The 66,694-nt window shown below is 34.8% G+C and overlaps 1 protein-coding gene across 2 annotated transcripts; it reads left to right on the top strand.

Annotated features, from left to right (window-relative positions):
- The first annotated feature begins 7,566 nt into the window (after positions 1-7,566).
- LOC101887486 (alpha-protein kinase 1) lies at positions 7,567-61,602 on the top strand. Of its 2 annotated transcripts, XM_059127123.1 has the most exons (4): positions 7,567-7,704; positions 53,746-54,855; positions 59,450-60,575; positions 60,648-61,602. In XM_059127123.1, the coding sequence occupies exons 1-4, from the start codon at positions 7,696-7,698 to the stop codon at positions 60,734-60,736; spliced, it is 2,334 nt and encodes a 777-aa protein (XP_058983106.1). In that variant the 5' UTR covers positions 7,567-7,695; the 3' UTR covers positions 60,737-61,602. The 2 variants fall into 2 exon arrangements, with proteins under 2 accessions (XP_058983106.1, XP_058983105.1); XM_059127122.1 differs by having other exon boundaries at positions 59,450-61,602.
- The last annotated feature ends 5,092 nt before the right edge of the window (positions 61,603-66,694 follow it).

Here is a 66,694-nt window from a genome sequence, read left to right as displayed (position 1 = left end):
TCACTGGGGTAATATAATATTTGCTACCAGATATCAGATACAGCTCAGAAATAAGTGTTTAAAATTTTGTCAAGATCGGTTCAGATTTGAATATAGCTCCCATATATATATATTGATCCGATTTCAGGTGTTTTGTGCACTAATAGCTAATATTAGCCCAAATGGACTGAATTTTGGCACTTCCGACGGAATTCTGACTAGAAGCAAGTGCTTCAAATTTTGATGAAAATCGGTTCAGATATAGCTACAGCTCCTATACACATATTGCATCCGGTTTAGTGTTAAAGTCCCTCACACGCGTAATATGCACTCCACAGCAATGATATTTGATATCGGGTCTCTAATGCTGCTCGAAAATACCTCTGCTAAAATTTTATCGAAATCGGTTCATATCTTCATCCGATTTTATGGTTATTCCTCACTATATATATAATTTTGGCCCAAATTGAATAGATTTGTTCATATTCAAAAGAATTTTACCATTTGGTGACACTCGTCCGGTATATCTATTGCTGCAATAAATGTTTTTATACCCTCCACCATACATAGTATGAAGTGTATATTAAGTTCGTCATTCCGTCTGTAACTCATCGAAATAAACACTTTAGACTTAATATTTAATTTTTAATTTAGTTTATACATTCTAGATCAACGTAAAATTCTAAGGTAATTTAGCCCTGTCCGTCCGTCCGTCTGTTGTAACCACGCTAGAGTCAAACGAATAAAGATAGGAAGATATATTTTTTTCTTTATTTTTTTTTTTTTTTTTTTCAAAAAAATTGTCTGAAAATTCAAAAAAGGAGTTCCTTCTGAGTTTTTTACCTCTGGAAAAGTATTATCTATATAGGTCCACGACATCGAATATCTCCCCATAACGTTACTTCCATATATCCCGTATTTTGATGATTTTAGCTATATATTGTCTAAAATCCATACTAGAAGTTCTTTCTATGCACTTTACCTCCTGGAGGAGAAATGGCTGTATAGGTACACGATATCGTATAGCCCACATACAACGGTATCTCCCGATTTTCGATATTTTGATGATTTTTGTAACATTATTCAGCGGCGTTGTTTCAAATTTCGTATTTAGAATTCGTAATAGGTACTACAGCCTATGACAAAAAATTGCTTTTGTACGCCCACGTCTTCTTAAGCCTCCATATAACGGTTCCTCCATATATTCGGTATTTTGATGATTTAACGTATGTAGAATTCGTCCATGACAAAAAATTGTCTATGAAATTTTAGGTCTTCGTCTATATATCAGTACCTCCTATATTCGGTATTTTGACAATTTTAGGTACAATATTTACCGAATTTTTTTAAAAACTTCGTATATGAAGTTCCTAATAGGTACTACAGCCTGTGACAGATTATTGTCTATGCAGGCCCAGGGTATAGCCCTGATATAACGGTACCTCCCTATATTCGGTATTTTGATGATTTTAGCTACATTATTCATGGCTTACGACAAAAGTTGCCTGTACAGGACCACGTCTTCGTATAGACCACAATATAAGGCGACTTCCTATATTTGATATTTACTAAACTTATATCTCCAGAAAAGCTGTCAATAAAAATGTGAATAATTTTTTAAACCATAGTACTAAGGGTATTAAGTTTGTCATTCGGTATGTACACAACCACAAAGTATATACATTCTTGATGAGCATAGCATTCTATGTCGTCTGTAGTGTAAATGGGCTACATAAACGTCCATATAGCTGTACCGAAACATTTAAGGATTTTTGGGTGTTTTGGTCACATTTTTTACCCGAATTTGCTGTAAATTGTCAGCAATAATATGTCAGACGCATAAAGGTTTTAACTATTTTCCAATGACTTTTGACTATCTTTCAACGATCAAAAGTATTGTCACTAGTATTTCAAAAACAATGGGAACTGCGATCTTAATTATTTTGCTATTTATTTCGTAGCTGCTATACTTCTGAAAAACATTTTAGTTCACACAAAAATGCACGACGACAAAGAGTTCACGATTTAGATCATAATATGCCATACATTATTGATTTATACCTGTTCGCATAGAGCTACACACGATATTCAGACATTCCGTACGATTATATTTAAATTACAAGATTTTCAAAAATTTCTTTCCAAAAAAAAATAACAAAAATATATGTCTGACTGCATATGACGCCGCTACACTCTTATTGCATGTGCCATAACATTGTGCGGTGGGTGCCCCAATATCAGAGCCATTACAATTTGCGATATAATTAGTAATTGATTATGGGATTCGTGATTAGTATCGTAGCGCCGATAGCGCTCCCTGCATGCAAGACGTGACATCTCTGTCAGCTTAGCACTGGATACTCATAAATTTCAGCTTGAAGTTAGACTTCAAACTTGAAATGTTTTACATCGAATATCCGAAGGCTACCTTTTGCATTGTTTTCACCAAACAACAAAAAAAAAAACACGCCTGCACCATTCGTAATGACAATAATGATGCTAGTGTTTAAGGTTGTAGTTGATGATGTTTTATTTCGAATGATGGATGCTGCTGCTGATGTTAGAGATCGTGATTACCAAATGACAACGAATAAGATGTCTGCAGAGAGGTAATCTTCAGTTGTAGTCAACTGGTATCAAACACACAAAACTATTTAAAATATGTCTCTCCTATAATAACAATTTTTTTTTTTTAAATATTATTTCAACTAGGTGATCGATGCTAAAGAGATACCGTTATATCATCGGCACAAGTAATATGGGCTGTCATCGTTTTGGCACACCCTCTTTTTACAAGAGCGTGACAAACAAAAGATCCTAAGCATTAAATTATTATCTGGCCTGTCGCATTACATTCTCACCCTTTCAAAGGAATTCCTTCCAATTTAACCAAATTGAAGAAAGACTACTAAATAATGGGTACTAAACGATATGACATGGTATTCTGGAATTTTTTTTTTTTTTTTTTTTAAATGCTAACGAATATTTAAAGTACGAGTAATACAATAAGTGTAATATTCGTCTAAACCGTCCTCAATTGGTAGTACTCACTTTGGTGGTGGTACTCAATTTGGTACCAAATGTACTCTATACACATTCATGTAATTAAAAACCAGTAAAGAAAGTCTTAACGTCTGGCGGGGCCGACTTTATGATACCCTACACCACTTTGCTAATTTAGTAGAGCTCCGCATAACAATTAAAAGTTCAAACACGCTATGATTATAATTTAAAGTTCAAAGGACTGAATATGCCGAAGCATTTTTATCTTTTAAATTCGGACTTGTATTACCCATTTGGTGGACAATTAACTTGCAATCGGACAAAGATATATATGGGAGCTATATCCAAATCGGAACCGATATCGATAAAATTTGGCAAAGATATTTCTGAGCTGTATTTGATATATTTCCCTGAAAATCGTCGTTACGGAGTGCATATTACAGCTGTTAGTAACAAATATAACAAATCGGATGAAGAGTATATAAGGGAGCTATAGCTATATCTGAACCGATCTTCATCAAATTTGACATACTAGCTTCTAGACTCAATTCTGTCGTAAGTGCCAAATTCCATCCCATTTGGAAAAATATTAGACGTTTGGTGCACAATAAAATGTAAATCGGACGAAGTTATATATGGGAGCTATATCCAAATCTGAACCGATCTCGATAAAATTTAGTAAAGGTATTTCTGAGCTGCATTTGATATATTTCCCCAAATATTGTTGTTACAGAGTGCATATTACGGCTGCGGAGGACAAAAATAATAAATCGGATGAACAATATATATGGAAGCTATAGCTATATCTGAACCGATTTCGATAAAATTTGGCATACTTATTTCCAGGCCCAATTTGGTTGTATGTGCAAAATTCCATACCATTCGGGCTGATATTACACGATTGGTGCACAATAAAAGGCAAATCGGACGAAGATATATATGGGAGCAATATCTAAATTTTGAACGACTATCTCCAATTTCAATAGGATTCGTCCTTGAGCCACACAAATGATTTGTGCAAAATTTCATCTGGATAGGACAATAAATGCGAACTGTTTGCAAAAATACATGGACAGACGGACGGACGGACAGACGGACATGCATAAATCGACTCAGAATGTGATTCTATGCAGATCATGAAAAGGAACTATGGGTCTATCTCGTTTCCTTTTGCCTGTTACAAACAAATGCACAAAGACATAATACCCTGACCACCCTGTGGTGTAGGGTATAAATATGCAATAAGATTAACAAAATTGTGACATCCACATCAAATTTTCCGGATTTCTGCTCTATTTCTTAACCCAGTACCAAATTTAGTACTTTTCATACAAATATAGTACACGTTTCCAAAACCACATTCATATCACAATTCCAAGAACCAACAGAGACCTGAATATCAGATTTTAGGATTCCAGCCTTATCCCTTCACACATTACCAAATTCAGTACAATTAAGTACCTATCGTACAAATATAGGATACATTTCCAAACCACCGAAAAATCTCAAATACAGGTACCATCAGTAATCTAAGTATATGTCCACCCAATACCAAACTTGTGTACTTGTATTATACACTTCTAAAACCAACTTCCATTTTCAATCCTATCACTAACACGGATTCCAATACCAAAATTTCGATATTCCAGCTATATCCGTTCGCCCTTAACCAAACTGTTTCAAATTTAGTACTATTTAGTATAGTTTGTACACTTAGAACACATTTTACAACCTACTTTCATATCAAACTTACTTTTCAATCTTGACTCTCATACCAAGATCTATCCGTTCACATAATACCAAATGGTACCATTTTAGAAGTTTCATACCACACGAGAAAACACTTTTATTTATCTATTCTGCATTCCATCAATGACTCTCATTCTAAATTCTAGCTCCTTCCGTTTGTTTAGCACATCCGTCTGGATGGTGTCCACGATAACTTTCGAAGGGAGTATTCGATTTCCCAAAATAAGGTCTGGTGTGAAGATGGAATATATCGGCCGACCCCTTCTGGTACCTCCCCCACAAAAGTGGTCAATGTTTTGAATAACCAAAATGCTCATGAAATGCGAAAAAAAACATCTGAAACTTTCTGACATTTGTTTTAATTTTTTTTTACACAAGATCTGTTTCAGAAATTATAGATATCGGTCTACTTCTTCTGGTACCTTCTCCACAATGGGTCAAGTAGTACCATTTTGCACCAAATCCACCTCCTTTTCTCAAAACTACATAACGATAATGGTCTCCATATCAAATTTCAGAATTCCACCTCTATCCGAAACCCAATCCCAATTTTTTTACCATATTTTCATTTTGTGACATTTTTCACTTTTCGTATGTTCTTGGTACGCATTTCCAATACCATCTCCTTCTCTCAACTACAGATACCGAGAGTGACTTCCATATCAAATTTCAGGATTCTGGTTCTATCCCTACACCCAATACCAAATTCAGTATCATGTAGTACTTTTCGAACAATTACAGTACGCATTTTAAAAACAATCTCCATATTTCTGATATCAACAGAGACCTCAATTTCAAATTTCGGGATTCCAGATCAATCCCTTCACCCAATGCCAAATTTTTAGTACTTATCATACAAGTACAATTCCAAAACCACCTCCATATCTCAATCCCAGATAACAACAAAGGCCTCAGTATCAAAGTTAAGGATCCCTTCAACTAATACCCAAGTTAGTACAACTTAGTACTTTTCGAACAAATGCAGCGCGCATTCTCTGATACTAACAGTGACCTTAACACCATTGCCAAATTTAGTGCCCTGTCTCAACCTCAGATACCAAGAGTGATCGTAATACTATTGCCAAATTTATTGCCATTTAGTACAATTATATTTCGCATTTCCAAAACTAGCTCCTTCTCTCAACCACAGGCACTAACAAACAGTGACATCCATATCAATTTTATTCCTTAACCCACACCACATTTAGTACTATTAGTACTGTTTGTACAATTATAGCGAACATTTCCAAAACACAAGATACCAACCTCAAAAAAAACCTCCAAAAAACCTCAATATATAATTTGAGGATTCCAGCCCTATCCCCTCACCAATACCAAATTTAGTACAATTTTGTATTTTTCGTAGAAATATAGGACACATTTTGACACTACCGCCTCAAACACAGATGCCATTTGTAAACAAAATACGAATTTTTAGAATAGAATCTCTATCCCTTTACCCAATACCAAATATAGTACCATTCATTACTTTTCGTACAATTCAAGTGCACAAATCCGAAATCACCTTCATAGGTCCAAACTACATGTGGTGTCCGTTGGAATTGCAATTATCGAATTTCGAAAAATTATAGTACTTGGCTGGCAATTATTGTACGCATATCTAAAACCCCCTTTTTATCACAAACCTACAGCCAACAGGAGCCCATCATTGAAGCTTTATCCGTTCACCCAAAACCAAAATGTAAGGAGAAATTCATTTCATTTTAGCTTAATATGTAAATAATCAGATTTGTCGATTTTAGATTGAATATCAGCCAATGTTATTGCAAAAGCTACCAATGCGTCCTGAAAAAAATGCAATTCATCTCCTTTTCTATTAATTGAGATTTTCTGTCGCCATATTGTGGCCACTTCCTAATGTTGGGGTTATTATACATAAAAGGCATAAATTTTGGATTGTACCTACTGCATTTATTACTAATGTTTTTCCACATCAATAACTATATTAAGATAACTGATATTTAACACTCCATCTATCTGCTCCCACATTTTTGCAGAATCTCCCAAAAACTTTGCAACATGTATCTAAACATTTGGTGGAATTCATGCATGGAACATGATAATTAAGTATTGCCATTGAACAATACCACAACAACTGTTCCTCACAAAGCACATCTCGCAAAAGTTAAGAGAAAATGAAGATGAAGTTAACAAAAGAAAAAAAAACACCAACTCCATCAGCCACGCCGATTTGCTGCCGTCAAATGTTCATCATCATCATCATCACCATCAAAATAAATTTTATGGTTTTTGTTTTGGTTTTACATTTTATCTGTTGTCTGTCTTTCGGCTCTATGCTGTGTCTTTTTGCCGCATTTCAGGGAAGTACCGAACTATGCGCAGTCTCAGTCTGCAACGAACAATCAAACGGTCGAGTTGTTTGGTAGCGGTTACTTTGGTAATTTGTGGCCAAGACAAAAAAAAATAAAGAAATTCCGCCAATGCATAAACCTTCAAAACCGAAAAAAGTGATGAGAAGCAACAGTTGTTGGTGACTTATGAAAATATTTGCGCTTAAGTGATCAGTAACGTTTTTCGTTTCGCTTCGCTGTGGTTGCCGTTAAATTCAAACGAAAACAAAATCGATAATTCCTGGAGAAATTTACAGGCGTTAATTAATTACTAACGAATATTCAAAACTGACAAAACTTTCATTGATACGCCTGGCGTGATTGTTTGGAATCCGTAATACAGTGTTCACAGTGTTGTCTTATTTTCTGTTTTAATTAAATTCAAATTGAATAATTGTTAAATGAACAATTTGAGCATAATTTGAATACAGTTGGTGAATGAATGAATTTAACTGCCTATAGAGTTACAATTATTAACACCTTTGAACAAAGAAATTAAGAAACGAATAAATAAATAAAACCTACAGAGTAACGCCGGCAATTTGAATTCATTTTTTGGATATTTTTAACGATTTTTGGATAAATTTTAATCATGAAGTTGGTAAGTGAAGTTTGAAAAATGTTAATATTTTTTTTTAAATTGATATTCCTGATTCTGTGATTTATAGTAAAAATAATTATTATATTATTATTTACAAATTAATTTGAACAAATGTTTAATATATAATTCAAATTAATATTTACTTAAAAAAAACTTAAAAAAAAAACAAAACAATCGAAAATTGTATTGATGTTCAGAAGCTAATTGAAATTAATTTCCTTATAAAATAAGGAATTTATGTAATTTTGGTTTATAATAAGCGAAAAACCTTCTGTAGAACATTTGGTATTGAAAAATCTACATTTTGATATAGGACCTGTAAATGCACTGACAATAGTATGATCAATTGGTTGTTTTAGTCAAAATTTTAATCCGAATATTTAGTAAATTGGAGCTTTGTGTTTCCAGTAAAAGGTGAGATAAAAAAAACTGCAACCAAGTCTAAGGTCATATTTTTTACATTTTTTTAAATTTTATTGAATGAAAGCAAAACATGTCGGAAATAGCATTAAATTTTATAATAAGTTTGTTCGAATTCGTCACCTTTTTCACGAATTATAGCCTTCAAGCTGAAAATGAAACCGTCACACGCTGCCCGAATGTTGCTCTGCGGTATTTTAGCCCCTTCCAGGCGAAGCGCTTGCTTGAGGTGATCGACTCTTTGGTATTTTTTTACCCCCGTATATTAACATTGTCATTCCGTTTGTAACATCCCTAAAGATTCGTCGTAGACCCCATAAAGTATATATAATCATAATCAGCATAAAATTCTCAATTTTTTAACGATGTCCCTCTGTCTGTCTGTCCGTCTGTCTGTTGAAATTACGATACAGCCCACATATTTGACGTAGAGCGTCAAAATTTAGCAGAACAATTTGTATTGTTTCTAGGATGGTTGGTATTGAAAATGGGATATATCGGTCCACGTTTTGGTACAATCCCCATATAATGGTACCTCCCGATATTCGGTATTTTGCTGGTTTTTGACACATATTTTCACCGATTTGTCTAATAATTGGTATTTGTTGGCCATAATGGGTCCTTGTTCGTGTGGCGAAATATTGTATGTGGTATAGCCCCCATATAACGGTACCTCTTGATGAATTTTGCCACATTTTTTTACGGATTTGCCTAAAACTTGGTATTTGTTTGTCATAATGGCTTCTAGTTCTTATGGCGAAACATTGTATGTATAGGTCCACGTTTTGGTATAGATCCCATATAACGGTACCTCCAGATATTCTGCCGAAACATTGTATGTATAGGTTCACATTTTTGTATAGCCACATATAGCGGTACCTCCCGATATTCGATATTTTGATGATTTTTGCCACATTTTCCCACGAATATGTCAAAAGTTGGTATTTGTGGGTCACAATGGGCTCTAATGTCTCCTTTACCCTATGGTAGAGGGTATAAAAAGTTCGGCCCGGCCGAATATTATGTTTTTTTACATGTTTAGTACCAATCTAGCTTTTCAAAATATTCCAGACACAACCGTCCAACGGATTGGTATCCGAAGATTTTGGTGTACGCTGGAAATGAAGGGAGGAACCTCATTTTGTAACCATTCTTGGGTGGCGGGGGCTGAGACTTTAATACACCCTTTAAAATATTTTCGTGATAATATTCGGCATTTATTCTGATGCCACGGTCGATTAATACGAGCAGAGAGCGACCATCGGCTGTTATGGCGGCCCACACCATCACCATGGCCGGCGCTTGAGTTCTGGTCGCCAACAGAAGGTGCACATCTTCAGCTAAGTAAACACGAATGTGAGGAAGTACAATTACAGAGTGAGATGAAGAAACCGGAATCAAGCGTACAAGTGTACAAAAGCATTTTAGTGAGAATTTTACTGAAAAAATTTATTCGTGATGAAAGTCAAGCGTGATAGTGTGATTGCTTTATATTGGGCAAAAAAACCACAAGTGGCTATAGATAGAGCACTTCAGCATTTAAATGTGAATAAATCTTTTGTGTCTCGTACCATCGCTCGTTACCGTGATACTGGTTGCGTAGCCCGACGTCAAGGAAGTGGACGGAAGAAAACAGCACCATCAATAGAAATGGTTCGAAAAGTAAAGAAGCCACTTGATCGAAACCCGCATCGCAGTGGCCAAAAAATGGCTCGTGAGCTGGACATATCGCAATAAACCATTCGGCAATTATTGAAAAATGAGCTCGGGGTAAAGCCATTGAAATTCCAAGAAGTGCAAGAACTTAGACAGCAACAGAAAGAAAATAGACTCAAAAGAGCTAAAGGGTTGCCTCGCTTGGCCGAAAGTGGTGAACGGCCGTATGTGGTTTTCTACAATGAGAAAACATTCGTTGTCCAGCAGTTTGTAAACAAACAAAATTATCGTGTTTAGTTGCCAAAGAGGTCAGCTGAAAATGTGCAAAATGTGTTCGGTTGGCCACCAGAATCAAGTGCCGGCTATTCTGATGGTGTGGGCCGCCATAACAGCCGATGATCGCTCTCTGCTCGTATTAATCGACCGTGGCATCAGAATAAATGCCGAATATTATCGCGAAAATATTCTTGAGAGTGTATTAAAGCCTTGGACACACAAACATTTTGGCCGCAGACCTTGGACATTCCAACAGGACCATCGCACTCAGCACGCGCCACCCAAGAATGGTTGAAATATGAGGTTCCTCGCTTCATTTCCAACGCACAATGGCCACCAATTTCAGGATACCAATTCGTTGGACTATTGTGTCTGGAGTATTTTGGAAAGCAAAGCTGGCACAAAAAATACGAAAGTGTCGATCACATCAACCAAGCTCTTCACCGGGAATGGGCCAAAATACCGCAGAGCAACATTCGGGCAGCGTGTGACGGTTTCATTGGCCGTTTGAAGGCTATAATTCAAAGGTAAACAATTCGAAAAAAAAATTTAGACTTATTCTAAAATTTGATGCTATTTTCGACATTTTTTGCTTTCATTCAATAAAATTAAAAAAAATGTCAAAATTATGGCGTTTAACTTTGTTGCAGTTTTTTATCTCACCCTGTATGCTGAGGGGATGCATAAATCTGCAAACCGACTAATAATTTCTATGTTGTTTCCGTTTTATTTTGATTTATAGGGTGATAGCATTGAATGATTATTTTTGATTCAACATTCGTAAGTTTTAAAGAGTTTTTCAACTTTGTCTTGTAGTCTTCTTCACATATCGGCTAATTATAATAACTGAGGGAGAATCAGATACATTTTTACTTTGGCAAATATATGCATCTCTGTACAATTTTTATACCCTACAACACTATGTGTTGGGGGTATTATAAGTTTGATTGGCCCCAAAATTATGTAACACCTCGAAATATTGGTTTCCCACATAGGAAAGTATATATAGATCATCCTATCTCGCCGAGCTGAGTCGATCTAGCTATGTATGTCCGTCCGTCCGTCTGTCCGTCTGTCCATGTTAATTTGTAATCACTCTACAGGTCGCAATTATGGCCCGATCTTCACGAAATTTGGAATGGAGGTCGGGGTCGGGCCAGAATAGAACCCTATTTCTTTTTGAGATGATCGCCAAATGTTTAGGGGTTGAAATGGACCAAATACTGAAAAAATTTCGGATTTTGCAGTAGCTATACAGGTCGCAATTATAGACCAATCGCATGTAGCTAGAGTTTAGGGCGGGGAAGAAGCCTACCAATTTGGGTGGTCGTCGGATAATATTTAGCGGGTAAAATAGACCATATATTTTGTGTTGAAAAAATTCAAAATTTTTCATTAAACCGCGAATATTTTAAATCCCGGCGAAATCACAAAGCCATGAAAAGGTTACTTCTGACCTTTACATTGATGTTAACATCCAACAAATCGGATATATAGAAAATATGTGAGATATGTCTATCAAAGAAGATATGCTTGAAAGATCTCTTATATGTCGAGAACGGCTGAACTGATTTCGACAGTTCTCATTAATTCAGAATGGCCTCTTCGCAGGAAAGAAAAAACGTCTAAAAAAATCGCATAAAAATATCTCTCTAAAGATGAAAATATTGATTTTGTAAAATTTTCTCATATTTTTTTCAATTTTGTCATATTTTTGGCATATTTTAATTTTGAATTAAACATTTGGTAATATTTCTACAGCTAACAAAACTAAGTAGTTAGGATATCAGGAAATCTTATACAGATCCCATTTCTGGCCCGATCTTTATGAAATTTTGCATGGGGATAAGATGAGGGTCAGAATAGAAGCCTACTCTTTTTGGAGATAATCGCCATATATTTAGGGGTTGAAATGGGCAAAAAAACTGCAAAATTGTCAGTAAGTCGTAATAATCGCCCGATCCTCATTTGAATGGAGGTTACCGGACATTGCAAAAGCCAAATAGTTTTGGATGGCCATCCAAAAATATTCAATGTGTGAAATAGTTTGCCAACTTTTTTAGACAAAATACGAAAATGTCCATTCCAGTGACTTTTTGGAGAATTCACAAATGCAGGAAAGACGCACTTCTGACTATTTCGTTAACGCTGATTTCGTTGAAGAATATAGTCAAATGTCTGTATCTCATATAGATGCGTTTAAGTCAAAAACCAATAATAAATGTTAATCTTTTGCCACTTCTGAGAGATTATAAGTCTTTGGGAAATATTGGTTCCAGATCTAGGAAGACCATTTACGTGCAACATCTACCTATAAATTGGAAATGAGCAAATTAGTTCAAGTTTCTATTATTCGAAAATTAGAACGAAACCTGATGGTTTTCTTTTATTATTTGTCACAATATCTTGTGGAATTCTTTCGAGTATCTCGCCTATATAAACTGTATCGTTTATTATAGTGTTGTAGGGTATTCAACGGTCGGCCCCGCTCGACTGTAGCCTTTGCTTACTTGTTTTGTTATTGCCTATATCATACATTGAATTAAAGGTTTTTTCCCATCATCCAATTAAATGGTAACACATCCGTATTACATTTATTCTATTCGCATTTCAAAATTGTTGTATATTCAAACAATACATCTAAATAATTTAATGTAGCATGGCGTAAAAACATTTTGTACTTCTTTGCCAGCGCCAAACATTGTCACACGTTCCCTTAAATCTTTTCTTGCCAACGGAAATTTAATACAATAAACTTTTAATGAAATGACCGACTTTGACAAACGCTAAGCTACAGCAGCTACAAAGCGCCAACCAACCACCCAACCCACCAACCACACGAAATAATTACAAACGAAAAACTCCCACAATTTGTAATGAAAACCAAAACTCCGCTAACAATTACAGATAATGAACCGCAATAATATCAAGCATTGAAGCAATTATTTATTAAAACCGCCGAAAGCATCGGAACGATATTGAAACTCAAATGACTTTGGCAAAGCAAATATAAAGATTAACTGACAATTATGTTAACATTGCATTTAATATTTTTGAATTAGACGAATTAAATAATATTGAGGGTCAAGAGGAAAGGTTTGTTTGTTGTAGATTTTGTAAACTTGGGTAATTATGTCAAATGATCAGTGTCGAAGAAGAGTTACCGGCTATCTATAATCAAAACAAAATAGATTAAAATCATAGAGTTATAGAACCAAAAAATCCGCTCATTATAACCACTAACATAGAAAACTTTGGACATTTTAAAATATGACAATGGAATAACTGAAAAAAATAATTTTTTTAAATACTAAGATAAGTATTTTGTACATTGAAGGCGAAATACGTGGAAAACAACTAATAAGCTCGGCCAGCGCGAAATTTATTTACTCTTCATAATGGGAAAGTTGTATTTAAGTTAAATTGCTTAGCTGCACAATTTCTAAAAGTTTGGGGTTTGTATCTGCCCGGCATGCATCTTAGATTCCTAATTGAAGGCTTTTTACTTGAAAATGTGAGTGGAACATCCGGAACCAATAATTGTGTTGCTTTAAAACTTGGATCCTCACTGAAAATATCCTCTGAGTACTTGTAACCCTATATATATTTAAAAAGTACCAAAAGCGAAAAGTAAAGTGTATGTATTTTTTGAGATATAGATGCAAGTTACAATTGTAATAATGGACTTATTTCTGTACAGGTTATACAGGGTGAGATAAAAAAAACTGCAACGAAGTTAAACGTCATAATTTTTACATTTTTTTTTTTTAATTTTGTTAAATGAAAACAAAAAATGTCGGAAATAGCATCAAATTTTAGAATATGTTTAGATTTATTCAAATTGGTCACCTTTGGCACGAATTATGGCCTTCAAACTGCCAATGGAACCGTCACACGCTCCCCGAATGCTGCTCTGCGGTATTTTGGCTCATTCCCGGCGAAACGCTTGAGGTGATCGACACTTTGGTCTTTTTTAGTCCAACCTTTCTTTCCAAAATACTCCAGAAACAATGTAAAAATTTCTACAGGAATTTTGTATGGAGCTAGAGTTTAGGCTGGGCAGAAATCTACCAATTTTGTCATCGGGCAATATTTACCGGATAAAATGAACCGTATTTTTTATGTAAAAGAATAAGAAAGTTTCCACTAAACCGCGAATATTTTAAATTCCGGTCAAATCACAAATTCATCAAATGGTCATTTTGTGACCATTACAGTGATGCTGAGAGCCAAGATATCGGATATATAGCAAAATAGGTACAATATATATGTAAAAGAAATATAACTTTTTTATTCAGCTTATAAGTCAAGCTTATAAGTTAAGAACCGCTGGACTGGTTTTTACAACTCTCATCAATTCGGAATGGTCTCTTACCAGAAAAGGATAAAATCTTAAAAAAATATGACAATAAAAAATTGAATATTTTTTGTTACATTTTTAAAATTTTTCATATTTTTATCGCATACAATTTTTTTTTTTAATTTTTTTCTACACCCCACAACATTATGTCAACATTATATTCAGGTCACAATTATCGTCCGATCTTCACAAAAATTTGTATGGGGTAGGCTTAGGGTCAGAATTAAAGCCTATTGTTTTTATATGTTTTTATATGTTTATTAAGGGGCTCAAATTAGACATTGGCTTAATATTTTTCTCTGGGGCATGTCTAACACCACCTATACGAACGAAAGTTTTTTTTTACATGAAAACAATGAATTAAATAAAATTGGGTTGAAGGGGTCCTTAAACTCATAAGAAATTTTTTTCGACACAGGGGGTTTTATTTAAAAAAAAACGGTTCTAAAAATCAATTATTATGATACAGCTGTCGCACCGATTTAGATAACGCTGTCAAGTGAGCACGTGACAGTGTACCAAAAAAAGGACATAATTTCCAAAAACCAGGATAAACAAGTAAAAATGCAGTAAGTTCGGCCGGGCAGAACTTTAAATACCCTCCACCGTTTGGAACGAATTAGAAAATTTTGCAAAAAATAAAATCCATTAAAAATTCTTACATAATCTTTAAAATATATAATATAGGAAGGTGCCGATATATGGGGGGATATACGATATTGTGGACCTATAAAGACAAATCTATGTCTGCGTGTAAAGTACTCACAAGGAACTCCTTGTGTGGATTTTCAGATAATTCCATTGGAAAAAGTGGCTTAAATCATCAAAATACCGAATATCGGGGGGTACCGTTATATGGGGGATATACGATATCGTGGACCTGTATAGACAATTCTCTCTCAGGGGGTAAAGTACTCACAAGCAACTACTTGTGTGGATTTTAAGACAATTCCTTTGAAAAATGTGGCTAACATCATCAAAATATCGAATATCGGGGGTACCGTTATATGGGGACCGATATAGCCCATCTTCGAACTTGAGCTGCCTGCAGACAAAAGAGAGATTTGTGCAAAATTTTAGCTTCCTATTTTAATTCGGTTAGACTGTAGCGTGATTACAACAGACGGATAGACGGACGGACGGACAGGGCTAAATCGTCTTAGAATTTTACGCTAATCAGGAATATATATACTTTGTTGAGTCTAAAATGATTATTTCGATGAGTTACAAACGGAATGACGAACTTAATATACCCTCCATACTTTTTTTGGTGGAGGATATAAAAATCTGAATTTAGGAGGAGAGGAAATATTGATAATTTTTGTACATACATTTAGCTTTTTTGCCGAAGAAGGTACAGCTGATTTAAGTTTCACTTAAATTTACACACTAGGAGATAAGGCCCAAAATACCAAAACCATAAATGTACGCGAAAAACATAGCCTCCAAAAAGACATTTAACATAATGCGGTGAAATCGATTGCATTGTACAAAATCAAGGGTATTGCAGCTGACCCCGCTATGCTACTCCCTCGTGAATGTTTCCAATGACGCCGATTCTTCTCATGTCTGATGAAATTATGCAATTTTCGAGATTTTTTTTTTGTATTTTTAGCAAAATGTTTGCCTCTGTGTTTTCTTCCAAAGAAGATGATTATTAGCGTGTTTTTACGGGTTTTTTTGCCATCCGCACAATTGTGGTAAAGATTCCGATGCCCATGCGGCAGATGATTTTGGGATGGGCTGTAGAGATGTTTGTTTGGTAATTTCACTTTTTTTCTCTTTTTTATGGATGCTTACATAATTGTGTACAGCATCGTTGCATGTGTGCCGATACCCAGATTGTAGTGAATTTTGCGACGTTATTGACACTAGTTACAAAGTAATAAATTAACAAAACAACATATACATACTCCTGGGATGATCTCATTGTTGACATATCTTTTGGAGGTATTTGCAAGGAAAGGACCTAACATTTAGTGGTCAGACAAAAAAATTAATAGTCTAAGATAAGGTTACTCTAAACTAAATTATTGGCAAGTTTCCATATTAAAAGTAATTCCTTTGACTTAAAAAAAATTAAAAGATACTTTCTTCATAATTTCCAATGAAAAAAAAAAACCAAATTATGTAAAAATTTAAAATTCAACATAATACACATTTGTATAATTAATGAACATGAACACGCAAGTTCTCTAATATGCCTTCATTAAATATACGAAAATATTGTTCGATATACATACATATAATTAAATTAATGTATTTCTTATATATAAGATGGATCGATATATGTTTGGTATGTTTTTTGACATATACCTGTGTATATATGTAAATAATAAATATGTATATAATCATTGCCCATATTTTTGGTTGCTTATTTTTGCTTGAGTTAAAAATGTTTAAAACAACCATGAATTTTGTATGAATGTTTGTATGCAGACATTTGTCCGCATCCTCACTTGCAAATTTTTCATGTAGGGATTTTTGCCGGTATTCAAAACTACTGAAGGCCAAACTACTAAGGTGTCCACTTTCTTTTTTGTCAGTTCCTCGATTACATAATTGTGTAAATAAATATTTAATGGCAAAGTTCATATTGCCTGGCTGTTGTAAAACTGGTATTAAAAACTTGATAATCACCTTGCCACACACACATATTCGGCGATGTGAGGAAGCGCAAAATGTTGTTATTCGCTGGTGTGGCATAATATTGAAATGCATCATTTGAATTTCTTGGAACACAGGTAACAAGAAAGCGTTACTTACTTACATTATGCCAATCATTTTGTAATATTACTGCAAAATTTTTAATATGAGAATTATTTCTGCCCACGAGCGATTGCGCAGAAGCAAAAACACAATTGTTAATGTTACTGTAATTAACAATAAATTACGATTTTTAGATGTCTTATAAGATGTCTTATAAAAGAAAACAAGTAAAAAGTCCGGCCGAGCCGAATTTTGGATATTCTCCACTATTCGGAACGAATTTGGAAATTTTCAAAAAAATAAAATCGGTTTAAATTTCTGTTAACATCTTAAAACAAGTAAGCAAAGGCTACAGTCGAGCGGGGCCGACCGTTGAATACCCTACAACACTGAATACCCTATACACTATACTCGAAAGAATTCCACAAGATATTGTGACAAATAATAAAAGAAATTTTCGAATAATAGCAACTTAAACTAATTTGCTCATTTCCAATTTATTGGTAGATGTTGCACGTAAATGGTCTTCCTAGATCTGGAACCAATATTTCCCAAAGATCTATAATCTCTCAGAAGTGGCAAAAGATTAACATTTATTATTGGTTTTTGACTGAAACGCATCTATATGAGATACAGACATTTGACTATATTCTTCAACGAAATCAGCGTTAACGAAATAGTCAGAAGTGCGTCTTTCCTGCATTTATGAATTCTCCAAAAAGACACTGGAATGGACATTTTCGTATTTTGTCTAAAAAAGTTGGCAAACTATTTCACACATTGAATATTTTTGGATGGCCATCCAAAACTATTTGGCTTTTGCAATGTCCGGTAACCTCCATTCAAATGCGATCGGGCGATAATTACAACTTGCTGAAAATTTTGCAGTTTTTTTGTCCATTTCAACCCCTAAATATATGGCGATTATCTCCAAAAAGAGTAGGCTTCTATTCTGACCCTCATCTTATCCCCATGCAAAATTTCATAAGGATCGGGCCATAAATGCGATCTGTATATGATATCCTGATATCCTAACTACTTAGTTTTGTTAGCTGCAGAAATATTACCAAATGTTTAATTCAAAATGAAAATATGCCAAAAATATGACAAAATTGAAAAAATATGAGAAAATTTTACAAAATCAATATTTTCATCTTTAGAGAGATATTTTTATGCGATTTTTTAGGCGTTTTTTCTTTCCTGCGAAGAGGCCATTCTGAATTAATGAGAACTGTCGAAATCAGTTCAGCCGTTCTCGACATATAAGAGATCTTTCAAGCATATCTTCTTTGATAGACATATATATCGCACATATTTTGCTATATATCCGATTTGATGGATGTTAACATCAATGTAAAGATCAGAGGTAACCTTGTCATGGCTTTTGATTTCGCCGGGATTTAAAATATTCGCGGTTTAATGAAAAATTTAGTTTTTTTTTCAACACAAAAGATATGGTATATTTTACCCGCTAAATATTATCCGATGACCACCCAAATTGGTAGGCTTCTTCCCCGCCCTAAACTCTAGCTACATGCGAAATTCCGCGTCGATTGGTCTATAATTGCGACCTGTAGAGCAACTGCAAAATCAGGCATTTTTTCAGTTTTTGGTCCATTTCAAACCCTAAATATTATGCGATCATCTCCAAAAGAAATAGGGTTCTATTCTGACCTTAACCCCACCTATATTCTAAATTTCGTGAAGATCGGGCCATAATTGCGACCTGTAGAGTGATTACAAATTAACATGGACAGACGGACAGACGGACAGACGGACAGACGGACGGACGGACATACATAGCTAGATCGACTCAGCTCGGCGAGCTAGGAAGATCCATATATACTTTCCTATATGGGAAACCAATATTTCGAGGTGTTACATAAATTCTGGCCCAATCAAACTTATAATACCCCCAACACATAGTGTTGTAGGGTATAAATACCGAATGGGGGGGTTGACGTTAACGGCAAATTTTACCGTAGGCCATCACAATATTCATATACGAATCTTGAAAAAAATTAAGAAAAAATATATATTAAGAAAATTAATGAATAATATAGTTAAAATCATCAAAATACCAAATATAGGGATATAGGGTACCGATAGGGCTATACGAAGACGCAGGCATGCATAGCCAATTTTCGTCACAGGCTATATTACGAAATTTAAAACAATTACGGTGAACAATGTCGCTAAAATCATCAAAATACCGAATGTAAGGATGTCTAGTTATATGGGGACTATACTTAAACCTGAACCTATGTGGTCCATTATCAATACCAAAAGTCCTGCAGAAAAAAACACACATTTGAGTAAAATTTGATGGACCTACTTCAATTTGTTCGGAGGCTAGAGTGATTTCCACAGACGGACAGACTGACGGACATCGTAAATCGACATAGAATTTTATGTTGATCAAGAATATATATACTTTGTGTCGTCTAAAATTTATATTTCGAGGAATGACAAACTTAGTATAGCCTCCATATGGGATGGTGGGATTAAAATGGTTGAAAAACTTAAAAACTACGGAATTTTACATGAGGTAAGAGTTTGTGACAGGGCAGTAATCTAGCATTTGGATGACCATTGGATTATATATAGCTTTTGTGTGGATATCACATGGTCGGACTATAGTTTTTTCTAATTATATTCCAGAGAAAACAATATATGAGACACGTGGTAAATTTTGAAAAATATTGAAATATGCGTGAGATACCAGATTTACTAGACCGAAGTGTTCCACTTCATTGTGGTTAGTTACGAAAATTGGCCGATAAATTCCATATTCACGCCAGATCTCCCTTTGAGAGTAATATTTAGATATAAAACGTTTTTATAGAGCCTCCGACTTGTTACGAAAGTTATGAGAGAAATAAATATTTAGAAGGGAAGTCCCTTTGTGGGGAGGGTACTAGAAGGGGTAGGCTAATATCTTGTTTTAATAAAAATATTAGGATGTGCATTTTATGAGAGATGTAATTTTTCAATATTTTCAAAAGGAGTATTTCTATATATTTCGTCTTCAGACACAAGATCTTGTTTTCGTAAAAAATTGGGATGTGTGAAATGTTATGAGAATTGGATGATCAATTCGTATTTTATGATCGTTTTGGTTATAAAAAATGTTCACCCGTTGCGGGACCAGTACCAGATGGGGTAGAGCAATATCTATCAATTTCACGCCAGATATTGTGTTAATAAAAATATAAGGGTATGTAAAATTTGAGATGTAATTTTTCAAAATTTTGACCCGTTAAACAAGTGCAAAACAAGTGTTCCTATATATTCCGTCTTTACAACAGATCTTGTTTTCGTAAAAATACTGGGATGTGTGGAATTTTAAGAGAATTTGATGCTCAATTCACCTTTTATGATCGTTTTGGTAATTCAAAATTTCGAGCCGTTGTGGGGGAGGTACCAGAAGGAGTGAACCTATATATCTGATCGTCACAACTGATCTTGATTTAATAAGAATACTCGAATGTGTGAAATTTGAAGACAGTCTGACTTTTTAAGTGTTATAATTATTCCATATGGTAACCTTTAATGGGAGAGTTATTTGATGGAGTGGGCCGATATTGTCCATTTTCGTACTTGAATCTTGAATCTTGCAAATCTCAAAAATATTGAGATTTGCATAAAATCGAATGATATTTCCCCTTTCAATGAGTTAAATTATTTTCTCTTAAGATTTTGACCTTTTGTGGTGGTGGTACCAGACCGATGTTGCCCATCTCCGAACTCGATCTAAATTTGACAATAACATTACCATGTACCAATTTTGGATAAAATAGATTGCAGATTGATAAAATTTTATTCAAATGTATGTTATGTCTGCAGGACTTGGTATTGAAAATGGGCCATGTAGGTCCACGTTTTGGTGTAGCCTCCATATAACGGTACCTCCCGATATTCGGTATTTTGATGATTTTAGCGACATTATTCACCGATTTTTTCGTGTTTCGCATTTAAATATTGTAATGGCTTATGACAAAATTTGCAGGTCCACGTCGTCGTATAGACCCTAATATAACGGCTTTATTCGGTATTTTAAAGATTTTAACAGAGTTTTTAACGGATTTTATTGTTTTTGAAAATTGCCAAAATCGTCTAAATTGTAGAGAATATTCAAAGATCGGCCCGGCCTAACTTACTTTAGTAAGAAAGCTTACTTGTTTTTCGTAAATTTTCCCCACCCGTTTACAGTTTACACCTCTAAACGTATTAAAATATATATATGCAATTAAACACACAATTTAAAACTAAGATATTACTACATATCAATTTGTGCCAAATTGTCTAACACAACATAATTTTTGAGGGAAGACGCCAAAGAAAAAATCTTCGTAAAATGTCACTATTGCAAAAAAGACAAAATATATCAAAAAAATTATAGGCTTCGCCCTTTTACGGTCCCGTTTAGGCGATTGCATTTATTTTGACTTTAAAAGTTTGCAAATTGACGATGCTAAACCATATAAAGGTAAATACAAAGTCTATCTCTCGTTACATTAAAAAATGTACCTTACCGATATTTCTACAAAACATCTTACCTTCACAGATATTTGTATTTTAGGTAAGGTCGCCTAATTGTAGTTCTATAAACAATGTTACAAATTCATTACTTACACTTATAATTACCTTGATGTTCATCAAATATACAATTATATTTTTTTTCTCGTCTGTATATTTATTTGGCGTCAAATGTGTGTTAAGGCAAAAGTAACAACACCTTTAAACTTTAAGCCCACAACAGGTCACAAAGAGGTTTCTTGTTGTTCCTCTTCATGTAAATTCATGTTTGCCCAGTCAAACGTATTAAAATATGTGTTAAGGTCTTGTTAATCATAATTGAATTTAAGATGTTTTAACTGGAAGATGGTTTTACCTATTTCACACCATTGTGGCAAATAGCTGAAACTGTTTTTTTTTCCTTAACTACATGTTTCCATACGAGTGTAAGAAAATTTGAAGCGTCTGCTGTTGTTATCTTTCAAATTGAAATGAACACTTAACAGCGCCAGCAAATAGAGTTGTGAGCAATTTTACTTACACAGATATTTTCTTGTCACAGATTAAAGTAAAACAGATGTTCGAAGGTATGCAACAATTTAAGCAAATGCAAATTGAGGCTACAAAATGTGGCGCATACAGATTTTAAACATGGTTTGTGGTAGTAGTCTGCAGTTTGCGAAATGGTTGTAAATTTAAATTAATGTCATTACAAAAAAAAAAAAAAAAGGTTTTTACATCTTACAGTCAAAGAAAACAAAAAAAACTAATTTTAGTAGACGTCTGTGAAATATTGAAGATAGGATCTACGTCATTTTAAGATGGAAATACATTTATTTAAAAGGTCTATTATAGACAGAATTTTCAGGGGGCTAATATCCTTACACAGAAAGAACTCTCTGAATTTTATAATTTTTACTGACAAGAGAAACGTGCAAGTGTGAAGGCACGAAGTGTGCGATCTTTCTACGAGGTTAACTCTCAACTCTTTTTATGTGGGAGCGATCGTGATTTACCTGTGTTTAAATGAGCAGAATTTCTGCTCTAAAGCAGGGGAATTGGCTCGATTTCAATCGAATTTTACCCCAACTAGAGATGGTTTTCCTATGTCATATGGCTACAGAGTATGTTTATCATTTTGGATCTAGATCTTTTTGGTCGCAAACCATTTCAGAACATTTGGAGTCGGCAACCATCCGTCCGTCTCTCGCTCTTTCGAAGGGAGTATTCGATGTGGTCCAAAACCTGGTACTTCGTAATATTGTTATTGATCGTAGATCAAATTCGAAGATGTACAATATCGTTCCACTCCTTTTAGTTACTTCCCCCAAAAATGTTAAAAATTTCAATAAACATAACTCGTATTAAATTTGAAATTGAAAGTCAGATTGTCCTCAAACTTAAAAAAATAATATTACTTCAATAGAGCGTACCACTCATTCTAGTACATTATCCACACGTGTCAACATTTAAATTTCATAAGATACTAAATAAGCATTCGATACTTTTTAAACTTAGCACATCCCAATATTTTTACCAACACAAAATTTGTAGTGAAGATGGAATATTGCTGACGACTTTATCTGTTACATCTTCCTCAAGGGGTCTAAATTAAGTTTAGTTTTATTTCTCATGAACTCATATATTTTAAGAACATTTTATTAATCGTAGATATTTTAAGAATTTTTTTCTTATAACAGTAAAATCCATAAGAATTTATTTTTATGAGTTTATTTTTTTAAAACTTTTCTCACACGATGGCGGACACTTTAAAAAAAATGCGTGGATATTTTAGGAACTCTTTTTGAATAGTCCTCAAAATATGAAAGTTGGATTGAAAAAACTACAACCAACTTCAGACTGCTGTCATTTATAAGCCACTCGTCCGACAGCCGTTAAAATTGTTGCAGTGATAGCTCATTATATTGTTTACAAGCGTACAAAAGCATTTTGGTGACAATTTTTTAGACAAAAAGTTATTCGTGATGGAATTCAAGCGTGATAGTGTGATCTCTTTATATTTGGCTGGAAAACCACAAATGGCTATCGTTAGAGCACTCCAGCATTTACATGTGAATAAAACATTTGTGTCTCGTATCATAACTCGTTACCGTGATACTGGTAATATAGCCCGACGTCAAGGAAATGTACGGAAGAAAACAGCAACATCTGCAGACATGGTTCAAAAAGTAAAGAAGCGACTTGATCGAAACCCGCGTCGCAGTGGCCGAAAATGATCGAGAGTCAAACATATCGCAATATTCCATTCGGCAAATATTGAAAAATGAGCTCGAGATGAAGCCATTGAAATTCCAAAAAGCGCACGAACTTATACCGCAACAGAAAGAAAGTAGACTCAAAAGAGATAAAGAGTTGCTTTGCTAGGCCGAAAGTGGTGAAATGCCGAATTCGGTTTTCTCCGATGAGAAAACATTCGTTGTCTAGCAGTTTGTAAACAAACGAAATTATCTGCAAAAAATGCGCAACTTCCGTTAGCCACCAGAACTAAAACGCCGGGCATGGTGATGGTGTGGGCCGCAATAACAGCCGATGGTCGCTCTCCGCTCGTATTAATCAACCGTGGCATCATAATAAATGCCGAATATTACATCGACAGTATTCTGGAGGGGGTGTGTGTGTATGTGGGAGCCTTGGGCACGCAAACATTTTGGCCGCAGACTTTGAACGTTCCACCCAAGAATGGCCAATGGCCAACAAAATCTCCGGATACCAATCCGTTGGACTATTGTGTCTATTGAAAATTTCCAAATTTGTTCCAAATGGTGGACGGTATTTAAAGTTTGGCCCGGCCGAACTTACTGCCTTTTACCTTGTTCCATTTCATTTTTGATTTTTTAACGTTCTGTAGATATAACTTAGATCTCTTCAATAGTTTCGTCACAAATATTGAATAAGATTAAATGGTAAAAAACACCTCGAAGTCAGTTAAAGATAGAATACTATCTGTGGGTCTATAAATAGCAGTAGATGTAATTATTCTTATTGTATGCAGTGAAACATTTTGCATAAATTAATTAATTAATAGAGGCTTCTATAGGGAGAAAGTATAGCAAACTTCTTCAACAGATACCAGAAAACCTTTCTGAGCACCTTTATGGATACAAACCTTTCAAGAAGCCTTCTTTAAGTAGACAGATACATGTTGTCACTTGTAGACCAAATATTCAAAAAAATATATATATTCAAAATATATTCAAAATATATTCAAAAGCGACCTTTTTTATTCTTCACAGACAATCTTAGTTCAGGTTACGACTCCAGGATGTACATCAATCAATATGTATTACATTATTGCTTAGAAAAAGTATTTCAAAACGATATTACTAAGTATTGAGCACTAACAAAGAATTTCATCATTTCTCAGATTCCACATTAACTTACAAAAAATCAAAATCCATAAATTGCCGTTGCCTTATCAACGCCCATAATCAAACAATGACTTTCCTTTCATTGTTGCCAGAGTTCGTTGCTTAAGTCTTTCGTTTTTATTTATTTTTTTTTCTTTGCTGAAAAAAAAATCTCACAATAAATCGTCAGCTGTCAATTTTCACATCCACAATAATTTGTCGATTTTGACGTTATATTGTGTTATAAATACAATCTAACTTTGCAATTGCGTGTCAATCGAGAATATTCATTTTCAATATTTATACAAATGATTCAATTGTTAAACATGGCATATTTCGGAAAAGACTAACTAACTTATTCCAGAAATGCCATTGTTGCTAAATTAAAAAGAAATCTCAAAATATCTATGGAAAATCATAAAAATTCCACCCAAAAACAAACAAACAACTAAATAACGACGATAGTTTCTCATAGATTTCCCGTTTGTTTGTTGGTCGGTCTGTCTGTCCGCCTGTCTGTCTGTCGGTTCGCATTTGCAAACTTTGTATTGTTGCGCATGCAAGTTATTACCACGAGCTACATGACGAATGAAGCATTACCTCATAAATCCATCCATCATAATGCGGCTATAACTGTTAACAAATTTTTCCCCCAACAGTAATATCTTAGTATTTTACATCGGCCAGTCTTGACTGGTAAGTAACTAGCAACCAATAGCATCTGCCTCCATGATGGGCAATAAAAAGTTTAATCAGAAAACTTCATCCTCATCTGTAGCCAAGTCGATTGGTGTTTCTTGGGAGTTAAAGTTTATGAAATTAGGCAGCATGAATAACAACAACAACAACACCGAATGCATAAGAAAATCGAAGACGAAACTAAAATAGAAACAGATTCATGGTAATTTTTGTTGTAAGTATTGTTGTTGTTGTCGGTTTGCTACTTTATCAAACGCCTGCCAGCCTGTATTGTTGTATCTCTCTGTTTCTGTGTTTCAAAGTGAAACTTCAATTTTCATAGCCATGTAATGCCATTGACATTGCCGCTGCGCTTGGTGGCATCAATGAAGATGATGATCAGCATTTTGCGGAAATTTTGTCTTCCACAAAAAAAAAAAACATCTCTCAACTACCACTACCCACCTGTGTACATTCATACATACATATTTAACTAGCTAGCTACCTACCAACACGTTTGCTTTAACTCATGTTTACAATGGACTTGGTGACTACATTTTCGCATCATTTGCGGGTTTTTGTTATTGTGAGGTTATTTTTCCGATTTCTTTTTAGCCATTACAGCATAATTTTTATAAAAATGCCGGTAAATATGGAAGATTGAAGCCTCGTCATTATTACAGCATACAAAGGGCATTAAAAATCCGTTAGGTAATATACAATGTTTTTCTATGTCAAAAATGTATTCAGGGACAATGTCCCACAACGATGACGATGATGCAAATATTGATGGAAATTTTTAGAGTTATTATTTTTTTAGGCATTTTTGGGGAGGGATTGGGGAGTTTTATATTATGAATAAAGATATTTAAAAAAAATTAATGACAAATCTGGAAATAACTTTCAAAGAGACGAGAGATCTCGTGGTCGGTAGTAAAATTCTTAACATACTCGTATCTGGAAAGTTACCACTTTATTATTATTTTGAAGTAGAATAAGAAGTAGAAGTATGATAAAGGATATACACAATATATGACAATATATTTTTTATTATACCCTCCACCATACATAGTATCTGCCTTTTGTCTGCAGGCAGGTCAAGTTCGAGGATGGGCTATAGCCTCATATAATGTTTTAAGCCACATTTTTCAATGGAATTGTCTGAAAAACCACACAAGGAGTTCCTTGTGAGTACTTTATCCCCTGAAAGATAATTATCTATATAGGTCCACGATTTCGTATAGTCCCCATAAAACGGTACTATACGGTACCGAATATCGGTACTCTCCGATATTCGGTATTTTAATGATTTTAGCCAAATTTTTCAACGGAATTGTCTGAAATTCTACACAAGGAATTCTTTGTGAGTACTTTAACCCCAGACATAGATCTGTCTATATAGGTCCACAATACCGTATATCCCCCCAATATATTGGCACCTTCCGATATTCGATATTATTTTTTTTTAATTCAAAGTTCGAGATGAAAAAACTGCAACCAACTTCAGACTGCCATCATTTCAAAACCACTCGTCCGACAGCTGTTAAAATTATACCAGTGACAGCTCGTTATATTGTTTACAAGCGTACAAATCATTTTTGTGAGAATTTTCCACAAAAAAAGTTATTCGTGATGGAATTCAAACGTGATAGTGTTATTTATTTATATTTGGCTGAAAACCACAAGTGGCTATCGTTATAGCACTCCAGCATTTAAATGTGAATAGATCTTTTGTGTCTCATACCATACCAAAATGAGTTTCCTCGCTTTATTTCCAGCGCACAATGACCACCAAAATCTACGTATATCAATCAGTTGGACTTTGTGTCTGTAGTATTTCTAAACCAGTAAAGAAAGTCTTAAAGTCGGGCGGGGTCGACTTTATGATACCCTACACCCCTTTGCTAATTTAGTAGAGCTGCGCATAACAATTAAAAGTTTTTATGGCAGAATTCAATCATACACGCTATGATTATAATTATAATTTAAAGTTCAAAGAACTAAATATGCCTAAGCATTTGTATCTTTTAAATTCGGACTTGTATTGCCCATTTGGTGCACAATTAATTTGAAAACGGATAAAAATATATATGGGAGCTATATCCAAATCGGAACCGATCTCCATAAAATTTGGCAAAAATATTTCTGAGCTGTATTTAATATATCCCTGAATATCGTTGTTACGGAGTGCATATTACGGCTGTGGGTAACAAATATGACAAATCGGATGAACCGTATATATGGGAGCTATAGCTATATCTGAACCGATCTTCACCAAATTTGACATACTAGCTTCTAGACTCAATTCGGTCGTAAGTGCCAAATTTTATCCAATTTGGCCAAATATTAGACGTTTGTTGCACAATCACAGGTAAATCGGACGAAGTTATATATGGGAGCTATATCCAAATCTGAACCGATCTTGATAAAATTTTGCAAATGTATTTCTGAGCTGTATTTGATATATTTCCCCAAATATTGTTCTTACAGAGTGCATATTACGGCTGCGGAGGATAAAAATTGCAAATCGGATGAACAATATATATGGGAGCTATAGCTATATCTGAACCGATTTTGATCAAATTTGGTATACTTATTTTCAGGTCCAATCGGATCGTTCGTGCAAATTTCCATATTATTCGGACTGATTTTACACGTTTGGTGCACAATAAAAAGCAAATCGGACGAAGATATATATGGGAGCTATATCTAAATTTTAACCGATTATCTCCAATTTCAATAGTGTTCGTCCCTTGGCCAAACAAATGATTTGTGCAAAATTTCATCTGGATAGGGCAATAAATGTGAACTGTACTTTGTTTACAAAAATACATGGACAGCCGGACAGACGGACGGACGGACAGACTGACGGACGGACATGCATAAATCGACTCAGAATGTGATTCTATGCATATCATCAAAAGGAACTATGGGTCTATTTCGTTTCCTTTTGGCTGTTACAAAGAAATGCACAAAGACATAATACCCTGACCACCTTGTGGTGTAGGGTCACCTCAAGCAAGCGCTTCGCCGGGAAAGTGCCAAAATACCGCAGAGCAACATTCGGGCAGCCGTTTGAAGGCCATAACTCGTGCCAAGGATGAAAAATTCGAAAAAATCCAAACTTACTTATAAAATTTAATGCTATTTCCGATATAAAATTAAAAAAAAAATTAAAAATTATGGCGTTTGACTTTGTTGCAGTTTTTTATCTCACCCTGTATATCCTTCATCAGCATAAAGTCTGTCTGTCTGTCCGTCAGTGGAAATCACTCTAGTTTCCGAACGAAATGAAGTAGGTTGATAAAATTTTACCCAGATATGTGTTATGTCTGCATGACTTTTGATATTGAAAATATATAGATAGGTCCACGTTTTGGTATAGACCTCATATAACTGTACCGACAAATTTAAGGTTTTGGGATGTTTTAGCAATTTTAACCCGAATTCGCTGTAAATTGGCATTATGTTAGAAACATCCTTGCATAGAACTGTCAATAAAAGTTTATCAAATTTTGTATTTTAAGTTCCTAATTCTACTCTGGTATATAATTGACAGTTAAGGTCTACGCTAACACTCGATATTCGGTATTTTAATAATTTTGGAGACATTATTTCAACGGAATTGTTTCTCATTTTGCAATTTCCTTGCAAAGGCTTTATTACTTGTTATACCCTCCACCTTGGAAAGGAGGGTATATTAACTTTTTGATTCCATTTGTAACATCCTTAAATATTCGTCTTAGGCCCCATAAAGTATATAAATTCATAATCAGCATAAAATTCTAAGTCGATTTAACAATGTCCGTCTGTCTGTCTGTCTGTTGAAATCACGATACAGCCCACATTATTTCACGTAGAGCGACAAAATTTAGCAGAGCAATTTGCATTGTGTCTAGGATGGTTGGTATTGAAAATGAGATATATCGGTCCACATTTTGGTATAGCCCCCATATAAAGGTACCTCCCGAAATTCGGTATTTTGATGATTTATGCCACATTTTTTCACGGATTTGTCTGAAAATTGGTATTTGTAGGTCATAACGGGTCCCTGCTCGTGTGGCAAAACACTGCATGTATAGGTCCACGATGTGGTATAGCCCCCATATAACGGAACCTCCCGATATTCGGTATTTTGAAGGTTTTTGCTACATTTTTTCACTGATTTGTCTAAATATTTGTATTTGTGGGTCATAATGGGTCCTAGTTTTGGTATAGCACCCATATAACGGTACCTCCCGATATTCGGTAATTTGATGATTTTTGACACAGTTTTTCACGGATTTGTCTGAAAATTGGTATTTGTTGGTCAAATTGGGTTCCAGCTCCGGTGGCAAAACATTGAATGCATGGGTCCATGATTTGATATAGCCTCCATATAACGGTACCTCCCGATATTCGGCATTTTGATGGTTTTTGCTACATTTTTTCACTGATTTATCTAAAAATTGGTATTTGTGGTTCATAATGGGTCCTAGTTCTTGTGGCGAAACATTGTAATTATAGGTCCACGTTTTGGTATAGCACCCATATAACGGTACCTCCCGATTTTCGGTAATTTGATGATTTTTGACACAGTTTTACACGGATTTGTCTGAAAATTGGTATTTGTTGGTCAAAATGGGTTCCAGCTCCGGTGGCGAAACATTGCATGCATGGGTTCATGATTTGATATAGCCTCCATATAACGGTACCTCCCGATATTCGGTATTTTGATGGTTTTTGCCACATTTCTTCTAATGTTTCTTTTACCCTAAGGTGGAGGGTATTAAAAGTTTGGCCCGGCCGAACTTAATGTTTTTTTACTTGTTTTTGGGTTTAACTTTTTCTTATTATTGCAACAAGCACAACCAAAGCTATTTAAAACAGTTTTAATTCCCAAATTCGAAATGAAACACTAAACCGAATGGTAATCGTTCGTCCACTGACCATATTCATGTAAATTAAAGAGATCTTGATTGTCTGACCCAGTTTCTACTATCTTTCTCTCCACTGTACCCTATTTATGTAGTTTCAGATGCCCAAGTTTCAGTCTTGCAAACGTAAATTATTGAGTCTTTATTGTTAAAATTACGTAATTTATACCGTTTTTTCGGGAAATCTAAATGTTTTTCCCACCGTTAATCGGAAGCATATTTTCTGGTTTCTGCATCACTTTTACATTATTCTAACCCAATTTTAATAACTGCAACATGAAACACTTTGTAGAGCAAACATAACCTAATTAGATGCAAATCATAAAATACGATCATAAAACATACAATATTCACATGGCCATCGGATGGACGTCGGTGTGGTGCCAAGACAATGGCCACCATACAAATTTGTTTTATTCATTGAATTAACAAAATAAGAAAGAAAAAAAAAACAGAACTCTGCTAATGAATGAACAATCGATGCATGGCTTTTGGTTTTGTGTTAACAATTCTGTTTTGGGAGCTTCCTATTGTTTTGGGCGAATTTATAGTGTCGTGCGTTTTGAATAAAGTGTGAAATTATGTTAATTCATACAACGAAGATGGCAACTTAATTTGTTGTTGTTGGTTCTCTTGTTCAAATCGAATGGTGATTATGATAATAATTATGATGATCTTCAGATCTTTTGTTGATAGTTGGAGTGATACATTTGTGCATTTATTGTCATCGGAGGCAATCAAAAGATTAAAAACGAATTCGATGATTATGTTAATGACAATTAAGACGTATTTTATGATAATTGTAAGCCCCCAAATGAAACATGGCAAACAAAAGATTTTGTTTTTGTCCACAAGACAATATCGCCAATGAATAGATCCATCAAATTGACCCATAATCTGATTTTTTTTTCTACTTCCCAAAATTAAGTAATAAACTTCAATGGATCGTTGGTCGAATTAAGACTGGCAATCAATATGCATATTGACGACCTCTTCAGTGCGAAGAGTTCACATTCCATACAAGTGAGAAGTGGCAAATAAATCACTGAGACCGGCATTTGATATCTCGAATGCGGAGGAGTAAATATTTGTGGGTTAAAGTGTTTAGTTTTTGCGTATTTCTTTTTTTATGCATCCATTGTTTTATTCCAAAAAAGGTCATCTATGAAAATCATAAAATTTGATATTTTATTACCTTGACCAAAAATTTCAAAAGATTTCCTTATTTTCTAGTTTGTATGCAAAAGCAATTTAAAATGCTACCAAAAATGAGATATAAACTATTAAAATTTTTGTACAATAATTTATGTTTTTTTTTTCGTTTAACTAGAAGAGAATTCAGTTCAGATGAAATAGCTTCAATGGAATATGTATTTCATTTATTCTTTAGCTGTTGGTTGGTCATGGGAATGAAAAACCTCACGCGCTATTTATTACTCTGCTCAGAAATGCCTTTGCTAAATTTTATCAAGATCGGTTCGGATTTGGATATATCTTCCATATATAACTTCGTCCTATTTACTTTTTATTGTGCACCAAACGTCTAATATTTGTCCAAATGGGATGAGATTTGCCACTTACAACCGAATTGAATATAGAAGATAGCTATAGCTCTCATATATATTGTTCATCAGATTTGTTACATTTGTTACCCACAGCAGTAATATGCACTCCGTAATAACGATATTCAGGGAAATATATGAAATACAGCTCAGAAAAATCTTTGCCAAAATTTTATCAATATCGGTTCAGATTTGGATATAGCTCCCATATATGTCAAATGGACAATACAAATCCGAATTTAAAAGATACAAATGCTTCGGCATATTTAGTCTTTTGAACTTTAAATTATAATTATGATTGAATTCTCCCACAAAAACTTTTAATTGTTATGTGGAGCTCTACTAAATTAGCAAAGTGGTGTAGGGTATCATAAAGTCGGGCCCGCCTGACTTTAAGACGTTTAAGACTGGTTTTGATTGAGAAAAATATTTAGATATACCAAGCTTGAAAAGTATCGCTGACTTTTTGCAAGTTATGAGATATATAAGTATACCAAATTTGCACCAAATTAGATACTCCCTTCGCGAGTAATCGTGCGCACTAGCCAAGAAAATGAACAGACGGGCAACCCTAGATCGACTTAAAAATATCCTGAAACGGATTTGACACAAAAAGACCCAAGGCCGTATCAAATAAATATGCCCTCTGTTGCCATATGGCTGAGGGTATTAGAATGGGCTTCATCCGCACATGTTTAGTTGTGTACACAATTTAATTGTACCTAACGAGTTTTCGCATTTTAAAGTATTCACCCGCAATTTCCATCTATCTATTACCTACAATTCGGTTTCTATCAGGCACGATTTCTCCTCAAAGAATACAAATCCAGTAACTCCAGATTTTCTGAAATTTGAAGATTTCCAATCATATAATCAATCCCACGACAACAGATTCCACCCCTCAATCCGATGCCGATGATTGACCTGGAACTCCACCGAAGTCTTTGGAACAGCAACCTATACCGCAGCCACATGTTGCTGTTCCAACTCAAGATTCTGCTTCGTCCTTGCAATTAATTAGCAATAAAATATATGAGATAGCGAAATTTAAGAATCAGAGGAATATTTTAATCGGAGCGTTACAGGAAATCAATCAGAACAAAAATAGAAATTGTCTCCTCCACATTCTGCAAGCTAAAAGAAGATGCCCCACCCGAATTGGGGGAGTGTGTCACGGTTCGTCAGACTTAACCACGGTATCACCCGGTCGGGATTTGGTCTGCTCTCATTTCTCTCCCGATAATCATCACCATAAGCAGATCTCCCGATTTCAATTTGTCGAGCACACATAGAGCCGAGGAGGCTCCACCACATTTTACGATGGGTTATGTTGCAAATGTCAAATGCATTCAAATTGTTAAGTACTGACGGAATCTCAATGTTAATGTTGAAACACCTAAATACGCTGGGAGTTAAGACTGGCACAGTCACCTAGCCACCCACATTATTCCCAAAGCCAAGAAAATGGGCAGGGTGGTCCGGCTTCTGAAGCCAAGCAAGGGAACAAGCAAAGGCGAATCATACAGGCCAATTTCGCTTTTGTCGCCAGTAGCAAAGACTCATGAGGCTTTACTCCTCCCCTGCATCAGAGAAATTTATCCAGTTGCCAACGCCAATTAACGCCAATTATATGTGGGAGTGCGGAAGAAGTAGTCTAAATAGGGACTTTTCAAAGGTGGGAACTGTTTAATCTCTACCTTTCGGAATTCCTAGCCCTCCGTATGGCATAGAAATGTTAACGTATGCGGATAATTGTATGACGACGGCGTCGGACCCTGTTCTTAATGACATATGTGTAAAGTTAAACACTAATCTCCCGGATCTTGCAGATTGCTTTCACGCGAGGAATGTATGAATATCACTCACTTACGTTACTAAACGGCCATTCTCTTTAACATATAGTCTGCAGAGATGAGCAGAATATAAAGGTCGCGGAAAATATAATACCGTCCACGAACTACCCAATGAGCCTAGGGATCACATTCGACAGCATGTTCAAGTCATTTGCTCAAGCCAGAGCTATGTGCGACAAGATGAAAAGTACAAAACTTTTAATACCCTCCACCATTTGGAAAGAACTTGAATACCGTTTAAATGATGACCTTTATACGGGGGTTATACGGTCACAGGCTGTAGTACCAATTAATATCTTCAAATACCAAATTTGAAACAATTCCGGCGAAGAATATCGTTGAAATCACCAAAATACAGAAATACCGAAAAGGGAGATACCGATATGTGGCTTAAATCATCAAAAAACCGAATATGGGAGCTATGCGAAGGCATGCATCTTTAAGGGAAACTTTATGTCATAGGATGTAGTGCTCAATGCGAACTCCAAATACCAAATTTGAAACAATTCCTGTAAAAAGTGTGACACAAACTATCAAAATTCCGCCTAATGGGAGGTAGTCTAAACCAGAACTTGGACCTATATGTACAATTTTCAACAAGGATGTTCTCTACATATGTACTGGTATCAAATATTCACAATTTACAGGAAATTCGGTTTGAAATTGTGGGAAAAACACCCAAATACCCTTAAATCTGTCGGTACAGTTATGTGGGGCCAATACCAAAACGTGGATCTAGATAACCCATTTTCAATACCAAAAGTGATGTAGACCTAAAATACTTCTGAGTACAATTTTACCAACCTACTTTATTGTGTTCGGAAGCAAGAGTGATTTCCACAAAGGAACGAACATCGCTAAATCGATATAGAATTTTAGGTTGATCAAGAATATATAGACTTCGCGGGGTCTAAAATGTATATTTCGAGGTGTTACAAACGTTATGTTATGAATCCTTCATAATAAAACCCAATAATTTCCTTCTGAAATTAAATTTTATACAACAGTGTTATTCACAATTCACCATATGTTTGGCCTTCTCACTACACCTTATAAAGTTATAATTATAAATTATATTTTTTGCATTCACCACAATGGAACTGATTTTATTGGCTTGTGGTTTTTATAATCACCCAAATTATAATGCTCTTGATTGATTGATTGATCAGTGGGAAACGGAACAATAATGTGCCTAATAAAAAAGTATATAAAAAAAGATAATTATTCGTTTTTGATTATGGCCTTTTATGCAAATATCACAATGCTACTTTTTTATTCATTTCAAATCTTCACAATTTCATTGTTAATTGAGCAATCAAATCAATATTGTCTACTGTAATTTTATTGGAGCACAAACTAACGAAATATGGCTATTTCTAGTCTAGATATATCAGCGATATATTTTGAATGCTAAATAATGAAAAAAATGTCGTCTTAAAATTTGATGGCTTGTTAGTGTCTATTTTTAAAAAAATGAACCACAAAAAAAGATAAGATATTGTGAATAAACAAGACAAACAACATGACATTGAACCGAAAATATTAAACAAATTATGATAATCGGATGCAGTTTAAGATTTGCCTACACCTGTTTGTGTCAAAACATCATTAGTTATGCCCCATGTATTAGGTTTAAGAGAATAAAAAACAAACGACTATATCAAAAACACTAATCTGCATACAATATTAGTTTTCATTCACACACACACACACACACCAAAATGATCTACAATGCCACTGTGTGCCATGAACCATCATCCATCCCCAAGGGCCATAATGTCTTCGGGCATGAAATGGAATGGAAAATACCATGAAATATGACCAATTTTCTTTGAAAAGATGATAATACAAATTATTATCAGGAAGAAATTTGACGTGACATATTTAATGCAAATCAATTCAGTTTCAAGTTTGAATTGTAAATTAAAACAAAAAGGCTTATTTTAAAATAAATCGAAAAAACAACAGAAACTTGGAAATTAAATAACAAATAATGAATATAAAAATAAGCTAAATGTTTAATTGTGGGCCACGACAACGCAGAATGCAACAACATTGAGGCTAATGAAAAATCATCCAATAATTAAAAACATTTGTTTCTTACAATCTTTGGGGCTAGGTGGTTTTCTACCCAAAACGCATGGGACATTTTTAAACATTTATTCTAGTACTAGCTGGCCCGGTCCGCGTTGCCGGCCCGTAATTTTAGTCTTTAATGCTTATTATATCCCCCACCTTGGAAAGGAGGGTATATTAACTTTTTCATTCCGTTTGTAACATCCCTAAATGTTCGTCATAGACTCCGTCTGTATGTCTGTTTATTTAAATTACGATACAGTCCACATTATTTGACGTAGAGCTTCAAAATTTAGCAGAACAATTTGTACTGTGTATAGGATGGTTGGTATTGAAAATGGTCCACGTTTTGGTATAGTCCCCATATAACGGTACCTCTCGAAATTCGTTATTTTGACGATTTTTGTCACATTTCTCCTCGGATTTGTCCGCGTTGCCGGCCCGTAGTTTTAGTCTTTAATGCAAATTTAGCATAGCATAATATTTCACAAATCTAGCTCATAAAGGTGAACAAATTTTAATATAAATATTGATTCGACTAATCAAAATAATTTCTGAATAGTCAACGTTAATTACGCTTTTACACCCATTACCATAGCACCTCAAATTGCGCATTGGAGTCCCCAAAAAGTCTATGTTCTTGTTCATAGTAAAATTCAATGACGATTAAACAATACCCGCGTTGTTGTCCGCCAATCGGTAAACATCACTATAGATCGGCGGGCCTGGGGACTATATGGGGACTGTACCAAAATATTTACGTATGTTGACATTTTTCTGTAAGACGGTTCTCTACTCACAAAGTAGCCTAAATACAGCAAATAATGGCCAAATCAGTTTAAAAACGTGGCCAAGACCACGGTGACAGCTGAAATCAGGGATACATTTATATAAGGGTTATAACAAAACGTGGCCCAACCAATATTTTCTTGGGGGTTACAAATTCAATAAAAAACAAAATTTTCTTTTCTGACCACCAATTAGATGTGAAAGTGGACTTGGAGATACTCCAATGTAGGGACTTTACTTAAATAAATTCCTGTGTGGCAATTATCTGTATGATGGTTCCCTACCCCAGGGTAGCATAAATACAATTTTTAGCCAAATCAATTAATGAATATGGTCAAAACCAAAATGGGCCCTACTCTGAAAATTTCAAACTTTATGCGAAGAGGTTTTCTACCTCCTTAGAAACAAATATGCCAAATAATGTCCAAAATATTAAAAAAGTGACCAAGACACCAATAAAACTTAAATCATACGATGGTTATATAAATATGAAATCGGGTTGTACCCTTATCCGTGAGTTATGATCGATATCATGACCTGCAAAAGCGATTAAAGGTATCTCGAATGTTTGGGAAGAATTTCTGGAAGGATAGAAATTCTTTTCTTACTAAGAGTCCCATTCGCTCTACTATTTTCCACCCTTTATATTTGGTATTTTTCTGATTGTACATTTGAAGGATTATTGAGACAGGAAAGAAGTAGTTCCACGCTTTGAAATGAGCCCCATTAGGGTTTTTCGGTAATTTTCGTTTGTTCAAATGTGTTCGCATCTTCCAGCTGAACCACGATGTCGGCCCTGGAGTTGAAAGGTAGATGTCAGTTAACATCGTATTTCCCACTTATTTAATTTTTTGGTGAAAATTTGTATATAGTGAAAAATTATTTTTTATTTTGTTCACAAAAAATTTACTGAATTCAATTAGAAAAAAAAAAGAATGACAAATTGAAAAAATCTTCAACTTGTTCGCTGATTTTTTACAGAAAATGTTTAAAGATCCTTATATAGTTTGTCAATAGAATGTACTTCTATTTTAAAATTCGATTCCATTAAATTATTTCGACATCATCTATTCCGTTTCGCCACCACATAATTCGGTACTACACTTCCATGTAACTCGACATCAATTTCATTTCTCAAGAAATCAAGTCAATTAAATAAATTGGTATTAATATTTGAATTCAAAAAAAAAAAAAAATAAAAAAATAAAAAAAACACTACAAATGTACATTAGAAAAAAGTAAGTCAAAATGGAAAAACATTATGCAAAATAAAACATTACTATTGTACATTTCAAAAGTCAAAATGAAAATGTTAATATAACACATTTTTACGCGATTTTTTTGGATATTATCCTTTTCGGAGAGGAGACAATTCCGAATTTGTATGAATCGTTAAAATTAGTCCAGCGGTTCTTAAGTTATAAGCGTAGTAACTAACACAACTTTCTTTTATATATATAGATTTAACGAGAAATTAATATTTTATGGTAAATTATAGAATATTTACTTCGTAATAAAAAGGAAAGTATGTGGCTAATAATCAAATACACAATATCACTCAAATGCACCATATTCTTTTCATGATTTTTTTCATATCCAAGTGTCCTCAAGCATTCCATCTTTGAGATCTTAAATCGACTCTGAGATGTTGGTCTACACTTTAACTATAGCAATATCTCAATTGTCCATTGCGATCACCTCTTCGGGAATAACAGATTCGAATTTAACTTGGTTTCGTAGCTTTCTTGTTAAAAATAAACATTTACCAGATCAAAATTATTGCATTCCGATCATAGGAAATCATTAAACCTAGCAATAGAGAAATCCCCTCACCGTTATTTTTGATCAAACCTCATTATACCCTATACCACAAAGTGGTCAGTTGCTTTTGTGTATTTGTTTGTAACAAGCAAAAAGAAACAAAATAGACCCATAGTTGCATAGAATCACATTCTTCATGGGCCTGTCTGTCCATGTATATTTGTAAACAAAGAACAGGTCAAATTTATTGCCCGATTCAGATGAAATTTTGTACAAGTAATTCGTTTGATCCAAGCACAAACCTTATTGAAATTGGTGATGTTCGGTCAAAATTTAGATATAGCTTCCATATTTAGCTTTGTCCGATTTGTGCACCAAAAGTGTAATATAATGTAGACTAAATTAAGCCTAGAAACAAAGATGCCAAACATTATCGAAATCGGTTCAGATATTGATATAGCTCCCATATATATTGATCATCCGATTTGTTATTTTTGTCCTCCGCAGCCGTAATATGCACTACCTAACAACGATATTCGGGGATGTGTATCAATTACAGCACAGAAAAGAATTTGACAAATTTTATCGAGATCTGTTCAGAATTGAATATAGTTCCCATATACAGGATGAGATAAAAAAAGCAATAAAGTCAAACGCCATAATTTTTACATTTTTTATACCCTCCACCATGGGTAGGAGGGTATATTAACTTTGTCATTCCGTTTGTAACACCTCTAAATATTCGTCGTAGACCCCATAAAGTATATATATTCATAATCAGCATAAAATTCTAAGACGATTTAGCGATGTCCGTCTGTCTGTCTGTCCGTCTGTCTGTCTGTCTGTTGAAATCACGATAGAGCCCACATTATTTGACGTAGACCTTTGAAATTTGGCACAAGTGTGTGTATTGTCCCTAGGATGGTTGGTATTGAAAATGAGATATATCGGTCCACGTTCTGGTATAGTCCCCATATAACGGTACCTCCCGATATTCGGTATTTTGATGATTTATGCCACATTTTTTCACGGATTTATCTGAAAATTGGTATTTGTAGGTCATGACAGGTCCCTGAGCGTGTGGCAAAACATTGCATGTATAGGTCCACGTTTTGGTATAGCCCCCATATAACGGTACCTTCCGTTATTCGGTATTTTGATGATTTATGCCACATTTTTTCACGGATTTGTCTGAAAATTGGTATTTGTAGGTCACAACGGGTCCCTGAGCGTGTGGCAAAACATTGCATGTATAGGTCCACGTTCTGGTATAGTCCCCATATAACGGTACCTCCCGATATTCGGTATTTTGATGATTTATGCCACATTTTTTCACTGATTTGTGTAAAAGTTGGTATTTGTGGGTCATAATGGGTCCTAGTTCGTGTAGCGAAACATTGTAATTATAGGTGCACGTGTTGGTGTAGCCCCTATATAACGGTACCTCCCGATATTCGGCATTTTAATGTTTTTTGCCACATTTCTTCTAATGTTCTCTTACCCTAGGGTGGAGGGTATTAAAAGTTTGGCGCGGCCGAACTTAATGTTTTTTTACATGTTTAAATTTTAAATATCATCAAATTTTAGAATAATTTTAGATTTCTTCAAATTGGTCACCTTTGGCACGAATTATGCTCTTCAAACGGCCAATGAAACCGTCACACGCTGCCCAAATGTTGCTCTGCGTTATTTTGACACATTCCCGGTGAAGCACTTGCATGAGGTGATCGACACTTTGGTATTTATTAGTGCCAAACTTGCTTTCCAAAATACTCTACACACGATAGTCCAACGAATTGGTATTCGGAGATTTTGGTCGCCATTGTGCGCTGGAAATGAAGTGAGGTACCTCATTTTGTGCTGAGTGCGATGGTACTGAGTCCTGTTGGAATGTCCAAGGTCTGCGGCCAAAATGTTTGCGTGCCCAAGGTTTTAATACACCCTCCAGAATATTTTTGCTATAATATTCCCGAAACTGATCTCTTTGGCAAGAAAACACAATCATTTTGTTTGTTTACAAAGTTGGACAACGAATATTTTCTCATCGGAGAAAACCAAATTCGGAAGTACACCACTGGAGTGATCTAACGATAGCCACTTGTGGTTTTCCAGCCAAAAATAAAGAAATCACACTAGCACGCTTGAATTCCATCGCGAATAACTTTTTTTTTTTTTGGAAAATTCTCACCAAAATGCTTTTGTACTCTTGCAAACAATGTAATGATCTGTCACAGGAATAATTTTAACAGCTGTCGGACGAGTGGCTTAGATATGACACCAGTATGAAGTTGGTTGCAGTTTTTTCATGTCACGCTATTTGTTGACAACTATTAGATACAGCATAGAAATACCTTTGCTAAGTTTTATAGAGATGGGTTCAGTTTGGGATATATCTTCATGCTTATTTTAGTAGAATACGATAGAAGCCTGCAATAGTTCCCTTCTGCTTTTAATAATAACTGCTTTAAAGCCATAATACATACTGAAAACCGATAATACAGAGTGAGCAAAAAAACTGCAACAAAGTCAAACGCCATTGTCAAGATTAATCCTTTTATTGTTGTTTCTTATAAAAACAACGTTTGTTTATTAGTGGAGAACGATGGTAATGTTTACCAGGGGGTAAGGCAGGGAATACTTAAATTTCTTCAAAATGGTTTAGGGCATGTTGGCGTACTGGTAATTCAGAGGATACGGAGTTCCACTACTTGTGATTTTAAAGTGGCACCTCTTTTTGCTGGGTCATAATATTTCTCTTTACATTGTAAGGTAATATATTCCCAAGCACACAGCGAATTCACCTCAAATCTTTTTTAAAAATGTAAACATAATTGAAAATAATCAAAGTAATCGATTGTTGATCTCCTTTACCCTGTGAATTTTCAATATCACAATAACAATAAAACTTCGATCAATAACATTCAATTATTTCGACACTTTACAACTAAAATTATGGTTCACTTTCAAATTTCTTTATTGAAGAAGATGCAGCTGTTTCGCTGGAGATGTTGTTGTCAAAAATGTTGTGGCAATAACCGCGACGATGCAACTTGGCAGCGCAACAGAAATGGGTAACATCTTCGTTTTTCTTTCTGATTGGTTTTTGTATATTAGTCAAGTGTTGAAATGAAACATCCAACAAACTGCATTGACTTACCCATGCATCCCGACTTACCTCAAGACTGGTTGTTTTGCTGTGTTGCATACATGCACACTCGTACATAAGGTCTATTCATCAACACCAGTTGTTGGTTCGAGCCACTTGGCAAATTTTCTTGGTAAGTCAACAACTATTGCAGCATAAAATAATTGTTTTCCACTGACTGAGGCACTTTTTTGGAGTTTTCGGTTATTTTTTGGTCAATTGTGCATAAATCATTTCGCTGCTCTCCGTATCTGTCTGTCTGTCGGTCGGTCTGTCTCCACACGTACAACAAAAATATCTCTGGCTGCATGATTTTCTCAAAGTAGCTATGGACTGCAACAAAACACTATAGCATAGTTCAAGCTTGGAAAAAATTAAAGATGCGGAAACTTATTACTTAGGAATTGAAGATGAAAATACCACGACGAAGAAGACGAAAAAAAAAACGTCAGACAAACCTGACAGCAATCCCAAATGTAATTTTTATTTCACAAGACGTGTTTAAACTATTGGCGTGGTTACTGGCAAAGATGTTGCTTCGAGAAAACAACAATTCAAACGAATGCATATTTTTTCTAGAATAGACAAAAAGGCTTAATTGTATTGAAGCAGCCAACCGTGGAGTATACAATACTCATTCCTAACAATGATTAAGGTAAAAATTAAAATTTTTGTATATTTTTTGTTGAAAATATTCTGATGTATAATGAGGTAGTATACAAGTAGAAACTGACATCTAAGCTTGCAAGATGTTTTATAAAAAAAAAACTATGTAAAAAAAGAAAACAACTTAAAAAGTATCAGTCAGTTTTGCCGACAGATGTACGTACCCTTTATTCCAATTTCATACTTCATCGAATACAGATAAAAATATTGGTATGGTCAAAATTACAAAAAAATCGAACATTTTTATCCAATTTTATGGAGGTACCAGAAGGAGTGAGCCAATATCTACCATCTTCACAACATATCTTGGGTTGACAGAAATATTGAAATGTGCTGAGTTTGATAGGAATCAGATGCTTTGGACCTCTTTTGGGAGTTAACAGAAGGAATTAACCGATATATCCTACCTACATATCAGATCCTGTGTTAATAAAAATATTGGAATTTGTAGAATTTGAAAGCAATCTGACTGACCGACATCGCTAGATCGACTCTAAATGTTCTGAAACGGATTTGGTCTTGAGTCTAAAACCGTTATTTCGACTAGGCACGTTTTGACCATATCAAATTGTATATACCCTCTGTAGCCATATGGCTGAGGTTATAAAAAAATGTGTAAAGATTTTGGCGTTTGACTTTGTTGCAGTTTTTTATCTCACCCTGTATATAGATAAACGAATATAGGCTGTGGATATACATATATCAGTAAAACAGACCGTGTTTTACTTTTTATACACTACAACACTATGTGTTGGGGGTATTATAAGTTTGATTGGGCCAAAAATTATGTAACACCACGAAATATTTGTTTCCCACATAAAAAAGTATATATGGATCTTCCTATCTCGCCGAACTGAGTCGATCTAGCTATGTATGTTCGTCCGCCCGTCTGTCCATGTTAATTTGTAATCACTCTACAGGTCGCAATTATGACCCAATCCTCACGAAAATGAAAATGGAGGTGGGGTTAGGGCCAGAATAGAACCCTATTTCTTTTGGAGATGATCGCATAATATTTAGGAATTGAAATGGACCAAAAACTGAAAAATTTAGAATTTTGTAGTTGCTCTACAGATTGCAATTATGGACCAATCGAAGCGAAAGTTAGCACGGTGCTAGGGCTTAGGCCTGGGCAGAAGCCTTCCAATTTTGAAGGTCATCGGTTAATATTTAGTGGGTGAAATAGACCATAACATTTGTGTTAAATAAAAGTCAAATTTTCCATTGAACCGTGAATATTTTTGATCCCGTCGAAATCACAAGTAGACGAAAAGTCAATTCTGACCGTTACGTATATGCCAGTAGTAAATATATCAGATATATATAGCGAAATATATACAATGTGTATATGCAAAAGTGGAATATGTTAGCTATATTGCTTATATCTCAAGAATGGCTGGACCGATTTTGACTAATGTTGTCAATTCAGAATGCCCTCTCGGCATAAAAGTATAAAATATAAAAAAATCGCATGAAAAGACGCGTATAATGATGTTAATATTGATTTTGTAGTATTTTATGAGTTTTTTTTTTCAATTTTTTTTTTTCAATTCGACTTATAATATCAAAGTGTATATTTTGTAATATTTTTTCACCTTACAACACAGGTTGGGGGTATTATATAAAGATTGCAATTATCGTCCGATTCTTACGAAAAAGGTAGGGTTTGGCTCAGAAGGGCTAGGCCTATTGTTTTCAAAGATGTCCACAATATATTTAGGGGTTGAAATGGACCAACAACTAAAAATGTTCCTGATTTTGCAGTCGTTATAAAGGTCACAAATAAAAACCAAAGGACACGAAATATCGTACGAAGTTGGAGTTTAGGACAACTGGTAGAATTGACCACCACTTTTGTGTGAAAAAAATGAACCAAAAACAGAAAAATATTCCTGATTACACAATTGAAGCAAATCGACATACCTGAGAAGAGAGTTAACGACAGGAAAGAATTATAGCAACTCATATGAAGATTGGATTATATTTAGCTGTAAAATGGACCATAAAAACTAACAGCGCGACGGAATGCCTAAATATTGGGAAAATGTCACTGGTCAAAATACTAGGGGTAATATCTGAACAGTGCTTCGTGACATAATTTTAAAAGCGAAATCTTCCAAAATGGATGTGGACATAAGGGGGCTTCTAACATATTGTAGTGTTATAGGGTATAACATGATCGGCCCCGCACGACTATAGCCTTTGCTTACTTATTTTTCTTTAAATTATGAATTGAATTATCACAGTTATCAAATATTCAATATTTACATGAGTCCCATTGTCCCTCTTCAATCAATTCCATAAATATTTTCATAATTTAATGTCATTTTATTTACTTTATAACAATAAAAATTAATTTCAAGTAATGCGCATAGAGAAAAGCGTAATTTCATTACGAAATCCAACATACATAGCTTCACATTCCTAGCTATTCACACGAAAATCATTTGATTGACTTCCAAATTAATAATAATTTCAATTTTATTGCCCTCATCAGTTGTTGTTGTATTTTAAAGTAGACGCTTCGCCTTGATTTGCATAATTAAGCATTGGCAGCATCATCTTCAACATCATTATCATCCTCACAATTGCGTAGCTCTTTTGAATGAAGACATTAAAGTGAAGAAAGATATTTTCAAAATATTCAAAACGAAGGCCTAGGCGTGTCCATAGCGAGTGAATTACTGAGATGGTGAGTTCGTGCGTGTGCAAGAGGTATTTATATTTAAATCATTTCCAATAGCCAACATTTTAGCATCGTAATGATAACAAAGATGATGATGATGATGAAGTTATCGTCGTTAAGCATATCAATTGTAGTTGGTCTTTTGCAAAATTAATTAAAAACGGATTAATTTCAAATTGTCTTATTTCTCCGTTAGCCTGGTTAATGGTCTTCACATCTTCTTCTTCGTCGTCTTTATCTTCTTCTTCACATTTCGCTTGTCATGTTTAATGCCAAAAACTTAACCAGTAACCGGACATCACTTTGCATTGTGCAATTAAGAGTTTCCAACAACAAAAACATGTTAATGATGAGGATGATGATATTCAATAGCTTTTTCAAAAGCAGAGTAACGGCCAACAATGATAATTTGATATTTTTGTATTTTTATTGTCGCGTATTTTGAATAAACAATGAAAATATTTTGAAATCATAAACATTTATTAGAGCACGATATAAACACGTTTTAAACAATATTAAGTGACAAAACAGCGTCATTGAAATGATTTAACATTTTTTATAATCCATAATCTGCTTTGGAGGAAAAATATTTATCCAACCCATAAGAGGGGTTATAAAAATTTGTAGCATCGAGGTAACAACTATTTTTATACCCTCCACCTTGGAAAGGAGGTTATATTTACTTTGTCATTCCGTTTGTAACATGTCTAAATATTCGTCGTAGACCCCATAATGTATATATATTCATAATCAGCATAAAATTCTAAGTCGATTTAACGATGTCCGATGTTCTAATGTTTACATTACCCTATGGTGGAGGGTATTAAAAGTTCGGCCCGGCCGAACTTCATGTTTTTTACTTGTTTTTTTCTACAGCACCGGCTGTAGCTGGCCTCGACAAATTTCGAAATAAGGGAAACCAAAATAGTTTAAGTTGAAGACGTATAGACAACATTGATGACTCTAGTAGATTATCTGAATAAATTGAAGCTTGAAGGACCTTCCACATACTCTTTGTAAAAGAATTTTGTAAGTAGTGCAGATTGATTTGATGCAAAACTTTAGACAAAGAGCATATATAGATATAGAATATCATAGAATTTATATAACAGCCTTTAAAGACATAACACTTTGAAAGAAATTACCAGATCATGAAAAACGGAGCTAAAGCCATATTTGAACCACTTCCCGACAAATGTGACAGACTTCGTAAAAAAATTTTGTAAGTTATGCAGATTGATTTGAAGCATTTTCCTGCAAAACTCTAGACAAAGGCCAGATATAGAATACCCTAAAACCATCAAAGTACCGAATATTGGAGCTAAGTGTTGTATGGGAGCTAAGTGCTTAGAAAGAACTGTTTGTGTGGATTTTCAGACATTCCATTTGAAAAATGTAGCTAAAATCATCAAAATACCGAATAAGGGGAATATACAATATCGTGGACCGATATAGCCCATCTTCGAACCTTAACTTTTAACTTCCCATCTTTATTTGCTTTTACTCTAGCGTGATTACAGTGGAGAAACCGGGTTAAATCGTGAATCTTAGAATTTTACGCTGATCAAGAATATATGTATACTAGGTTAGATCTAAAATTATTATTTCGATGAGTTACAAACGGAATGACGAACTAAATATACCCTCCATACTATGTATGGTGGAGGGTATAAAAAGGGTTGCCATTACTGATTTGACATATAAGATGACCTTGTGTCATGCTCTTTTTTTAAAAAGCTGTTTTTCATTTCAGTTTTTTATAGGATCTTCTCTATATTGTATATATCATTTCTACGTTGTACTAATTTCCACAAAAAATATTGTAATAAATATTATAATAAATTTGTAAAGATTTAAAAAAAATGTGGTTCAGACCTCTGTGTAAAAATTATTTACATAGCTTTGATAATGATGTCATCATCGATCTCGAAACTTAACGATTTCCAAGATATACCGTTAATAAAAACAGCGTCCCCGCACAGCGGTTTTTGTGTGATTAAGGCATAAAAAAACAAACTTAATGACACAATTTTCATTTTATGTATGTTTTCGAATTTTCTGTTAAAAAGTGAACATATTTTAAAACGATGTTCCAGCAATAGATCAACTCTTATATCGAAAATATTTCCAGGCATTAAACACGTCGTCTAATGCCACCACCATCATAGTGTGTTTTGCATATTAATTAAGGACACACTTTAAAAAAAAAAAAAAACAAAAAAATCTCATCTCCCACCTAATTGTTTCTTTCATTATCTTCTCTAATTGCCATTAATGCCTCATCGTTAAATTTCTTGAGAGATTACCGCATTCAATTAATTAAAACCAGAAGCAAATATTTTTTTTTTATTTTTTGTTTTCTTTTGCCACACATTACACAATATGCTTATTTAAATAATGACCCTCATCGAAGAGCGATTTTTACATGTGCTAATGACTATCAATAAACAATTTAAATGATTAATTAGTTTTGATCCGCTTCCAAACGTGAAGAACACACCTAACTGTGTTCGACTCATTTCCCTTTCGGCAATGCCGAAACGTAATTTCATCAAACTGTTGATGTTTCTAATCACGGATGATGTCTCGCTTCGTTCGTTTGTTTTCGCATTTTGTCAGGTGTAAGAAAACAAGTTTATCGCCATGTCAATCAACAGCTTTAATCTATAATTCCAAGAAATCTACGAGGATATGCAAATTTCAAAATTGCTCTTAATACTTTAGTGATAATACCTTGTTTTGCATAATTAAGGGTGCAGCAAGTGTGTTTTAATTTTATTAAGGCTTCGAAATCTTGTCAAATTCGCGCCAACAAAATTGATGAGCCAAGTTTTAGTGGATCGTTAGCATTTTTTTGCCGGGCCCTATAATTATGTATTACATCCCCTTTAAAACGTCATTTCCATCGGAGTACAAAACGCTTGTTATGTCATCTACCATACATAGTATCGAGGGTGTATTAAGTTTGTCAGTCCGTATTAAAGGCCAGCACAAGACGAATTGTATGAATTATGCTTTTTTCGACACACTGACTTTGTCTACTCAATCATGATTATAATGCCTTTTCCTATAACACCAATAGCCACAGTTTCTATCGCAATAAAATCTGGAATGCAATTTACATAGGTTAGGCTAGTTTAGAGGATTATAACTACATAATCGGTATTGTAACTACCTTAGTTAAAGACCTTCGGGCCATTGTGATCCTCCGGCGTGAAAAAAAGTAGAAGGAGTTAAGAATAATAAAAGGTGATAGATATTTGTAGAAAAGTAGAAATAATGGGGAAAAGGGGTCGAAAAGAGTTGTGTTGTGCCGGACAGTGGCATTAAAGATGTTCGATCATTTTATCCTCACACAGCCTGTGACGTTAGAGCTATCCCATTTGGATGAGATGGAAGCGTGATGGAAGCGGTGAGATGGAAGCGAGATAGACCCATAGTTATTTCATAGAATCACTTTCTGAGTCGATTTATGCATGTCAGTCCGTCCGTCCATGTATTCTTGTGAACAAAATGCAGCTCGCATTTATTATCCGATTGAGATGAAATTTTGCAAACAATATATTTTTGGCCCAAGGACGAACACTATTTAAATTGGTGATAATCTGATCAGATTTAGATATAGCACCCAATAAGACCTAGTGACCTGAATTTTGGTACATTCGGAGATAATCGGTTCAGGTATAGCTCCCATATATATGTTTCATCCGATATGTTGTTTAAGTCCCTCATATTCGTAATATGCATTCGAGTACAAAGACATTTGGTACCAGATATCTTATAAAGCTCAGAAATACCTTTGTCAAATTTTATCGATAGCGGCTAAGATTTGGATGTAGCTCCCATACATATCCTTATTCCCATTTCAGATTTATTGTGCAAATAATGGCTAATATCAGCCCAAATGGAGTGAATTTCGGGACCTACATTTCCATATTGTGAAACTCGGCTCCGGTATATATTTTTTAATATAATCCTTCTTGAAATGACATCATACACGCTATAGCAATTTGGTATAATAGATTAAAATGTCTCCATTAAATTTTAGTGAAAATCGATTCAGAATTGGATATGCCCCTTATATATTAGTTCTCTCTGAAACCAAACTATAAGTACTCTAAAGCTAAATGTTGATAGGTGGTATGATCTACTTAAAATAAATTCCTTTGTTACTCTATTAAATATGCATAGTGGTGTAGGATATCATATAGTTGGCCCCGACCGATTTTTGATTTTTCCTTACTGGTTGTGGAACAATTTTCAACTGACAAATATCATATACATGATATTTTAAATATTTTAGAATTGAGTAACTTCAATATTTTCACTCGTACCCCTGAAACGGTATAGGCGACATCTGCTGATCCAATGATTAGCGGTTAGAGCATTCCTTCGTCTTTTTTCATTTGTCTGTGGTTTTAACATGTCGGCGACTTCAATCTCTGTGAGCCCATCCTTGCCAATTCGGCTTTCTGATTTACTTCAATATTACAATGACTAGGTTCCCATCAAAGCCGAATAGTTGTGTTCATATTTCCCAGGTCTGTTCTACACCTCAGAACTGCATAAGAATTGATTTTGAAAGATGCAATTGTTTGTAGAGCTGCTTGACTATCTACATAAATATTCACAGATTCAGTAATTTCATTCTCCAGGTTTTCAGGTTTTATTAATTCTGGCGCTTTCATGATCACAATGATCTCTGCTTTAAAAAAATGCTACTTCAATCCAACTTATGAGAGTACGGCATTTATATTTGCTCATAGAAGACTGCGGCCCCGTAGCTTCTTCCATCTTGGATCCGTCAGTATATACCAGCAGATCAATGAGAGGTTGATGGCTTAACATTTTGATGCGTCTGTGATTAGAAATGAAGCTGCTATCTGTACGCTTGGGAGTTTCGAGCTGCTTCCTTTTAATTTTAATGCGTTAAACAAGACAAGACCTCTATAAGAAAAGGTGTGCCACATCACAGCTTTATAAATCCAATGTATGTTAGGGGGAGAGAGACCCTAGATCTTACCTACTGAATTCTTTTAAGAGTAGAGTACGTGAAGCCTTCCTTCATCCGTTCCGCAACGTTTTTGTCCCAGTCCATAACATTCCTTATCGGGTATTCGTCCATGATTATGAGAGTGATTTCAATGGCCTCTTCTCTGTTCCTGTCTTAGAAGTTAATGTTGACCCTCTTTTACATATTCGAAGATTGTACTTAAGTATAAAATCAAATATTGATACACCTCTGGAAATGGTGTCCTTACTGCCCCAGTAAAAGTGGTGGGCGTTGGCGTCGCAACCGATGACAGGCTCCTCATATGGCATATAAATGGAGGATGGTAGAGTGGGTCTCTTAGAGCCTTTCCCCATAATAGCTACTGCTGTAGCAGAAAATGTTTTAATGTTTACGTGATGGAGGGATTAAACTGGTGATCTTCTGATTGGTAATTCAGTATCAATCAGAGTAATACTGGTAATGTATAGGTAATGTACACTGACACTAATAACCTCCAATTTTGCATTCGTGTGCCATGACTGGGTAATGAGAAAAGTGAGTTATTTATCTTTGTATTTTTTCAGCAAATTACTCATTATTCCAAACCTTTTCGTAATGCAGATCGTAATCAGTTTACATTACCATTTAAATGGTTGTTCTTATATTTCTCACAATTTTTGTTCATATTTCCTTTTTTAAACCAATTTTTCAAATCTTCCATATTTATGTTTGGTTTAAACCACTTAAATGCATTTACACAATATTTTGATCGTTATTTCATCGATATTTATGTACATATTTATGGAAATATTTATTTATATTGACAATATGCTAAAATAACTCTTGTGGTATAACAATTGAAATCCTTTTCCAAGAATTAAATGTTATCCAGAAAATCAAATTCACATCTGTATGTATAACTGTGAAAATACACAGCGTGGTATTTCCCACCTACATACCTATGTATTTAGTATTAGAAAACAAAAACAAACAATCAGTTAAAAATTGAAATATCTAAATAATAATGTTAGCTGCTCACAGCGTTCATTATCCATGATGGGATTCTGACGAAAAATGCTTGTTATATTTTCAACGTTTTTTGGCACTTACTTGGCTCAGTAGAGAAAGTAAGGGATATTAATATTGAAGTTGACGTTGATTGGAGGAGTTCAAGGTAAAAACTTGACTTTCTAAAGTTGTACAAGAAGCTTAATATCTCTAAATAAATACCAAATTAACTACATGCACAAGACATTTTGCATTTTCAACATGAAGTTCTATTCGATAAATAACACAGTTTTCTTTCACCAAATGGAAAAAATAGGTTTAATATGATATGATATATATAAATCTATCCAATGTGGGCTGATATTACATATATGATAAACAATAACAGTAAAATCGGATGAAGTTTTGAATCGAAGCTATAAAAAATCTGAACAGATCTTGATAAAACTTGACAGAGGTATTCTCGTGTTGTATCTGATGTCCGGTATCAAATATCATTGTTGTGGAGTGCATATAAATCATGTGAGGGACTTTAACGGTTATAGATACAGCCTACAAATATAGAATGTGTAATAGAAATCGGTACAAAAATACATTTCCCAAATCATATTGAAATCGGTTAAGATTTGGATTTAGCTCCTATATAGTTTTCAGCCGATTTCACATATTTGATGCACCAAACACCATATGTATATCCAATTCCAATGAAATTCGGAATGAATGACCATATTTGGTACAAAAATAAATTTACCAAAATAAAAAGAAATATGAGTATTGTTTCGATACATATTTTCGACCGATATCGTTTATTTGATGCATCAAACACGCTATGTATCTCCAATTTCAATAAAATTTGCAAAGTGTATCAGTGTTGATTTTCTCATGGTCAGCTGAACCTGGCATGTTCACGTGTTGGCAAACCGACCGATTTCTTTTTTTTATTACGATCCTGAAGGAAAAACAAAAAGTAAAAAAGAAGCTAAGTTCGCCCGGCCCGAACTTTTAATACCCTCAACCATTTTGAAGGAACTTGAGAAAATTCAAAAAAAATCCGGAGAAAAATGAGACCCCTTATATTCTTTTTCATAAGCTCTAGCGCCAATTCCGAACTGCGTAGACAATTCTTTTTAGACCCTAATGTTACAGCTACATTCGGTATTTTTAAGATTTTAAGAATTTTTAATGGATTTTATTGTTTTGAGAATTGCCAAATTCGTTCCAAATGGTGGAGGGTATTCAAAGTTCGGCCCGGTCGAGCTTACAGCTTTTTTTGCTTGTTATATTCTTGAATTTGTTTATTTTTTCAAAACCTATAAAACATAATAAAAATAAAATTTTTAAATGCATACAAAATCATAAGGGGTAAAAACGCGCCGGGTTCAGTTAGTATTTTTTTATATTAAACGAAAATTACTTGAGTATTCCCTACATAGTATCAGACAATAAAACATTATAAGAAAGTAGGAAGAAAAAGTAAATGAGAAACAGTTAAGAAACAATAAGATATTTTAAAAAACCTTACAAAAATATTCGATCTTTTCACCTGTTATGAATTGCCATTATTATTTTACGTAATATTTCATATCCATCAGAAAGAAATACAAAAAATTATTATGTATGAATTTCACCCTCACCCGTAATTGAAGGTGTGGTAATCATGAAATGTGTATTTAATCATTTTTATAACGCCTTCATACATTCGTGTATCTACATACGTACATGCATACATATGTGTGTTCGTGAACATGGTATGGATGGCTGAAAACAAAGATGTAAGCATGCATAGAAATGTTTGTAAAACGGTATGACTAAGGCGATATAATTCGAGGTAATTGCTAAAATTTAATGAACTCTAAAAGATTACTGGAGCATTGTCTTCGTGATGTATCAACCTGAAAGGGAGATTAAATAATTTTCAAGGGGATAACGTTTACACAGGGAACATGTTGGGAAGAGTTGGCATTTTTTATTCCCCACTCAAAAAAAGATGCAAAGAGAAGTTTGGCTAGGCTCTTTATGTGTGTTGAGCCGTTTTTACTCGTGAGCGAAAAATAGTCGCGAGAGGAAGTGCTCGAAGATTTCGAGGTCTACTCTCCATTCATTTGTTTTGGTGTAGAAGCGCACGCGATTAGTTCTATTTGAAAACTAAGAGTGGATGTGGAGTGGATGAAAGTTGAATAGAGTGAACAAAATAATCTGTTTGCCGATTTGTGGGTACGTATGTGTAGTAGCAAACAAGTTTTGATGTTGCTGTGGACCAGTAACAAAAAGCCAGGAACATAAAAACAGTACCAACAACACAATCCAGTGCAAGTACAAACATGCACATACTTACAAGAAAACAAGTACAAAGGCTGTTAGTTGGGCCGGGTCGATCTTTGAATATCCAATATTTGGAACGAATTCGTCAATTCTCAAAAACAATAAAATTCGTTATATTGGGGTCTACCCGACGACGGGCCTGCATAGATAACTTTTGTCATAAGATGAAGAAAAAATAGTACATTTTGTACACTTATTGTAAACATTTCCGTTAATCTTTGAAAATCCGATAACTTATACTTTTTTTCTCTCCTCGCTTTTTTTTTTTTTTTTTTGCAGACACTTATTACCTGCCTTCTATTGTGTTTGTTGGGTTCACCAAACATTTTGGCAGATGAGGAGAGCTCAACTGAAACCAATGAGATCATACCACGCGAGGCCATACAAAAATTAGATATATCTGTAAGACAAGCTCTACTACGTGCCATAGATAAACTCGAACAAGAAGCTCAAGCAGATGATGATGAAGAAGGGGAAGAAGACGGCGGAGAACAGACAGAAGATGACAATCTGCAGCAGCAGCAGCCCGACCAAGAGGAAGTCCATGTTCCGTCCAGCACAACAGCATTACCAGTGGTAACACAAACCAAAGATGAAATTCTAGAAGAAAGTACCGCTCGCAGTGATGGCATTCTGCCATCAGTGCAATTCTTTACGGCAACCTATGACGAAAAGAATGCACAGGAACAGCCATTGGCGGCATTCATTAATAGCACCAAATCCCTAAGAAAATCACAAAAACATAATTTCGGATCACCGGTCATAGTGACCTTTAATGCAGCATCCGACTCCAACGACAATCATCAAACAGCCCGCAGTGTTGGCAGTAGTCTGCAAAGTAATGAAATTTCCTCAAACAGTTTGGATGAAATTAAATTTGAAATACGCAATTCGAAATTAAGTCAAAGGGCCAGCAGTACAAGCACCACCACCACCACAACAACGACGACGACCACAACACCACGTCCCAGAACCACTACAAGGCGTACGACAACAACAACGACCACAACAACTACAACCACACCCCGACCAACCCACAACGAAGATGGTGAAAATATTGAGGTAGTCGATAAGAACGATATACGGATACAAGCTGCTCCTTTGGTCACCGCATTTACTGTTAACGTAGATGAGCTGGGTGCTCCTAAACAAGTTGTTCCCATCATTGATGCTATACAATCAACAACGGCCACATTGCCTCAATCACCTTTGAGTTTTGGCCCTACTATTACAAAATTGAATGTTTTGAAAACGGAATTACCTAAATCCAATAATAACAATATTTTCCTTCCCAATCCCCCACCCACACAACCAACCTATAGTACAACTTCAACAACGGCGGGAAATATATTTGCAAATGCTCTACCAACATCGGGTCATTACATAACGGTAAGAAACAATGATTATTAAATACTACATTAAATAGTATTCACTACTTTTATGGGAACAAGCAGTTTAGTTCGACTGGACCTACCTTTTAGTAACACTTTTGAAAATATGTCTACAAGTTTGGATATATAGTATTCAAGTGTTAGGAACTTCCTAACAACTTCATTGACAAACTTAGCTTATATCATCAGAAATCCAAATATGAGCTGGTACTCTTATATGGTACCATGTTGCTTTAAATGTGGATATGGGGTCTATACCACAACTTGGACCTTATGGATAGTTCTTTGTAAAGATGTTAAGCAAATACTCGAACGCCAATTCAAAAAAAAAATAATTCCTGTAGAAATAGCGAACATTAGGAGGTACCATTACGACATATATACGAAGACATGGATCATAGAAAATTTTCCATCATAGGTTACAAACTTTAAATATGAAATTTGAAACGATTCCGGTGAATAATGTCGCTAAAACTATCAAAATACCGAACATCGGAAGGTGTAGTTATATAGGGGCTATACGAAAACGTGGACCGACATGGCCCATTTACTAACTTAACCTGCCTACTAGCGAAATACACACATAAAATATTAGCCTTCTATCTCAATTCGTTCCAAAGATAGCGTGATTACAATACACATGGGGCATGCATGGGGCTAGAGCTTTGGGCTGGGCAGAAGCCTTCCATTTTTGATGGTCATCGGGTAATATTTAGTGGTTGAAATAGACCATAGCATTTTGATAAATAAAAGTCAAAATTTCCATTAAACCCCGAATATTTTTAATGCCGGCGAAATCACAAATAGACGAACAGGTCAATTCTGACCGTTACGTAGATGCCGATAGTAAAAATATCGGATATATATAGCGAAATATATACAATGTATATATACAAAGGAAGGGGATGTTAATTAGAATGTATCTCCAGAATGGCTGGAGCGATTTTTACCAATTTTGTCAATTTAGAATGCCCTTTTGGCATAAAAGTATAAAATCTAAAAAAATTGCATAAAAATATGCCAATAATGATGATCATATAGATTTTGTAGTATTTTGTGATTTTTTTTATTTTCTCATTTTTTTATCGCATGCGATTTTTTCAATTTGACTTATAATATTGAAGTGTATATTTATACCCTACAACACTATGTGTTGGGGGTATTATAAGTTTGATTGGCCCAAAAATTATGTAACACTACGAAATATTGATTTCCCACATAGGAAAGTATATATGGATCTTCCTATCTCGACGAGCTGAGTCGATCTAGCTATGTATGTCCGTCCGTCCGTCTGTCCATGTTAATTTGTAATCACTCTACAGGTCGCAATTATGGTCCGATCTTCACGAAATTTAAAATGGAGGTGGGGCTATGGTCAGAATAGAACCCTATTTCTTTTGGTGATGATCGCATAATATTTAGGGGTTGAAATGGACCAAAAACTGAAAAAATCCTGATTTTGCACTTGCTCTACAGGTCGCAATTATAGACCAATCGACGCGGAATTTCGCATTTAGCTAGAGTTTAGGGCTGGCAAGAAGCCTACCTATTTGGGTGGTCATCGGATAATATTTAGCGGGTAAAATAGACAATATCTTTTTTGTTGAAAAAATTCAAAATTTTTCATTAAACCGCGAATATTTTCAATCCCGGCGAAATCACAAAGCCATGACAAGGTTACTTCTGATCTTTTTATTGATGTTAACATCCAACAAAACGGATATATAGCAAAATATGTGCGATATATATGTTTACCAAAGAAGATATGCTTGAAAAATCTCTTATATGTCGAGAACGGCTGAACTGATTTCGACAGTTCTCATTAATTCAGAATGACCTCTTGGCAGGAAACATAAAACGTCGAAAAAAATCGCATAAAAATATCTCTCTAAAGATGAAAATATTGATTTTGTAAAATTTTCTCATATTTTTTCAATTTTGTCATATTTTTGGCATATTTTCATTTTGATTTGAACATTTGGTAATATTTCTACAGCTAACAAAACTAAGTAGTTAGAATATCAGGATATCATATACAGATCGCATTTATGGCCCGATCCTTACGAAATTTTGCATGGAGATAAGATGAGGGCCTATTCTTTTTGAAGATGATCGCCATATATTTAGGGGTTGAAATGGACCAAAAAACTGCAAAATTGTCGGCAGGTCGTAATTATGGGGGTTACCGGACATTGCAAAAGCCAAGCAGTTTTGGATGGCCATCCAAAAATATTCAATGTGTGAAGGAGTTTGCCAACTTTTGTAGACAAAATACGAAAATGTCCATTCCAGTGACTTTTTGGAGAATTCACAAATACAGGAAAGACGCACTTCTGACTATTTCGTTAACGCTGATTTCGTGGAAGAATATAGTCAAATGTCTGTATCTCATATAGATGCGTTTCAGTCAAAAACCAATAATAAATGTTAATCTTTTGCCACTTCTGAGAGATTATAGGTCTTTGGGAAATATTGGTTCCAGATCTAGGAAGACCATTTAAGTGCAACATCTACCAATAAATTGGAAATGAGCAAATTAGTTTAAGTTGCTATTATTCGAAAATTAGAGAACGAAACCTGATGGTTTTCTTTTATTATTTGTCACAATATCTTGTGGAATTCTTTCGAGTATCTTGCCTATATAAACTGTATCGTTTATTATAGTGTTGTAGGGTATTCAACGGTCGGCTCCGCTCGACTGTAGCCTTTGCTTACTTGTTTGTAATATTTTTTCACTTTATAACACAGGTTGGGGTTATTATTTATATACAGATTGCAATTATCGTTGGATCCCCATGAAATTTTTCACAAAGGTAGAGTTAGGCTCAGAAGGGCTAAGCCTATTGTTTTCAAAGATGTCCGCAATACATTTAGGGGTTGAAATGAACCAACAACTGAAAATGTTCCTGATTTTGCAGCCGAAGTAGAAACCAAAGGACACTAAATCTCGCATGAAGATAGAGTTTAGGACAGCGGGTAGAATGGACCACTACTTTTGTGTGAAAAAATACCAAATGAACCAAAAACAGAAAAATATTCCTGATCACACAATTGAAGCCAATCGACACACCTGAGCCGAGAGTTAAGGACAGGGAAGAAGTCTAGCATTTTAGATGACAATTAAAATATATTTAGCTGTAAATTGAGCACAACAACTAACAACACGACGGAGTGCGGAAATATTAGGCATATGTCCCTGGTCAAAAAGCTAAGGGTAAGATGTTGGCAATGTTCTATGACATAATTTCAAAAGCGAAATCTTCCAAAATAGATTTGGACATAAGGGGGCTTCTAATATATTTTAGTGTTGTAGGGTATCACATGGTCGGCCCCGCACGACTATAGCCTTTGCTTACTTGTTGTATTTGCCAGTGAAGTGTAGGAACTCAACATTTTCTGCACAAAAAAAAATCATTTATTTATCATTTTTATTGAATAGCTATCGATAAGCGATCGACGTACCACTGTTGAGCTATAGTGTTATCACTCGACGGCAAAATTTATTACAAATTAGTACTTTTTATACCCTCCACCATTGTACGGAGGGTATATTAAGTTTGTCATTCCGTTTGTAACTCCTCGAAATATACATTCTAGACCTCACAAAGTATATATATTCTTGATCAGCATAAAATTCTATGTCGATTTAGCGATGTCCGCCCATCTGCCCGTCTGTGGAAATCACTCTAGCTTCCGAAGGAAATGAAGTAAGTTGATGAAAATTTACTCAAATGTGTATTATGTCTGCAGGACTTTTGGTATTGAAAATGGGCCATGTAGGTACTCATCTTCGTATTGCCCCCATATAACTGTACCTCCCGGATATTCGGTATTTTGATGATTTTAGCGACATTATTTACCGGAATCGTTTCAAATTTGGTATTTGAAGTTCATAATGGATACTACAGTTTATGACAGAAAATTGTCTGTGCAGGTCCACGCCTTCGTATAGCCCCCATATAACGGTACTTATCTATATTCGTTATTTGGATGATTTTAGCTACACCTTTACAAGCTGTACATTTATATCTCACAAAATCTTGAAACCCTGTAAACTAATTTTATTGGAAAATGTTTCTAAAAGCATGAAAATACTTAAAATCTGCAGGCGCCGATATATGGTGGCAATGCCTAAAAGGAAACCAATACACAGAGGTTGTCAGGTAAATTTTTACAAATTTTTTATCGGCTCTTATTTTGAATTATGTTATTACACTCTCAACGGCTTTTCATATATTTCTGGTTTTATGAGAATAAAATAAACTTTTAATGAACATTTGGGGTACGATAAATATGAACTTTAAGTCTTCAAGGCAGAAAAAATCAATATTTGTGCACAAACACTAATCACCAATAAGTTTTATGTTTTCCCATGAACTGGAAAGGAAAACATGTGTCTGAAATATTTGTGTTAAACCATTCATTGTCAAATGAAATAATAATGTCATCGTAGCCTTCATTCCCTGATAAAAGCTTTAAAGAATATTTATCGATTTTATCTGACTCAATATTGCTACATTTCCCCATCTATAACCTTGCCTCGCTTTATTTACACACTTTTTAACTTTCCCTTTTGCTTTTGTGCCCTGCAGAAACAGCCATTGACCTCAAATGTCAACCAACAACTACAGCAGCTGCAGCAACAACAACAACAACAACATCCACTCAATAGCCCCAACGATTATTTATTGGAAAAACAACGTGAATTGGAACAGCAAATCTTGCAGTTGAAAATACAAGCACAACAACAACAGGACTTAATATTGAGGCAATTGAAATTACTGGAGGAACAAACAAGGCAAAGAGGTCAATCAACCAACAATGTTGCTCTTCAGACACCCTCCAACGGTCAAACGCAACAGGCGGTGGCTCCAACAGTTCAGCACGAATCAAGCTTTACAATTCGCCCTTCCATAGAATTTATACCAAGCACGCAGACCAAAATGTCACCTTTGTTTCCGACATTTCCCCAGGATCAACAGTTACCGTTGAGGGAGTCCAATGGGAAATTCATCGCCAATAAGAATTATCAATTCTCCCCCAATAATCTGTTGACACCTCCATCAGCACAAACGCTGCAACAACAGCAGCCACAGCAATTACCAGCTGCCAATAACCCAATACAGCAAATATTCCACAACTTACAACAAAAAATACAAACTGCACAACAACAGCAGCAACAACAATCGAGTCAAGGTATTTCCAGCATATCCAGTATACAAATCCAACCCTCCAATCAATTGAGTATTGTACCAACATTTTCTCCTGCCTTGCCGGAACCCCCAGCAGAATTGTCACTGGTACAGGCATTGCCACAGAGAAACTTTCAACCATTCAATAAACAGAACACTCCCCTCATACCGCAATATGTCAGCAATGCCATACTGGAGCGTTATCAACAACAGCCACAACAACAACAGCAACAAGAACAACAATCAGCCCAGCAACAGCATAGAGCAAGATTTTTCCGTCAAGAAGGGCATACCGGAAACTTTGGCATAAATCAGGTGCAAACCAATCCCAACAATATTTTCTCCCACTTCAATCAGCAGCAGCAGCAGCAACAACATCATCAACAACAGCAACAAAATTATGATACACAGAATTTTTATCGTCAACACTTGAGTCCTGACATCAGCAATCAATTGCAACAGAATGCCCAGCAGTACTATCAACAACAACAACAACAGCAGCAGCAGCAGCAGTCTTCAGCAACAGGTAATATTGTACATAGCTTAAGTCCCGATTTAAATAATTTAGAAGAATTTAAAATAATCAATAAAATTTTAGCTCTTAATCATGGCATAAATAATTATGTTTCCCAACAACAACATTCTACATCACCTCTGGCATCATCGTCCTCGGCACGTTTCTTCTGAGACACCAATCAGTCCATCCATCCATCAACGAGTGTTGTCACAAAACGTCTTCTTCTATTTTCCAGCACTTTTTTCCATAGCTTGGATGACACCACACACACACCTACGCCTATCTTTCAAACCACATCCTCTCCATATTTAGTATCCAAAGCACTTTGTATAATAAACACCGTTATTTCAGCTACCTTGGATCCCCACAAAACTGTTTTCATGGTGCACTTTCTCTATGATCCTGTCTGTTTCTTATCGAATTAATTTTAAGTTCTAACAGCTATAATTATTTCTTTTTAAATATCATTAGTATAAATGCAAAATAAGCTAACTATCAATTTGTTCATAAATTAAAAAAAAACACAACCCTAGAAATTTACCAAGTTGAAATGAAATATCCTAGTTCGGAATTTACCAATGTGCTGTTGTTGTTGTTAGTTCGGAATTTACCAATGTACATGAGTTCAGTGGCAAAAAGATTCAATATTTCGGCCGGGTCGAAAATTGTATACCCTTCACCATGTGAATACACGAAGTTTTTTAAAATCAGTTGTCTTAAAAGCACGGGAATTCGGGGCTTACATCATTGCCAAAATATATGGTAACACTTAATTATAGTTCCCTAACTTGAAAATTATGGTTACTAGAAGGTAATTTTAAAATATCATGAAGATATCTTGCGAGGAAATTTCAATAGTGAGATTACAGCCACTTCGCCTTAATAATGTGACCTATATATGACCCCCTATATGAAGCTAATGCTAAAAACCGTTAAAATCTTAAAAATATTGAATTTAGGTGTTATATTAGGGTCTATACGACGACATGGTCCTGCATAGGTAACTTTTGTCATAAGCCATTACAATATTCAAATGCGAAACCTAAAAAAATATCGGTGAATAATCATCAAAATACTGAATATCGGGAGGTACCGTTATATGGGGGCTATACGAAGACGTGGACCTGCACAGACAATTCCCTGTCTTAGGCTGTAGTATTCATTACGAAATTTAAATACCAGATTTAAAACAATTCCGGTGAATAATGTCGCTAAAATCATCGAAATACCGAATATCGGGAGGTAACGTTATATGGGGGCTATACGAAGACGTAGACCTGTACAGACAATCTCCTGTCATAGGCTGTACCATCCATTACGAACAGCAAATACCAAATTTGAGAGAATTCAGGTGAATATTGTCGCTAAAATCAACAAAGTATCGAAGATCAGGAGTTGCCATAATATGGGGACTATACAAAGACATGGGCCTGCACTGACAATCTTCTGTCATAGGCTGTAGTGTTCATTTCAAAATTCAAATACCAAATTTGAAACAATTCCGATGAATATTGTCGCTAAAATCAACAAAGTATCGAAGATCGGGAGTTGCCGTAATATGGGGACTATACAAAGACATGGGCCTGCACTGACAATCTTCTGTCATAGGCTGTAGTATTCATTTCAAAATTCAAATACCAAATTTGAAACAATTCCGATGAATATTGTCGCTATAATCATCAAAATGCCGAATATCGGGAGGTACCGTATAGCCCCTTATAATGTTATCTCCCGCTATTCGGGATTTTGATGATTTTAGCGACATCATTCACCCGAATTGTTTCAAATTTCGTTTTCGAAGTTTATGCCTTAATATTTCATATGCAGAACCACGTCTTAGCATAGCCCACATACAACTGTACCTCCACGTTATAATGCAAGAGTTTGAAATGTGGCATTTGGAACGGGTTCTAACCCCTGTAACAGAATATTGTCTATATAGGTCCACGTTTTCGTATAGCTCCCATATAATTATATCCCAAATACTCACATTTTTGACAATTTCAGCCAAATTATCTAATACAATAATTTGAAATACAAAACGAGTTCTACCACCTGTGGTAGAATATTTCAATAGCCCCATGTAACGTTACCATCTCATATTCGGTGTTTTTAAGATTTTAGCCACCGTTTCTAACGCAATAGCTTCAGATCTGGAATAGCGAGTTCACAATGGTATCTGTTTCCCTCTCCACGTTTCGTACAGGTCCACGTTTTCGTATATGCCCCATATCATTGTACCACCCAGTATACGTTGTTTTGACGATTTTATCCACATTTCTAAGGGATTTACTTAAAAATCGGTACTTGGCTTTTGTAAAAGGCTTTACTACTGTAGCAGACCAATTCCTATACAGGTTTTTCTATAGCCCCCATCCTTACTTTCCAAATGGTGGAGGATATAAAAAGCTCGACCTGGTCTTCCTTTTTATACCCTCCACCATACTATAGATTTTGCGAGTTGCGTCTGTCTGTCCCTCTGTTGAAATCACAATTTGGTACAAATGTTTATATTATATGCAGGCTTATTGGTATTGAAAATGGGCTATATTGGTCCACATTTAGGTAAAGCCCACATATAAGGGTACCTACATATTTTCGGTATTTTGAAGGTTACTGAAACAATTTCCAACAAAATCAGTTAAAACTTTACATTTGGGGTTCTCGAATAGTTATGTTCTCTCTCTTCAAAAAATATTCACTACAGGTCCACTAATTGGTATAGCCCCCATATAACGCTACTTTCCGATTTTCGGTATTTTGAAGTATTCTGCCACAATTTCCAACCAAATTAGCTGAAACTTGACAATTGAGGTTCTCGGAAGGTCTGTTCTCCCGTTGCGAAAAATGTTTGATTAAGGTCCACAAATTGGTATAGCCCCCATATGACGATTGCACCCAATTCATTGTCATTTGCAAATTTTTACTGTATTATCCATCCGATGTCACTGTTAGTTTCAGTTCGAATCCATACTTCGAATACACATATTTGCATTTAACTTAATATTTTTTCTTGTTTATTATACTCTCCACCATACTATCGAAGGAAATACTCATGTTAGACCCAAAAAATAATATATATTCCTGAACATCGTCTGTTTGTGTAATGACGATATTTTTCCAACGAGTTCAGATAGAAAGCTAAAATTTTGCACACATGTGTATTTTGTCAGCTTATATTCGTAAATTGGACATGACGCTACAAGTTTTCGTCTAGCCCCCATATGACTATATCTCCCGAATTTCATTTTTTCTAACGGAATTGTGTAAAATTCGGTGCTTAGGTAATGTCGCAGGTCATTGATTTTCAGCATTTTGGTTAGTTACACCTGATAAATACTAACTGACCCAACGCTAAGTTCTTACAAAAATACTGTTTCTAGATGCACAGCAAAATCAGACCTTAAAAAAGTTCTTAGCCCCCAATACCATTAAAAACTTGATTACAATATTAAATTGTAATGGGGAAGAAAGGTAAATAAAATTGGTGATAGTCGTTAAAAAATGTATATGTAGCACCCATATATACCTTCGTCTGATTTCAATTTTTTTTTGTGCGCCTTAATATTATGTGTTTTGATACATATGACCGAATTTAGTCTAGATCCGAATTTGTTAGGTTATTTTGCATTTTTGAAATGATATGTATTACTAACACTTACATAAATATGTACGTACATTGTAAGGAAAAACCCCAATTAAATCTAAGTATCATTTTGTTTGTCGTAATTTTAAGTTAATGCCGATTGACTTGTTATTTGTAACGAATATTTTTTTGTCTTGACATAAAAACCCTTTATGTTGTAATAATTTATTATGAAGAAATAAAAATGATTTTTTATATAAACGATATACATTTTATTTTATTTTTTTTAACAAAGGTTTGTATTCAATTATTTATTTTTATTTGTATATTCAATAATGCCAAGCAAAACTGAAGGAGAAAGAGAAACTGCTAATCAGGTCTGGTACAAAAAGCAAACCGAATGGGTTTTATTCATCATTGTTTTATATCCACTCCAAAAATTCAATATAAAGAACTCCCTGTTCAGAAAAAAACTATTAATTGAATGAATACATTTCTTTAGTATTTAAAAATAAATATAGTTATAGGTTACATGACAATTATAACGTCCGTCTCTATATATTTGAGTCATATCAATTTTACTAAGAATTCATCTGTTACGGAGAAGTATTTTTAGAACCCAATTTTTGAGTTTTTTTTTTATTCGTACGGAACGAACTACTATAAAGATTCTGAAGCTATTACTTGCAGAAAACAACAAAAAATAATATTTTTGAAGGTTTTTTTTTAACTAAAACGGAAAAAGTTATACCAAAAACAAGTAAGCAAAGGCTATAGTCGTGCTGGGCCGATCAGCCCCTAATATCCAAATCCATTTTGGAAGATTTCGCTTTTGAAATTATGTCACGGAGCACTGACCAGATATTACCCTTAGCATTTTGACCAGGAATATTTGCCCAATATTTACGCACTCCGTCGTATTTTGCAATCATCCCCAAAAGCAAGAGGCTACTCTGTATCTCCAAATTTAGACTCTTCTATATGATCGTCAAGGAAAATCAGCAAAAAAATGAAGAATTTCGCATTTTGTGTATTTCGCCTATCGCCTGTAAGTAATGTTGGTATTTTTCAGACAAAAGTAGTGGTTCATTCTACCCGCTGTCCTAAACTCTAACCTCATGCGAGATTTCGTGTCCATTAATTTCTATTTGTGACCTTTATAACGGCTGCAAAATCAGGAACATTTTAGTTGTTGGTCCATTTTAACCCCTTAATATATTGCGGACATCTTTGAAAACAATAGGCCTGGCCCTTCTGAGCCTAACCCTACTCTTTTCGTGAGGTTCGGACGATAATTGCAATCTGTATATAATATCCCAAACCTGTGTTGTAAGGTGGAAAAATATGTATACCTTAATTTTAAAAGTCAAATTGAAAAAACCGCATGCGATAAAAAATATGAAAAAATAAAAATTGTCACAAAATACTACAAAATCTATATTAACATCATTTTTGTCTAATTTTTATGCGATTTTTTTAGATTTGATACTTTTGTTAAGAGGGCGTACTGAATTGACAAAATTTGTCAAAATCGGTCCAGCCGTTCTTGAGATATAAGCATTCCATCTAACATTCCTTTCCTTTTGTGTATACACATTGTATATATTTCGCTATATATATCCGATATATTTACATTCGACATCTACGTAACTGTCAGAATTGACCTGTTCATCTATTTCGTCTATTGATTTCGCCGGGATTAAAAATATTCGCGGTTTAATGGAAACTTGACTTTTATTTAACACAAATGTTACAGTCTTTTCCACCCACTAAATATTACCCGATGACCAAAAATTGGATGATCAAAATTGGAAGGCTTCTACTCAGCCCGAAGCTCTAGCCCCATGCTAATTTCTTCGATAGTCATCATCAGGGATTTGAATTGGATTTTAACTCTTCTGTTTTTAAGTTCTCTGATGCAGGAAAGGATGGAAAAGCTGCATCAGAGAACTTAAAAACAGAAGTGTTAAAATCCAATTCAAATCCCTGATGATGACTATCGAAGATAGTCGAAATATCGGACAAATAAATTAATATATAAAAAAACAAATTCGTCTGTTTTTTTTAAATTCTGACCTCGAGCCAAACGAAAAAACCAGAAGAAAACATTTTAGGAAAATGTTTACCTTTGACACAGAAAATTCTTAAAAAGTTTACCGAGGAGGATATTAGTAAACCCATTCCAATATGGACTCACCTCCAATTTTTCTGTCTAAAACAATATCCCTTTTCCCAATACCAAAATTAACAGTAACATTAGTACGCATTTCCAAAACAATTTACATATCTTTATCCTAGAATTGTGATCCAAAATGTGTACCATTTAATACTTTTCGAACAATTATAGAACACATTTGCGAAATCACCACCAGAACGCAACGCCAGATACCAAGAGAGACCTTAATATCGCGATTCCAGATCTATACAGTCTCTCAATTCCAAATTTTGTAAACTTTAGTACTTTTTGTACTTATTTGTAAAACCATTCCATGATGTCTCAATCAAAGACGCCAACAGTTATTGAAATATAAAATTTTACCCC

The sequence above is a fragment of the Musca domestica genome, unplaced genomic scaffold (genome assembly GCF_030504385.1).
Source record: "Musca domestica strain aabys unplaced genomic scaffold, Musca_domestica.polishedcontigs.V.1.1 42, whole genome shotgun sequence".
Lineage (NCBI taxonomy): Eukaryota > Metazoa > Arthropoda > Insecta > Diptera > Muscidae > Musca > Musca domestica.
The sequence above is the reverse complement of the archived record's forward strand: the minus strand, read 5'-3'. Positions and strand labels throughout refer to the sequence as shown.

Coding starts and splice junctions, on each gene's coding strand:
- LOC101887486 (XM_059127122.1), top strand. Junction 54,856..59,449: donor CATCGGGTCATTACATAACG/GTAAGAAACAAT, acceptor TGTGCCCTGCAG/AAACAGCCATTGACCTCAAA.